Raw genomic sequence first — 72,089 nt, 5'->3', positions numbered from 1 at the left:
CAGCTAAAAGTTTCTCCTCTTGGGTTTGATCTAGGTCTGATGCGATAATTATGAGTAGGGTTTCTGATGGACCTAGATACGCATATTTGAGATGCTCAGGGAGTGTTTTGAGTTCTAATTTAGGTGCTTCCTCAATCGATGGCTTGTGTATTGGTTCATCCATCTTCATAAGTGGTTCGACAAGTGATTATCATTATGGATGAACTCTCTGATCACTAGATGAAGAAATTTCATAAACTATTTCAGTTTCTTAATTTGATCAGAGATTAATCTTCTTCTCTTAGATCAATAGTCTCATAGATCTCATCTTGGATCAGGTTTATATCAATGAATTGGTCTCTTTTATTTTTAAGATTAAAAATATTAAAATCAATAGTCATATTTTCAAATGAAAGCTTCATAAGACCATTGCGACAATTGATTAGGGCATTGATGGTTGCTAAGAATGATCTTCCTAAGATTACTGAGATGTTACCCTTTGGATTAATCACAGATTCAGTCTCAATGATCACAAAATCCACAGGGTAAATGAAATTGCTGACCTTAATTAGCACATCCTCCACAACTCTTTTAGGGACCCTTATTGATCGATCTGCCAATTGCAATATGATCTCTGTAGGCTTTAATTCTCCTATCTCCAATTTTTCATATATCGAATAAGGTAAGATATTCACACTAGCCCCTAAGTCTAATAAGATCCTGTCAATAATAGTTTTTCCAATGACATTAGAGATTGTAGGAGATCCTAGATCTCTGTACTTAACAGGCATGTGGCTCGACAGATATGAGCTCACACTGGCTGCCAAAAAGGTTTTTTTAGGAACGTTGGTGGTCTTCTTCTTTGTGCATAGGTCTTTGAGGAATTTGACATATGTGAAAACTTGTTGGATCATGTCTAATAAAGGGATATTTACTTTCACTTATTAAAACATCTCTAAGATTGATCCATATGGGCTGAGTATCTGTTGGACCTAAGTCTATTTGAAAAAAGAGCTACAGGATTGATGGGTGATATCTTGGCTTGCTTAAACCCTGAGATGGATTCTGCAAGTGGCTTGGATATTTCGTCAATCTCTGTTGACTCCTTAGAGTTATCTGGATCCTTAAACTCAATCTAATCGATCACTTGCTCATGAGGTGGTCTAGACAATGGGTCATCTTGATCTTCAGGTATACTGACATGGTTGTTTACTTATTTTTCAGATCTTAAAATATGAATTGCATTTAATTGGTTGATCTGGGCTCCTTGTTGTGGTCATTAATTATTTTGGGTCCTAGGATTAGCCTCAGGTTGAGTCGGTAGTTTATCTTTTTCTCTTTCACTCACAGCCGTAGCTAATTGATCTAACTGCATCTCTAAACGAGCAATAGTCTGGGTATTGAAAGTTAAAAGCTGGTCTGTGGTTTGTATGAAGTTGTTTAGTGTGGTGTTAGTGTTAGTAGTCGATTTCACTAGGATTTTCAGACTCTTTTCTAGCGAGTTAAATCTTTGATCATTACTGAAATCTGGTGGGTTATTTAATGATTGAGTGGGTCTGGAGTTGGGTTGAGTAAAGGCAGGTCTATTTGAGTTCGACCCTTGTGATCAAAAAAAATTCAGGTGGTCTCTCCATCTTGAATTGTATGTTGGTGCATAGGGATCATTTATGGATCTTTGATAGGCTGGGTTCACCTGTGCTACTTCGTTCTCGGTTGGACCCATCAAGAAAGGACATCCTTCCATCGTGTAGTCTGTGGCATTACATCCATTGCAAGTGGATGTTGCAACTTGGTTCACTTGAATGTCTCACTTAAGTTCTAGGGCCTCTATCCTACGAATCAAAGATGCAAATTTAGCCTCTTCAGCTAGGAAAGGTTGAACTTAATATACATCCCCTCTTGAAGGTGTGTGTCTATCAGGTTCTCTAGTAATCTCCTATTATAGGCTCTTTTCTGCGAGGTTCTTTAGAAATTGCCAGGCTTCTATAGATTTTTTGTTCATGAATTGATCCCGACACATTGATCCTAACATAGTTCTAGAATTTGGATCTAGTCCTTCATAAATAATTTGGCATAGCCTCCAAGTTTATATTTTATGATATGGGCATTGACTCAAAAGATTCTTAAAACGATCAAAGTACTTCCAAAAAGACTCTTTGGGTAGTTGAAAAAATTGATTAATTTCATTCCTAAATTTGACAGTCTTATAGTGTGGAAATTTTTTTTTGAGGAACACTTTAACAAAACCCTCCCATGATGTTATGGATTGATTAGGAAGACTGTATAATCACTTTTTGACACTATCCTTGAGGGTAAAGTTGATCAATATAAGTTTTACAGCATTCTCAGTGAGCCGTTGAAGTCGCATCGTGGTGCATACTTCCTCAAATTTCTTCGAAAAAATGTATACATCCTTGATTCCGATGAATTTGAGAAGCATATTTATGATTTGAGGTTTAATTTCAAAATTGACATCAGTTTGTAGCAGTCAGATATATAAGGGTTGGACTGATCCAATTGGGTAGCAAAGGTCTTTAAGGATCCGAGGTTCATGTTCGGGTTCACCCATGGTGGGCTTAAGGTCTACTGGACTCGATGCAAAGTTTGGATCTATTCTCACTAATCGATCAGATATCTTTGTCCAAAAAAAAATTTGAGAATTTTTAGTTATTTTTATTTTTTTTAAGAGAAGAGGAAATAGATGATAAGAGAATTCTAAAGATCGGGCCTAAGGAGTTCTAAATCTAGAGACGATAGAGAAGAGTATTTTAATTAGGGTTAATGTTTATAGGTTAGTAATCAAGTTATGCAATCAATCCTAGCTAAAGGTAACTCTAGATCTAGACAGCTCCTAACTGTCAAGATTTTTTTTGAGCACTCCAGATAAAAGACTAGCCACTCAACTGACCAGATAAGTATAAGATTGGAGGGGTCCCTCCGTTTCTTTCCTTAAATACCAATTGAGTTGGCCAGGTAAGCGAACAAAACTAATTAAATAACCACCTTTCTTCAAGATGTAGTACCTGAACTACTTTCTTAGATATCAGTCAAACTGACTAACCCTAACCTGGTCCAACTTTTAGGATCCCTTGTCCTATTGAGCTCGAGAGTCCTTAAGGGCCAACGTCTAATTGATTTTAGATTAAAATTTAGGTCAATACAATATGCAGGATGGTGGTTTGTGGGTCAAGGAAGGGTGATAAAATCCACACCTTATCTTGTTTAGGGTTTGTGCCCTTAAGATGTTTTATGGACTTATGCAATGCAAGAAAAAAAATGGCCAAGTTTAGTAGTTAGTCAAGAGTAAATTGATTTGTTTTACTTTTTAGATTTTGTGATTAACTATCTAATTCTCTAAGTAGATTATGAGGTATCAATGTAGAGATTTTTTTTTTTGAAAGAAATTAAGATTGACTAAGGAACTAAGTAAGTTATAAAGCAAATAAAAAAAATTAAGAATAAGCTAAAAAAAATTAAAAAAATTAAACATGCCTAGATCTCCGACAATGACATCAAAATTTAATGGCTGTCGTAGGCAATCAATAATAAAAACCAACTCAAACTATATAGATAAGGTGAGTAGGGATCGTTTCCACGAGAATTTAGGATGATTATCTTTTTTTTTAAAAAAAAAATAAAAGAGAATTGATTGTAGAAGGATTAAAAAGAATTAAAATAGTAAAAATTAAATTAAAAATATAAATTAATTTATAAAAAAAATAAATCAGAGAAATAACTTAGAAATTTTGAATCCACCATGTAAATTAGATTTATTTTTTTTATGTTACAATATTAATTCTTGTGATTAAGGTATTAGTATAGCTTATCTCTAAGGGGTATGAACTGTATCAGTAGATCATAGCTCATCCTATCAGAGTATAAACTATCTAAATTTAATTATAAGATATAAAATTTAATCTAACATACTACGATCTATCTCTTCTAAGCACGGACGATATCTACGAATCACAGCACGTCAGTAGAGAGTATAAGATGTGTAGGCTAGATCAATACCTCAAAAAAATAAAAAGATATGAAACAAAAATATAATTTTATTGCATAAAAATTAAATACAAGAAAAAAAAATAAAAATCTATTTACAGACTTCATCATATTCCTGGATTGAAGGGATTTAGCCTTGCATCAAGATCTCTAGCTCCATATTCTCTCAATTTTTTATCCCTAAAGCTCTTTAATTTTTTTCTTTATTTTTTTCTTATTTTTTCTTTGATTTTTTCTTCTCTCTACACTTATTTCTAGACCTTCTATTTATAGATGAATTTTTTATCTTTTTCTGATCACAAAAGGAGTCCTAAAACTCTTAGAAATCGTATAATACCCCCTTAGAATTAATTTTTGGCCGTTGGATCATCAATGGACCATCCAGATCAACCCAAAAATCAGCATTTTACTCCTTATCAGGGTCGAAATCAATAACAGCCGTTCGATCGCATCTCAGAAGAAAGTCTGGCCATCAGATCGTGCAGTTTTTTTTTATTCTCGATCGGGAATGTTCTCAGCCGTTGGATCAGGTCTCAGATTTGATTTGGATCATAGATTAGCGCAAAACCTTCCACCTCGCCCGTGAGCCACATCGTGGACTGTGAACTGTTCCTGTGGACTGCGCCCTTGAATCCATGGACCAACCGACCGATCCACTATGCACCGAAAGTAATTTTCAATATTTTTAAGGATATTTTTGCTTGGTTTTTTAGGATATTTTTGCTTGATTTTTGCTCTGATTTTTATCTAAAAAATAAGAAAAAATATGTATTAAATTTTTCAAAAATTTTACATTATTTTGGTACATAAATTACTCAATGAACTTAACATCTATTTTTTATAAATATACTCTAATTTTATATTTTTTTAAAATTATCTATTTTTATAAAAAATCTAATTTATTTATGAAATTATATTTTTAAGAAGATGTTAGCACCATAAATTATCAAAAATATTTTAAATAAACATAAAAATATATCACTTATCACCACTTCTGATAAGTATTTTTGATCGCATCATATGTGTTGGATGTAAAAACTTCAGATGCTGGATCCATAATCATATTTAGGATCTATTCGTGCTCTAAAACTATTTGTAACTTCTGATACCAACTATCGAAATTAGGTCCTGTAAGTTAGCCACTGTCAAATAGTAAATAGAGCAACGTACATCTAGACATAACTGAATGAAAAATACTAGACCTCTATGTTTATGAATTGATTAAGTCTAAAGACTTAGACTTTAGTCTAAAAATTCTTTCACTATTTTAATTGAATTAGTAGCCTCTACCTCCAATCCAAGGAATTATCCTAATTTCTTAGCAGATACTAGAATCCACACAGACTGCACACGAGCCCGACTTTGGTTGGCTCATCTATGTACATCTATGGGTAGGTTCTTAACCAATTATTTTTGTAAATAATTTTTAGTAATAATTTTTTTCTCAGGTTTCATTTCAGTAGGCGATAGGCCTCTACTGAAAGTCTCGGTTAGATCCAACCATTAATATAATCATATCTAAAAATCTAACTACCAAATGATCAGGCCCGACTTTAGCCGGCTAACCTGACCACTCACTAGAGAAACTCGATTGAGTCATCATATTATGAATGATAATTTCAATAGCAGATGAGCACTAGGCCTTTAGGCCTCCAATGATCATCATACTAATGGACACATTATCACCCAACTTAATAGGAGGCTATGATCTAGTTATCACCATAACCAGATTCTTTTATGGACCTAATAATTTAGAGGATTTAATTTATGAATTGAGAAAAAAAGAAATCAATCAGTAAATCACAATATTTCCACTAACTTCATCAAGTAATTGAATTGGATTAGAGTCATACTAGTTGAACTGGCACCTAAATCAGTCACACTGATCAACCTTAATGGTATAAGTCAACTTAAATCATTTAGCGGTCTAATCAAGACATAATTCATCAAATTAGTCAGATAAGTAAAATCGATGGGAGGGTCTGCTAAGCTTGCCTTAGACACCATCGAAATAACCAGATAAATCGCTCCCAATTAAAAACCATCAGTCGAAATACCGAACTTACCTTAGACACCAATTGGTTAATTAATTTTGATTTGACCAGCTTAATGATTTGGGTTCAACCACTGAGCCACAATCAAGGTCTATTTGGTCTAATCAAAGACATGAATTTGACCATCTACAACTATTGTATTAGAGAAATCCTGATTAATTTAATTCAATATTTGATTAGACTTAATCAATTTCTCTATATAGTCAATTAATTCTTTGATTCTAATCTTAGATCTAATCCAATTAAAAAGATCTGATTTAAGCCAACCCATGCCCCCATATTTTATGCGAATGATATTAAATCTTTAATTCATAATTATAGGTCTAATTGATTCTATACTTAATTCTTAATTAAGTTTCAGCATCAACATAGATTTAGGTTTAGATTTAAAATAATTTCAACCTTTTTATTTTATAAATAATTTATAATAAATTTTATACAAAGATTTTTTATTCCAAAATTGGATTGACTCAATCAACATTGAGCCGACTACACAAGGAGACTGGATCAACTCAGTTCCAAACTGGATCGGCTCAATAATTGTGCGAGCACATTTCAAATCTGAAAATCTTATATAATTTTAAAATAAAATCAATCATAAATATCTTTTTAGATCATATCTAAATTTTTTATGATTCAAAATTTTATTTTCTCATGATTAAAATAATTTTAATTATATAGATTAGATATTTTATTTTTCATACAACTTTGTATCACATATAATAAACCTAAGGTTTCAAGATCTAAGATTTTATAGAAAAATAAGTTCTTCCTTTCGCATTCTTCTTCATGGGATCTAATCACATGGCACCCTTATATGCTATAACAATCCATTGAATGAAAAGAGAAGACCTTTAAATCTTACTTGCTCCTATGACCGGATGGCCTGACGATCAACCCAATCTAAGTACTTACTAACCGAACTATCTAATCTAATCACATATCATATATACTTGAATTTAGATCTAATCTAAATTTTATTAGATTTGATCACAATCTTAGATCACATCTAAATCAGATCATAAATATCACATGCAATACATAAAATCAGATTTTATCATCGATCAGCATAAACTAGGACAACCTTTTCACTGTAAGAGATAAACCCTACAGCAGGACAACCTTATATCAGTTTGTGTGATCTACTATTAATTAAATTCAGATTAAAGATATTACATATTAAATCTAAATAAAATTAATTTTTAGATTTAATATGTACATATAACATGTCATAACGAACCTAGGCTTTGATACCACCGTTGAAAAATATAAGCAATTTCATGTATGTATTTCAAAATTTTTTCGAATAAATTACAATGAAGAGTAAATTAGATTAATCATATTAATCTAATATGTATATGATCTAATCATCAAATCAACTTACTCTAAGATTTATGACATGATATGTTGCATATAAAATTTGAAATGAATATATGATAAAATCTGCATGCATGGATGTAAGCAGTAGATCAAATCTACATCTATCTGCATTCAGAACTCAATACCTGAGTATGAGTCGATGATCGTCGCTATTGAAAGACATGGTAAAGATGATCCTTGCTGGCTGCTCACAGCCGCACATGCATCCGACCTCTATGAAAAATTCACTCGAAGCTCCGATCTGATCGATCTTCTCGAGAGTGCTAGCTCACGCAAGATCTTCTTCTTGACTGATCTGGATCCTTTCTTCAAATCTCTGAAACCTTTTCAGAAATTGAAGATGGACTTCTGGAAGAGATGAAGAGGTGAAAGAAAGATGAAGAAAAAAATAATTTCTTTCTAATTTATTCTCTCTTCCCAAATCTTAAGGATCAAAAATCTAAAATTCAGATTTTTGCGCACACCCAAAGAGAAATGACTCTCCTTCTCCTTTTATGCCATGAACTCACACCCAAGGACTTCTCACCATGAAAGTCCTTTACTCTAGCCTCTTACCGCACAAAAGAGAAGAACAAACCCCTTTTTATAGTCATGTAATAAGTTGGGTGAAGAGTCCAAGAGATCTTGGACTCTTCCAAGAGATATCGCACCCTCTCCAAATTCCACATCAAAACACACCCAAAAAAATATGGGACGTCCCTTCTCATATTTTTTCACGATAAGTCAGTTCTCTAACTAATTTTTCTCAAAAAATCTCCTCAAAATATTATACACATAAGGAGAAAAAAATAAGTTGGCAGCAAGATTTTGTAGATAATGTCAAACATTATCTGTATGGTATCGTGTTGGGTATAAAATACCTCCCAGCCGAAGTTCGTGATAGGGGCGACCCTCCGGGGATTCTACTGACGTCAGACCTCCGACGACACCTCGTCGAACCTCTCTGGCGGCCGAGCCTCCGCAACATCCCTAAGTTCTGCCGACGGATGAACCCCCACCAACGTCGACCTGACATACCACGACGGGCGGATTCCACCCAAGTTCGGCGGTGGTCGACCGGCCGCAAGAAGACTTCATCCGGACTCCTACGGGAGCCGGACTCCGTCCCCGACCTCAATTGCTAGAAGGCTTCGCCCGGACTCCTACGGGAGCCGGGCTCCGTCCCCGACCTCAACTGCTGGAAGGCTTCGCCCGACCTCCTACGGGAGCCGGGCTCCGTCCCTGACCTCAACTGCTAGAAGGCTTCGTCCGGACTCCGACGGGAGCCGGGCTCCGTCCCCGACCTCAACTGCTGGTAAACTTTGTCCGGACTCCTAAGGGAGCCGGACTTCGCCCCTGTTTTTAATTGCAGGTAGACTTCGCCCGGACTCCTACGGAAGCTGGACTCCGCCTATGACTTCGCCTGCAAACTTCGTTCGGGCTCCTACGGGAGCCGGACTCTGCCCACGACTTCACCTGCAGACTTCGCCCGGACTCCTACGGAAGCCGGACTCCGCCCATGACTTCACCTGCAGACTTCGTCCGGACTCCTACAGGAGCCGGGCTCCGCCAACGACTTCACTTACAGGTAAACTTCGTCCGGACTCCTATGGGAGCCGGACTTCACCCACAACTCCAATTGCAGGTAGACTTCGTCCGGACTCCTACGGGAGTCGGACTTCGCCCCCAACTCCAATTGCAGGAAGACTCAGCCCGGACTCCTACGGGAGCCGGACCTCGTCCCCAACTCTGGTTGCAGGAAGACTCTTCCCGGACTCCTACGGGAGCCGGACCTCGTCCCCAACTCTGGTTGCAGGAAGACTCTGCCCGGACTCCTACGGGAGCCGGATCTCGTCCCCGACTCCGGCTGCAGGTAGACTTCGTCCGAACTCCTACGGGAGCCGGACTTCGCCCACAATTTTACCTACAGACTTCGCCCGGGCTCCTACAGGAGCCGGACTCCGCCCATGACTTCACCTGCAGACTTCATCTGGACTCCTACGGGAGCCGGCCTCCGCCCATGACTTCATTTACAGGTAAACTTCGTCCGGACTCCTACGGGAGTCGGACTTCACCCACAACTCCAATTGCAGGTAGACTTCGTCCGGACTCCTACGGGAGCCGGACTTCGCCCCCAACTTCAATTGCAGGAAGACTCAGCCCGGACTCCTACGGGAGTCGGATCTCGTCTCCGACTCTGACCGCAGGAAGACTCCGTCCGGACTTTGTCCCCAACCTCAACTGATGGAAGGCTTCGCCCGGACTCCTACGAGAGCCGGGCTCCATCCTCGACCTCGATTGTTGGTAAACTTCGTCCGGACTCCTAAGGGAGCCGGACTTCATCCCTGACTTTGATTGCAGGTAGACTTCGCCCGGGCTCCTATGGGAGCCAGATCTCGTCTCCGACTCCAGCTGCGGGAAGACTCCGTCCGGACTCCCACGGGAGCCGGACCTCATCCCCAACTTCGACTGAAAGAAGACTTCATTTGGACTCCTACGAGAGCCGAACTCCGAGCTCCTCTCAGACGGGTAACTAGCCACCTCTCTCCGTCAGACACTCCAGTCGGACTTCGATCGACAGGCCTGGACCCTCTAGCAGGCCACAGCAACGGCCACGACTCTGCTTCACTTCCTGCGACGGATTTCGCACGGCTCTATCACTCCCTAGCGGGCCGCAATAACGGCCACGACTCTGCTCCACTTCCTACGATGGATTCCGCACGGCTCCATCACTCCCTGGCAGACCACAATAATGGCCATGATCCTGCTCCACTTCCTGCGATGGATACCGCACGATTCCTCCATCCTCTAGCAAGTCGCGACAACGGACGCCGCTCCACTCTCCGCGACAGACTCCACGTGGCATGTCCCGGTGATAGCCACGATTCCACTCCACTGCTCTTCGCAACAAACTCCTCCTGACCATGGGCAGTCCACTGCCAGACGATTACAAACATCGCTATTAGTCTGTTGCTCCCTCCGCCTATAAAAGGGGGACCCCAGATACGTTATTCTCTAAGCTCTCATTTTTACCTAGAAACTCTACTAAAATTTTCGTTCGAGCACTCCATTCTTGTTGAGGTAGAGAACTGACTTGAGCGTCGGAGGGTCTTGCCGAAGCAACCCCACCTCTAGTTTAGACTTCTTTTGTAGGTCCCGACGGTGATCGCGACTCCCTCGACTCCAACTTCTCTAATGCAGGTAGATTTTTGCACCAACAGGATTGGCGCTAGAAGGAGGACGGCTGTATCTCTGCAGTACCCTTGTTCTTAAAGGAGCGCCCAACGGGATCGCCTCCGGTCATCTTTTCTGACATCTACTCCTCCTTCCCCCACTAGGTCTTTGCTCGATGCCTCTCCGCAAAGCATCCACGCGACGATCCACGGCCTCCGTGGCCATATCTCAGGCTCCGGTCTCACCTCCAGTTTTCCAACCTCCTCCTCCTCCTCCGGCAACGGTGATTGGCGCGGAGCAATTCGACCTGCTGGTGCAGCAGGTCAGAGGCCTCACTGAAGCTGTGCAGGCCATGCAGTAGCAGCAGCCGCAGGCATCAGTGCGCCTGAAAAGAACGTCACCGAAACACCAGAATCCGGCGGTAGGGCGAGCCACTTGGGCCAGCCGCCCCATCTTTCCCGAAAAGATGAATCCGAGGGTGGAGAGCCCTCAGTCGGATCATGATTCCGCCCCTGAAAGATCTCTACCTCCATTCTGCCAGAGGACCCTCGAGACCCGTAGTCGAAAGGATTTTCTGGACCGGAGGCTCCAGGAGATGAACCGACGGATCGAAGAACTCCACCACGCTCTCCCCACTTATGGTGAGGATATTTGTACTGACCCTTCCTTTTCTCAAATGATCATGCAGGAATCGATCCCGCCAAACTTCAAACTTTCCCAATTTGAAAGCTACGACGGAACTTCGGACCCGATTGACCACCTGGAGGCCTTCCGGACGATGATGCTGCTTCATGGCGCATCCGACGCCATTCTATGCCGAGCCTTCCCATCCATCTTGAAGAGAGCGGTGAGAAACTGATACTCGACGCTGAAGTCGGGTACCATCTTTTTCTTCGATCAGATGAGCCACCAATTTATGGCCCATTTTGTCAGCAGCTGGTGCCCCCGGAAGGGTTCGGAGTCCCTCATCAACATCAAGCAGAGGGAGGGGGAGTCCATTCGAGCCTACATCAATCATTTCAATGTCGTCGCACTGGAGGTCCGAAACTTGGACCAGTCGGTAGCGATGGCTGCTTAGAAGGGCGGCCTTCAGAAGAATGACCTTTTGTTCTTCCTGGAGAAGAAGTACCCCAGGAATTTTGCTGACCTATTGGCTCGGGCCGAAGGATACGCCCGAGCGGAAGAAGCCTTTAAAATGAAGGATGAGGAGACCGCGAGAGAGCGCCAGGCGGGAGACTCGAGTAAGCCCGCAGTCGAAAAAGGGCCGAGAGAAGCTCGGCCACATTCTCGAACTCCTCCCGGGCACAAGCGTGTCCAGACTCCTCCCCGGGTACACAGGTAGGGAAGCCCGGATCGTCGGGCTCGGCAAGGTTCTCCCCCAGGAAGATTCTGTAACTATGCCCCCCTCAACGCATCGAAAACCTAGGAGCTGATGGAGGTCAGAGAGCAGCTCCCTAGGCCAGAGAGGATGTGCATGCACCCCGAAAAGTGCAATCCGAACAAGTTCTGCCTCTACCATCATGACCACGGCCACGACACGGAGGAATGCATCCAGCTTCGAGATGAGATCGAGGAGCTCATCCGATGAGGTCGGCTCGACAGATTCATTCGATGCCGGCCTGAGGGTAGAGAAGATCGGCCAAGGGCCCTGTCGCAGCCTGAGCCGCCAAGGAGGGAAGAGCAGTCCAGAGATCGGCCTCCAATCGGGATCATCAACTCCATCGCCGGAGGACCTCAAGAGGGAGCAGACCTTCCACGACCATGGGACTTGAAAAACCTGTAAATGTATTACTAACGACTTTGCTTTGAATCAAAATTCCTTTCGACTTTGCATGTCTTTCCCTTTCGGCATGGACTTGTTACGACTGGGGATAACCCCTTCAAACAATCAAAACAAGGTCATGTTAGGAACAGGGAGAGAACCTCGTCCTAACATAAGCAAAATGAAAGTCCGATTATTTCAAGATCGGATCGAGGGAGAGGCCCATGTAACGGCCCTTATGTGTCCCCCACGGCCATGTTAGGAACAGGAGGAGAACCTCGTCCTAACATGAGCCAAGTCAAAGGCCCGATTCTTTTAGACCGGATGGGGGGAGAGGCCCTACAACGCCCTAATGTGCCCCCACAGCCATGTTAGGAACAGGAGGAGAACCTCGTCCTAACATGAGCCAAGTCAAAGGCCCGATTCTTTTAGACCGGATGGGGGGAGAGGCCCTACAATGCCCTAATGTGCCCCCACAGTCATGTTAGGAACAGGAGGAGAACCTCATCCTAACATGAGCAAAGTTGAAGGCCCGGTTCCTCTTAGACCGGATGGGGGGAGAGGCCAAACAGTGCCCACATATGCCCCCACAGCCATGTTAGGGACAGGAGGAGAACCTCGCCCTAACATGAGTAAAGTCAAAGGCCCGATCACACTCAGACCAGGTGGGAGGAGAGGTCATACAGTGCCCATATGTGCCCCCAGCAGTCTCGTTAGGAACAGAAGAAGAATCTCGTCCTAACCTGAGCTGAAACCGCCACATCAGAAACAGGGGAAGAACCTCGTCGCGACACTGACTAAGGTCTGACCGTTCGAGACCCGGCAAGAAAAAGAAAACTTTCGCGACGACCCCTCTATGCCATCGTGACCCTCTACCCCAGCGAAAAATAGAGGCCGAACTACATTAAAAGTACAAGGGACCTCATCTCTATGAAGAGGGAGGAAGAGAGAGAAAGATCTATGGTCGCAAATGAAAGGCAAACTGACACGGCGATGACCAGGAACCTCCAAGCGGCGTTGACGCCAAACCGAAAACTCGGCAATGATGACCTAATACACAGATGAACAGGAAATCCTCGAACAACATCGACATCACGCGGGACAAAAATGAAAGAAGTCCGGCACACGACAGTTCAACGCGATATACGGGTAAGATGGCAAAGATCTTTTCATTTCATTAGCAAAATATGCGTTACAGAGCCTGAAAGCCCGAAGAAGAAAAACAACAAAAACAACAACGACAGCAACAACGGCGACGATAAACGGACAAGCGACAAAAGAAGATACTTAGAGGAACAAAGGACAAAAAGAGTCCTAAGGGGGCCCGGCTTCCTCCGACCTCGAACTTTCGGCTTCGACCCTTGCCAGAGAGCGCCTTAAACTTTCGACTTCTGCTTCTAATTCCCTCTCTCTCATTAATATCTCCATGTATCTTTGGTGAAATCGCTGGCTTTCGTTCTCCGCCTCTCGATGCCTTTTTCTCAGGACCTCGAATTCTGCCTCCGCATCCTTGACGGCCTGCTGCTCGCATACCAGTTGGATCTTCAATTGCTGCAGCTCGGCCTTCCCCTCCCCAAGGGCGACAGATAGCTCTTCTGCGGTTCTTCTCTGGGATTGGAGTTCGCTGGAATCCTGAGCGGAAGCAAGCTGAGCCCCTCCAGCTAGCTGCCTTTGAAGGCGGGCAACTTCGTCGGTCGCCATCCTGAGCCTCCCTTTGTATTCGTCCACCTGCTTGCGCCAGCCGGCCCGGTATGCATCATAGCTCGCTTCGGCATCCTGGAGCTGTTGCTGGAGGTCGAAGACCTTCTTCGATCATTTTCGATCGCTGTCGGCCCGAGTCAAAAGCCAGGATGAGCTTCCTTCCAACTGGCTAATCCTCTCCTGTGCAGCCGACAGCTCCACTCAGAGGAAACTGATCTTGGCAGCTTGAGCCCAAATTTGATCACTAGCACACTTCCTGTGTTCCTCGAGCTCCCTCTCGAAGTTCGCCTTTCTCTGGCTGTACTCTATGATCCCCTTCACATGGAGGTTTCGGAAGTGGGTGGCCTCCGCGGTGGCTTCAGAGTGACCCTTCCTCAACCTGCGGAGCTCGCCTTCCATCTTCTTTGACCTTTTCGTCAAATGAAGAACTTTCTTCTTCAGACGTTGGATCGTGAACTTCAGTGGAATCCCCTGGGGCAAGGGAAGCACTTCGTCAGGATACTGCCATCGGGAGACAAAAGCGTCAAGGCGAGTCTCATTGCAGAAAGAAAAATAAAAAGGGAAAGGAAGAGTGGAGAAGAGTGGAAAAGCCATCCACAAGGAGAAACTCAACTTTATTGATTGAATATTTCTTAAAGACAAAAAGGAAAGGAAAAATTGCAGTAAAAGAAAAATACAAGGTCGGAGGTCTCAGACCTCTGCAGTAGGAGTTGGGGAGCTCGGTGTCCCTGGAAGGGGGGCTGCGGCAGCAGTAGCAGCGGGAGAGGGACCGGCCTCATCTTCAGACTCTTCGCCCAAGAAGCTGAGATCGAGCTCGAGAAATTTTCTGGCCACCTTATCCTGGCAGAGCTCGAATCCCTTGATGAATACCTTTTGGCCGAATCTGACGTTCAGATCCCTCATCTTCGCAGAGGCCTTGAACTCCTCCACCGCAAGAACCTTGGCCTCCGAGACCAGGATCGGAATCTGCTCCGCCAAATTTGCGACCTCGGCCTCTGCCTTCCTCACCGTCTCCTCCGAGGTCTGCTTCTCTTCCTCCCGGGCCTGCTTTTCTTTCTCCAGGGTCTCTTGGAGGGTAACTACTTCGGTGGCCTTTTCTTTGAGGCAAGCGACTTCAGCCCGACGACGCTGCTCCTCTGCCTGGATGGAGTCCCTCCTCGCCCGGTTCATCGCCTTGATATTGGCAAGGAGCTAGTGCCCAATCTGCAAGGGCGGCTAGGGGATCAGAACAAGGATCGAAAAGTCAATTAAATGAAGATTTATTTACCTCGAGAAAGGACCCTAGGGAGTCTCAAATCCGCTGCTCAGGATCGGTGCGATCAATCCTCTCGATGACTTCGGGCAGAATACAGCCGTCGATCAACCGCTTGATCAAGTCCCTATCATTGAAGGGATTCTCCGGCTCTTCTTCAGAACTGTGGGATTCTTCGATGGCGACCCGGCGGCCACTTATCCTGTAGGCCACCGACTTCCTTCTCCTCCCCCTCTCGACCCCGGGCACCTCTGCGGGACGGACCCCCGGAACGAGAATCTCAGTGGGGGGACTCCTAGAAGAAGCCCAGGGAGCCAGAGGTTCGGCATCCAAAGGGACTTCGACTGCGAAGGCCGCCTGGGCAGGCGCAACCGAGCTCGTCTCCTCTGTTCTGGCCTTCTTTGCTGATCCGGAGGCCGCGATGCCTTTTCTTTTGTGGGCCTTGAGGCCCTTGGTGAGCATCCGTGCTGCTTTGGCATCCATTCCTAAAAAAAAAAAAAATCAATCAAAAATTGGTGATGGGGTGAAAAAGGAAAAAGTGACACGCAAAAAAAAAAAGAAAAAAAAAAGAGAAAGAAAAAAAGAAGAGAAAAAGAAGAAGGACGGGAGAAAAGAAGAGGAAAGAAAAGATGAAATACTCGCAGGATCCTGGGGATTCAAGCCGATGTTGAACAAAAACTGCTTCTTCAGAAGGTTGGGAAGGGAAGGAGCAGAATAGCCAAGAAGCTTCCGGGCGGCTTGAAGGTCATCCTCCCCCAGACTGGGGGCCCGACGGACAGAGTCCCTCAGAGAGCCTCAAGGGGGCAAGCCCAGCCTCAAAGTTGGGCAGTGGACGAAGAGGTACTTCCCCTTCCAGTTGTGGATTGAAGAGGGAGCACCTTTCAGCAACCCCTTATTGCCAAACTGGGGGGAGAAATACCACCAGTCCTTTGTCGAGGGATGACGCTTGAAGATATAGAAATGCCTAAACAAAGAGAGGGATGGCTGAACCTCGACTACGTGGCAAAGGGAGAGAAACCCTATCAAAAACCTAAAGGAATTCGGCGCCACTGAAGCTAAAGAAATATCCAAGAAACGGAAGAGGGCAACAACGAAAGACGAAAGCGAAAGCCGGAGTCCGGCATGGAAGGCCTCCTGATATAGGCAGAAATGATCGGGTGGGGGAGTGCTAGCCCGGTCGGAGGGACCAGGAAGCTCCAGATCGTACTCCGGAGGAACTCCATACTGAACCCTTATCAGTAGGAGTTCATCCAGAGTCAGAGAGCAGGGAATGGCATCCGGCGCAAAAACCTGACGAAGCCCAGCCCAGATGTGGGTTCGTCTACAGTGCGGGGGTCCTGGGGGGCTGAGGCAGACGAACTCCCGGAATCGCTAGAGACGGAGGTGCCGGAAGACATTTCAAATGAGGACCCTAAAAATCTCGGAGAAATCAGGCAGAACAAGAGGCGAAAGGTTTACGGAGAACCAAACCAAAGGAGGGCGACAGGAGAAAGATGGAGGAAAAGGGGCACCCGAATGGCAAGAAGGGGAACAAAGTTCCGGGACTAACCTAAGTCGCTCCGAAGGATGCAGAAGGTGCGAGGACAGGGATGACTCGAAGGTCGCCTAGGGCCAAGGTAGACGTCAAGGAGGGTCAGGGCTCTCGAAGAAAAGGCGGGCACCGATAGAACTTTCAGGCAGAATAGGGCCCCTAAAGGCAGAAGGGCGGGTTTAAATAGACCCTGGGATCCGGCGCCATAATGATCGCGAATCCCTCCAGGCCGACCCACGTTCGCCACGTGTCCCACTCGCCACGGCAGGTGGCTAAAAGTGGCTGACAGCTGACATAGCCATTACTGCATCGTACCTGGGCCAACGTACCAGCAAAAATTCCGAAAGGTCCCTTCGAATCGCCCTGATTCGAAAAGACTCCAGCACGCACGCATTTAATGCCAAAATATCTGGGGGCGATCGCGCACAGGATTCAAGGGGACAACTTCGGCTGCAAAAATTTCTCTGTACTTCATTCGAAATTCGAACTCGAAAGTAGGGAGACTGGTGTTGGGTATAAAATACCTTCTAGCCGAAGTTCGTGATAGGGGCGACCCTCTGGGGAATCTACTGACGTCAGACCTCCGACGACACCTCGCCGAACCTCTCTGGCGGCCGAGCCTCCGCAACATTTCCAAGTTCTGCCAACGGATGAACCCCCACCAACGTTGACCTGACTCACCACGATGGGCGGATTCCACCCAAGTTCGGCGGTGGTCGACCGACCGCAGGAAGACTTCGTCCGGACTCCTATGGGAGCCGAACTCCGTCCCCGACCTCAACTGCTGGAAGGCTTCGCCCGGACTCCTACGGGAGCCGGGCTCCATCCCCGACCTCAACTACTAGAAGGCTTCGCCCGGACTCCTACGGGAGCCGGGCTCTGTCCCTGACCTCAACTACTGGAAGGCTTCGCCCGGACTCCTACGGGAGCCGGGCTCCGTCCCCGACCTCAACTGCTGATAAACTTCATCCGGACTCCTAAGGGAGCCGGACTTCGCTCCTGACTTTAATTGCAGGTAGACTTCGCCCGGACTCCTACGGAAGCCGGACTCCGCCCACGACTTCACCTGCAGACTTCGTTCGGGCTCCTACGGGAGCCGGACTCTGCCCACGACTTCACCTGCAGACTTCGCCCGGACTCCTACGGAAGCCGGACTCCGCCCATGACTTCACCTACAGACTTCGTCCGGACTCCTACGGGAGCCGGGCTCCACCCACGACTTCACTTACAGGTAAACTTCGTCCGAACTCCTATGGGAGCCGGACTTCACCCACAACTTCAATTGCAGGTAGACTTCATTCGGACTCCTACGGGAGCCGAACTTCGCCCCCAACTCTAATTGCAGGAAGACTCAGCCCGGACTCCTACGGGAGCCGGACCTCATCTCCAACTCTGGTTGCAGGAAGACTCTGCCCGGACTCCTACGGGAGCCGGACGTCGTCCCCAACTCTGGTTGCAGGAAGACTCTGCCCGGACTCCTACGGGAGCCGGACCTCGTCTCCAACTCCGACTGCAGGCAGACTTCGTCTGGACTCCTACGGGAGCCGGACTCCGCCCACGACTTCACCTGCAAACTTCGCCCGAGCTCCTACGAGAGCCAGACTCCGCCCATGACTTCACCTGCAGACTTCGTCCGGACTCCTACAGGAGCCGGGCTCCGCCCACGACTTCACTTATAGGTAAACTTCGTCCGGACTCTTACGGGAGTCGGACTTCACCCACAACTCCAATTACAGGTAGACTTCGTCCAGACTCCTACGGGAGCCGGACTTCGCCCCCAACTCCAATTGCAGGAAGACTCAGCCCGGACTCCTACAGGAGCCAGATCTCGTCTCCGACTCCGACCGCAGGAAGACTCCGTCCGAACTTCGTCCCCGACCTCAACTGCTGGAAGGCTTCGCCCGGACTCCTACGGGAGCCGGGCTCCGTCCTCGACCTCGACTGCTGGTAAACTTCGTCCGGACTCCTAAGGGAGCCGGACTTCACCCCTGACTTTGATTGCAGGTAGACTTCGCCCGGGCTCCTACGAGAGCTAGATCTCGTCTCCGACTTCAGCTGCGGGAAGACTCCGTCCGGACTCCCACGGAAGTCGGACCTCGTCCCCGACTTCGACTGAAAGAAGACTTCGTCCGGACTCCTACGAGAGCCGAACTCTGAGCTCCTCTCAGATGGGTAACTAGCCACCTCTCTCCGCCAGACACTCCAGTCGGACTTCGAACGACAGGCCTGGACCCTCTAGCAGGCCACAGCAACGGCCACGACTCTGCTCCACTTCCTGTGATGGATTCCACGCGGCTCCATCACTCCCTGGCAGACCACAATAATGGTCACGATCCTACTCCACTTCCTGCGACGGATACCGCACGATTCCTCTATCCTCTGGCAAGTCGCGACAACGGACGTCGCTCCACTCCCTGCGACAGACTCCACGTGGCATGTCCCGGTGATAGCCATGATTCCACTCCACTACTCTTCGCAACAAACTCCTCCTGACCATGGGCAGCCGACTGCCAGACGGTTACAAACATCGCTATCAGTCTGTTGCTCCCTCCGCCTATAAAAAGGGGACCCCAGATACGTTATTCTCTAAGCTCTTATTTTTACCTAGAAACTCTGCTAAAACTTTCGTTCGAGCACTCCATTCTTGTTGAGGTAGAGAACTGACTTGAGCGTCGGAGGATCTTGCCGGAGCAACCCCACCTCCGATTTAGACTTCTTTTGCAGGTCCCGACGGCGACCGCGACTCCCTCGACTCCAGCTTCTCCGACGCAGGCGAATTTTTGCACCAACAGTATCCAATTCAAATCAGATTTAAACATACCAAATAAAATCAAATTTTAACCAAATTTGGATGTGAGATAGAGAAGAGAAAGGATTCTTTGGCATGAAAAAATTTCATGCAAAACAATTTTGTGCATAAGGAAGAATTGCATGCAAAGTTTGATGCACAAGGGAAGAAGAGTCCATTCTCTTATGGACTCTTTGTTTCCTTATTTGAATCCAAACTAAATCACATCTGGTTTAACCCAAATAAAATAGATAAAATCTAATCTAAATAGGTTGATAAATTTTTAATCAAATCTTAATCGAATTAAAAATTGATTGAACCAAAGTCATGATCAAATCAGGGATAATTCTTCCTTAGCAATTAGGTCATCTTATAGTCTAATCGGGTCAAACCTAATTGAATCCAATTTAATTAGATTTTATTTAATCTTCTTTGCACAATCAAATTGAGCTAATCAGCAATCTAATCGCTAATTAATCTTTCATTAATTCACTAACACTTGATGAATAAATTTATTACAACTTTTGCACAAGATTAATTATCAATCGAATTAATGATTAAGCCCTTGAATGATTTTTAATTGTTGATCAACTACATGATCAGTCAGAAATTTTTTTTGAGTGTGACTCCATAGGTTCGAACCTAAACCAATAGCACAGAAATAAATTTCTGAACTAATCGATGTAACCATCTAGCAATGGTGACCCAACATCCGGATAGGTCGAATGATAGCAAAGTAACATTCAAGAACCTATTGACGTATGGTTACCGTATAATTCATTCCTTCGATTCTAATACTCGAGGACGATCTAGGATTTAACTGTCAATCCTAGATAAGTCATCCATATTATATTTTAATCTTTTAAATCCATCACATGGATTATCCGGGTCCAGATTTTGCTAAATTAAAATATATTGATACATTAACTTCTACTAATTCAGAGGGATCAATCCCATCTTGACTCATGCACCGACTTGATAAGTACTTGACTGCATCCAAAAATCTTCCATCACTGAATTAGAAACTCAGTTAGTCTGACACCAAAGTATAGTGAGTTGCTTGCAAGTCACCATGGTGATCTCAAGTCGGAAGGACACTTATACCCATATTCTTTGCAAGTTACTCTTGACAGCAGAGTGCTCTACAGTTGGTCACATTCCATAATAATATACTCCTACATCTCATCTGCATGCCATATCAGTGTCTACCACTATTTGGTTATAAGGATAACCAACGCATATGGCACACAATGATCTACACTTGATATCATTATCGTCCTAATAATAGCGTATCGTTTGATCGCAAACCAGTTTAAGAACTACACGATAAATCTTTTTTTATCGATCAAAGTAATCCTAAGGACTTCATCACAACATAGAAGTTCGTTTAAAGATGTAACCTTGTGATAAAAAAGGTCAAATAATTTTTATTATTGATCAATTTATTTACATTTATAATTAATGCAATCATCAAATAATTGGCTTTAGGATGCAATTCTGAACACCCGAGCGGCACGAGTTACTGATTGATGAGGAGACTGATGATCCAAGTTGGAATCATACCCCGATTGGAGGCTAAGGGAGCGTCGCCTTTTTAGATCTAAGCTTCTAGGGCGACGTTGGTGAGCAGCATGTCTTTTCGGGATTCGGGACTGCTCAGGTGGATGTGGTGGAACTATTTCGGCATGAGGTAGCACTGCCGCAGGCTGAAAGTCCGCTGGAGATGGATCCGATACAGATCGTACCACAGAAGGTGGCGGAGGAACCATCTACACCGCAGATGACTGTGCCTATCCCGTAGAAGGTAGTGCGAAAGCGGCCTGGATTGCTTGGACCACTGCCATCAGATTTTGAACCTGCTGAAAAAGTAGATTGACTGATCCATTGTGATTGCTGCAGGCGGGGGAGTCGAGACTCCCATCGGAGGTGGCAGGGCCGATTGGTTGGCATGATTCTTCTCTTGCTGCAAGGCTGCTGCGTCGGTATTGTGGGATCGTGCTTGGCAAGAAGTTGCTGTTCTCTTTGGTGGCATGGTGATATTGTCCTAGACTTGCACTCCTCTGTTTAGGATGAACCCTTCCTCTAGCATCAATCTGTTGGTGTTAAAGTTCGTTGACGCCAGATTCACTGGAGTTGCAGGTGTGAATAGGATCTTTGGATGGTGTACCAACAAAAGTCCAGACCGAAAACTATTTTAATAGGGACCCTTCGACACTCAAGTCAGCTAGTAAAACCAACAGATAGAGGAGGGTGGGGCTTGAAAAAATTTGTCTACCTAGGGTCCCTCTTTTTATCTCCTTTTATAAACAGAGGTTGAAGCCATGATTGGCAGGTGGGCTGGCATGATTATGCGAGACTTGAGACAGATTTTGCGTAATATGACAACTGTTCGAAAAATTTTCACATCGTGGGGATCATGGTTGCCTTATTATAGAGGATATTTTAGGTATTACATATTATCATTTTTATATATTTTATTATTTTTTCAAAAATAATATTTTATTTTTTTCTTCTTTCCTGTGGCTTTACTACGCCCAGGCCCCCCACTGTTGTCGGTGCCACCCACGGTTCCTCTGTGCCACCACCTGACCCCTGTGCCTTTTCCATGCCACCACCCATGTCTCTGCTGCTCCTCTGCGCACCACAACCATCCCTTGCAGCCCACGCCCCCTTCGATCCACCAGCCCCCCAACCCCCCTGGTGGCCCATGCCACCTCTGCTCTTGGTCCCCAAATCCCTCCAACGCCCGCATCTCTACACGCCCCCACATCTAGCACCCATGGTTACTCTGCACCTCCCAACCTTCGGTGCCTACAGCTGCTCTACTCTCGCCCCCACCGCAGCTTCTTTGTACTACCACAATACCCCTCAACTGCCACAATGGCCCATAGCTTCTCTGCGCACCACCATCCCCCCCCCGCACCACCCCCACCCAGTGCCCGGCACGCACCCACAATCCCTACCACATGGCTGCTCTATGCCTACCCCCACTGCGGCTTCTCCGCACCAGCACAACAACCCAGCATCCCCCCCACCTTTCCCCCTGGCGCCCAACGTGTGCCCACAATCCCCACCCTACCCCGGATGCAACTTCTCCATGCCACCTCTACCTTTGATGGCCCACGGAGAGGATTTATTTTTTTTAAAAAAATTAATTTAATCATGATATTATATAATTTTAATCTTTAAAATATTTACTACACCAATTGTGTACCTGAATACTTCAACTTATTGAAATCCGAATAATCCATATTTAATATCATAATTTAATAAATAATAATGTGATAGCCCAACCAAGTCCAGCCCAGCCAGCAGATCAAAGCCCAAAAAAAAAAATAAAAAAAAATAAAACAGGGGATGCAAAATCGGGAAGAAGACTCCCGATAGGAGTCTTCTTCTCCGGCGAAACCCAAGAAAATCAGGACTCCTAGGACCCCTCGGAGTCCTAGGGTCCTCTATAAGAATACCCCCTCCCTCTTGAGACCGATCATTGGCCTCCTCCCCCTCTTTTCCTCTCCGATTTCCTCGAATTAGAGCCGCGGACACCGTCCGATTTCTCGCCGTATTGCTCGCCGGCGAGGTCTCCGGAGGCTGAGGTAAGTTTCCCTCTTCTTTCCCTCTTTCTTCTCCTTCCTCCCCGTGCATTGTGCGCGGCTACCGGCGACGAAAGTCACCGATTTTCGATCGGGAAAGAAACCCTGTTTTTGAGCTTTTTTCTTTGAATTTTCCGGCGCCGGCGATCGAAATTGATCGCCGGCCATGTCTCCTCCGTGACTGGGGGAGTGGCCCCCGTCGGCCGCCGGCCTCCGTCGTGGCGGCCGTGGCCCGAACGGCCGGTCAAGGTCGGAGAACCCCCACCGTCCCCTGTTCGGCCTGGAAGGAACCAAGGAAAAAGAAGAAGAAGAAGAAGAAGAAGAAAAAGAAAAGAAAAAGAAAAGAAAAGAAGAAAAAAAGAAGAAAAAGAAAAGAAAAGAGAAAAGAAAAGAAGAAAAAAAAAAGAAAAGAAAAAGAAAAAGAAAAGCAAAAAAAAAAAGGAAAAGAATAAATATAATAATAATAATAATAACAAAATATATATATATATATATATATGTAAATATATATATATATATACTTATATATATATATATAAATAAGTAAATAAATAAAATAAAAAATAAAAAAAAATGATGAGAGAGAGAGTTTCTCTCTCTTCTCTCTCTTCTTTCAGACTGAACCCTGACTTTCTCTCTCTGAAATTGGACTTTCTCTCTCTACTTTCTCTCTCTAGAATTTTCTCTCTCTAGCTTGTTTCTCTCTCTCTTGATGGATTTCTCTCTCTAAAATTATCCTTCTAGGATTAGCATAGGGGAAGGCTGGAAGGCTTCATCTGATGATTCTGATCGAGTTTAGAGACGAGTCTGATTTTAAGCGAGATTTTAATTTTGAAATTTGTTAGATTTAATTTTGAATTAAATTAATATAAAAATATAATTTTGGATAATAGGCACGGAAGAATCTCCTAGAAGTTAGTCGATCTATTCGTTCAGTGCTCCGTGAAAGGTAAGTAATGAATCATCTTCTCGAGATATTCCATATTTATTCTGAAAATAAATAATTATTCTCTGAAATTATGCATGATTTATGAAATTATATTTTGAAAGAAAAGTGCTTTTGAAATGTTATGGTATATCGATTTATGCACATGTTTAGTGAAAGATTATGATATATATTGTGGTACTAAGTGTTTTGATATAGATCGGATTTATGCTCTCAGCCTAACTATGTTTCAGTGGGCCCCGCCAATGGGGATTATACGTTGGTACTTTGTGGACCCTGTCAGTGGGGGTTGTGCGCTGGTATTTGTGGATCCTGCCAGTGGGGGTTGTGCGCTGGTATTTCTGGACCCTGCCAGTGGGGGTTGTGCGCTGGTATTCTGTGGACCCGCCAATGGGGGTTAAATATTGGTCATAGTCGAGGCTGTTGAGTTACGAGTATTTTGAATCGAATCGGATTTATGATTATGTTATATGTGAATATTTGAAATTATTGGATTTGCATTAAATCAGCATGAAATATATTTTTATGTTTAATTGCAGTATTATTCCTGAAAATTATATAATATCTGAAATGTCTGGTTAAGATATTTGTTACTTACTGGGCTGTCTAGCTCATTACCTTTCTTTCTATTTTTCAGATTCAGACAATTAATTTCGAGCATGGAAAGAAATATTGGGACAGAGCTTTTAGAGGCGAGATTTAGCATTGTCAACTTCATTGAACTTAGATTTATTGTTTTAGTAAAATTTTATTAGATGTAAGACATTTGATTTAATTACTTGAATTACAGTTGAATAATAATTATTTGAATTTATTCCGCTGCGATGCATTGATATTGTAATGAGATGCCTTGCATGCTTATGGAGAGAGTTCTTCATAAGTATGCGACGGTTGCCGCGACCCTCGATTCGTAAATCTCAGGTCGGGGGCGTGACAATTAATATGGTATCAGAGCATAAGTGGATAAATTATGACACATAGAATTTGACATAGTATGAGTGTAAGTGGGTAAACATTAGGAATATTGGGACGTTAGAATATGAGCATCATAATAACCCATCCTAACAAATAGATAAATGAATCTAATAAGGTTTTACTACTACAAGGTTACCATGCCTTCCCGTAGAATGACAAGAACTACTCAAGGAATTGCAAGAGAGACATCACAACCACGGGATGGTGAGCAAGAACGTGTTCACAAGTTTGAGATGGGACTGAGAACTGAGATTCAAAAACAAGTGGTTCCATATGAATTGACAACTTATGCAGATGTGGTAAACAAATCGCTGATAATTGAAAGGGAAGTCAATGAAGAACGCATGGAAAGGGAAAGAAAGCAAAGAAAGAGAGCACAATCAAATGTACACAAGGGCAGAATAATAAAAACATCAAAAGATCAGCTAAGGGAGCAGTAGACAATAAGACTCAACAGATTGATGGTGAGCCGTGCTCCAGATGTGGCAAAAATCATGCAGACAAGGATTGCTATTGGAATACCGGTGCTTGTTTCAAATGTAGACAGAAGGATCATAAAATTGCTAGCTGCCCGCTAAATGCTGAAAATCAAGTTGGCCAAAGAACTCATGAAGGACAACATAAGGGTGGCGGACAGATTTCTAAAACCCAGGGAAGAGTTTATGCGCTTACTCAACAGAATCCACAGGCTTCCAATACAATGGTGACAGGTATGAAAAATTTCGAGGACGAAATTTCTTTTTAGGGGTGAAGAATGTGATAGCCCAACCAAGCCCAGCCCAGCCAGCAGATCAAAGCCCAAAAAAAAAAAAAATTAAAACAGGGGATGCAAAATCGGGAAGAAGACTCCCGATAGGAGTTTTCTTCTCCGGCGAAATCCAAGAAAATCAGGACTCCTAGGACCCCTCGGAGTCCTAGGGTCCTCTATAAGAATACCCCCTCCCTCTTGAGACCGATCATTGGCCTCCTCCCCCTCTTTTCCTCTCCGATTTCCTCGAATTAGAGCCGCGGACACCGTCCGATTTCTCGCCGTATTGCTCGCCGGCGAGGTCTCCGGAGGCTGAGGTAAGTTTCCCTCTTCTTCCCCTCTTTCTTCTCCTTCCTCCCCGTGCATTGTGCGCGGCTGCCGGCAACGAAAGTCACCGATTTTCGATCGGAAAAGAAACCCTGTTTTTGAGCTTTTTTCTTTGGATTTTCCGGCGCCGGCGATCGGAATTGATCGCCGGCCATGTCTCCTCCGTGACCGGGGGAGTGGCCCCCGTCGGCAGCTGGCCTCGGCCATGGCCCGAACGGCCGGTCAAGGCTGGAGAGCCCCCACCGTCCCCTGTTCGGCCTGGAAGGAACCAAGGAAAAAGAAGAAGAAGAAGAAGAAGAAGAAAAAGAAAAGAAAAGAAAAAGAAAAGAAAAGAAGAAAAAAAGAAGAAAAAGAAAAGAAAAGAGAAAAGAAAAGAAGAAAAAAAAAAGAAAAGAAAAAGAAAAGCAAAAAAAAAAAAGAAGAAAAGAATAAATATAATAATAATAATAATAACAATATATATATATATATATGTAAATATATATATATACTTATATATATATATATAAATAAGTAAATAAATAAAATAAAAAATAAAAAAAATGATGAGAGAGAGAGTTTCTCTCTCTTCTCTCTCTTCTTTCAGACTGAACCCTGACTTTCTCTCTCTGGAATTGAACTTTCTCTCTCTACTTTCTCTCTCTAGAATTTTCTCTCTCTAGCTTGTTTCTCTCTCTCTTGATGGATTTTTCTCTCTAAAATTATCCTTCTAGGATTAGCATAGGGGAAGGCTTCATCTGATGATTCTGATCGAGTTTAGAGACGAGTCTGATTTTAAGCGAGATTTTAATTTTGGGATTTGTTAGATTTAATTTTGAATTAAATTAATGTAAAAATATAATTTTGGATAATAGGCACGGAAGAATCACCTAGAAGTTAGTCGATCTATTCGTTCAGTGCTCCGTGAAAGGTAAGTAATATATCATCTTCTCGAGATATTCCATATTTATTCTGAAAATAAATAATTATTCTCTGAAATTATGCATGATTTATGAAATTATGTTTTGAAAGAAAAGTGCTTTTGAAATGTTATGGTATATCGATTTATGCACATATTTAGTGAAAGATTATGATATATATTGTGGTACTAAGTGTTTTGATATAGATCGGATTTATGCTCTCAGCCTAACTATGTTTCAGTGGGCCCCGCCAATGGGGATTATACGTTGGTACTTTGTGGACCCTGCCAGTGGGGGTTGTGCGCTGGTATTTGTGGACCCTGCCAGTGGGGGTTGTGCGCTGGTATTCTGTGGACCCCGCCAATGGGGGTTAAATGTTGGTCATAGTCGAGGCTGTTGAGTTACGAGTGTTTTGAATCGAATCGGATTTATGATTATGTTATATGTGAATATTTGAAATTATTGGATTTGCATTAAATCAGCATGAAATATATTTTTATGTTTAATTACAGCATTATTTCTGAAAATTATATAATATCTGAAATGTCTGGTTAAGATATTTGTTACTTACTGGGCTGTTTAGCTCATTACCTTTCTTTCTATTTTTCAGATTCAGACAATTAATTTCGAGCATGAAAAGAAATATTGGGACAGAGCTTTTAGAGGCGAGATTTAGCATTGTCAACTTCATTGAACTTAGATTTATTGTTTTAGTAAAATTTTATTAGATGTAAGACATTTGATTTAATTACTTGAATTACAGTTGAATAATAATTATTTGAATTTATTCCGCTGCGATGCATTGATATTGTAATGAGATGCCTTGCATGCTTATGGAGAGAGTTCTTCATAAGTATGCGGCGGTTGCCGCGACTCTCGATTCGCAAATCTCAGATCGGAGGCGTGACAAATAAATAGATTATATATATATATATATATATATATATATATATATATATATTCTATGCTCCCAACAATATCACGACGTCAGTGATGGTATTAAGATGGTGAAGAAGGGGGGAAAAAAAAAGGGAAACAAACAAAGAGTTTGGAACCCGGTGAATGTTTTCTCACACCGGCTATTTGGTAGAGGAGGGATAACCAACACCAACGTGGGCGGCTTCCCTCATCCGTTGGCAATGAGCTCAACGGCAAAGTAATACGGCCCACGCGCTTCGCAGCAAGTCCCACCACCGCAAACAGATTGTGAAAACTGACAGCCAACCACACAAACTATACATTCAATACAATATGCCAATCCCCAAGGTGTATTTAAAACAGAGAACAAACATAAAATAAGTGAAATTAAAAAAATACCATTTAGTGTGTGTTGCTTAAAGAGTTTTGATGCCAAAATAGTTTTCATACATGAACTCGTTTGGTTTACGGGAAGTCGAGAGGAGAAGTGGCCAACAGGAAGTTAAAAAATTTCTTTATTTGGTTAGAGTCAAACATATCCAAATTATTTCTTTAGACATCATATTTTTAAAAATCAATTTTTCACGAGCCAAACAAGCCCTTCATATTTAAACAATAGGCAATGCAATCTTAATTCTTAAGTTTTCTTTTATATTTTTATGTTTAGGATGAAAATTTTCATATTAGCCCCTATCTCACTGGATAATACTTCATAAACATTCTTGTGGCTGGTGCAAGACAATAGGGATCAGGAATACCACCATTAAGAATTCACCATAATGAACTTGGGGAAATAGAACCTGCAAAGTCCAAAACTTGTTGCAATAGTTTTACCACTCAAATCTCCTCTGAGCTAAATCAAAATTCCTTCATCCCCCCTCCGGCAAGGGTAGAACAATTGAAAAATAAATCTGTTACAAAAGAATATGGGTATCATAAGCGCAGCATTGGAACTGAAGTGATTTCTCAAAAGAATCACAGAATCACAGTGACTTGGTTCTTTTTAAATGAATGGGGTCTAATCCTGGGTGGCAGCACCCTGGTTGAGCTCTGCAAATCTCATTCCAACCCTCATAGAGTGCTTCAAAAACTTCTCTGCACATCGGCGGACGCACGCCTCTTCCTGCTTATCAAGAGACTTGCGCCGAAAGGTCTCTACACAATCAGAGAAGCATCTCTCTACCAGTGAATTATACATTCTTAAACTGCAAGACAACATCAACAATTAGTTGGAACCCAACTGGCAACAGGCTAACAGCCCTTTTTTGTCATCTAACCAAAAGTTATTTGTAGTTACATTGAACCAGCAGTTGTCTGTACTTATTGTGTGCACTTCATAGAGGCCTCAAAACCATCACCCAATTTGTTGAAGAAACTGGTGGAGTTATTTAGCTTGGTGACAATGCAGTTAAGCAGTATGTTCAGATGCTAGTTATGCAGCATGAAGGAAACAAACCATGCCACAAACTGGTTTGCTATCCATGCTTCAGGGCCACCTTGTGTTTGTTCTCGAGCCATGCTGATCGAGCATATTACTATACAAATGATCTACTATGAGTTTCTATTTGGGAACACAAAACCAGGTGATTGAGAAGAGAGAAGAAGAAGAAGAAAAAAGCATTGATTAAGCCAACTCATGTCCCCTAGTCAAAATGAACTTAAAATCACAACTGTGCTAAACAAAAAATATAATGCTAACGATGACACTTCCAGTCGGAGAGCAGAAGAGTAAGTATGCTATACAGATATCGTTGACTAAATCAATCCCTATGCTTAGCTAGTCAATATGACATTAGAGTTGTAACATAGTTCAACAAAAATATAATGTCACGTTCTGTAGGGAAATTAACCTCGAATTATTTCTACCCTGTGTGTTGGGCATGTGTCATAATGCACTATCCAGGTTTATTTACATCTTCCAAAAAACAATCCTACCTCTAAACCTAGTAATCCCTGAATTTCAGCATAGGCAATCCACATTAAGTGCCTATACAACATAACAATGTATATCCTAATAGAAACGGTCAGGACAAGAAGAGAAGGGAAAGGGGGTGGGTGGGGGGGAACGCCGGCGGTTGATGCTTCATTCCTTTATTCAGCAATATTGGAATGGTGACCAGAAAACTACTGAAATGGCCATATGGTGCATGGACCTTAATAAGTGAACTAAGTAAAAATAATCCTCTTTTTATAGATGACCTATCAATTGCTTGTTCACAGTCTTCTTGCAACATTAATTTCTAGTGCAGTGACCAATATAAGAAGTGATATATGTACATATATCCGATATAGTCCATGGTATCTTTTGCCTGAATAATCTTAGAAATATGGCTTCCAAGTTCAAAAAATTGCCTTTTAGGCCTCTTGAGTTCAAATTGCAATTTCACATGATTAGAACTTAACAGTCATTTCATAGAAAGACATCACAAACCTTATCTATGGAAATTTCTCTCAAGGGTACCAATAGACCCAAAAAAAATCTATCAATTAGCACTTGATTATCGTTAACCAAACATTTAAAGAAACTCCCTTTTTGTATTCCATCGAGAATACTTTCATGTTCCTTTTCCTTTGGTGTGAGTTTCCCTGCAAATGACTCAGGTTCCAGAAAATCCAATTAACTGCTCTTTCTAACTTTAGTATTCCTGCAATTTTAACACCCTGGCAACTGGCTTTTAGGGAGAAATTGGTTTTCATATGAGTCTTTCTTGCAACAAAAAACACATAAAAATATCCTTTGTGATTGACTTCCATGCATAAATTGTTATTTTGATGGTTGAAACTCATGAGAATACTAATTCTAGCGATTGTTACAGAAAACACGAACATGACATAACAAGAAGGTCGAAGAAGAAATTTGTAGTTCCCGTAGGACAACACAAGCACAAAGAATGAACGTAAAGGGCTTATACTCACAGCACAAACAATATGCACAAGCTGAGAAGTGCAACAAAGTCAAAACAATCTCCTTTGTGACATGGTCTATGAGCTAAATTTTAAAGTAATGATTGCAATTCACAAAACCTCTTGCTTTTTTCAGAATGGATATTGCAACTTATCTCCTCTAGTACACAATATTTCATTCGCCTTTTAAAGATTTTATTGGATCGGTGATCAGTTAATTACCATAGTTTCTCTCCATGACTAGAACCAGTCACCACTATAAAATTTCAACAATTATATTGTGCTAAGTGCCGACACCAAATAATCAGCTGATGAGTGGAATTCTTTTCCCTGGACGTCTCTTGCCTAACTTTGAGGCAACAATCGAAACTTCAATCTTTTTAATCCACGATAATTTATTAAAGGGATCCCTTTTATGCCGGAAACCACCTTAACTAAACGGAAAAATTCAATCTTTAAATCCCTCTTTAACTCATTAAAACCAAGGCAAACGCTGCCTTTTTTTGTGCGGGGAAAACCAAAAAAAGGAGAATGACACAAACGACGATACCAGGATGAAAAGAGTCTCATGAGAAGACGGCTCTGTAAGCTTCAGTAATCATGCTAGAATGTCACACACCCAAACATTTCAAAGAATAAAAAGATACAGAAATAGATGTAAAATAATAATAACAATAAGTCGAGTGGAAGGAAGAATCGATGGAGGAAGAGAAGACCTGTCGCGGATCTGGAGCTGGTCGATCATCGCGGACATCCTCATCTTGTCGTCCTCAGGGAGCGAGTCCAGATCTCCCAACATGCTCTTGTCCATCTCGTCCTCCTCCTCGTTCGCTCTCCCTCTTCCTTTCTGGATAGGTTTCTAGGGTTTTGAGGGCGACCGGGAATGGAAGCTCTTAAAGACGAAAACCCTAGCCAATACGTTTGCTTCCATCGGCGGCGTTACGTCCGGGCTGAAACTTGAGGCCTATCTAGTCACCGCTTGGGCTTGGACATTTCAGTAGGCCCATGGTCATGCATGTACTAAGGCCGACCGCCGACTTCATCGCGCCGGCTATTAAAAAGAGAAGCGGTATTTTTTAATATATTTTTAATTGGACGAGGAGAGGAGGGGTTATCCGAAAATTTTGAATTTTTTAATAAAAATGAACATTTCATATAAATATATTTAACAAAATCAAAAAATAAAATATTTCTAAAATCTTGTAGAACAGCCGACATATCGGTCCACGGAACATCCACCGAATGCTGAGCCAAATGTTGGATTCAGCCAAAGATACCTAATGAAAGAAAAATAAAACAGGATAAAATAATTTACTGACTTTTTCTTGTTAGTCCAATTAGAAAAGATCAGGGAGGGCACATATTGAATTGTGCTTACCTCGTCTATTTATGAAATTATGGAAAATGAAATATTGAATGAGTAAGGTATTAAAAGATCTCTGTTTCACCTTTTTCTCATCGTTCTTGCCTCATTTTCTTAAACTTATTCATAGGTAACTATATGGTGTCACGGAGTGATAGGAAAAATGCATGGCATAAAGGAGTGGATAGTGTCTCAACCAAAAATTTACTTTCTTTCATGATATAGTTGTCTGACCTTCCTAATTTTCATGTGGTTTTTTCATGTACACAGGTGCTCCAATAACTAAAGTTAATTATATGAGTCCAATGTTTGCGTTTACATTTTATGATGATCACAATATATTTACCCTAGTTACAAATATATAGACTAGTCTTTATTCCCCGGGATGATGATTGTGTATCACTTAACCATGTATTTTTTTCGATCAGAACCATCAATCTTTCAAAGGGCACAGGCCATGCAACTTTTGGTCCAATTAGGATCAATTTAATAGTATTTGTGCGTTATGAGTGCAACCAAGCAAGTTATTTGATGAAATTTGATATATTTTGCAAATCATGGTCCAACCAAGCATTAGTCCTGTATCATATGGGAATGCTTTTATTTTCATAAAAAGTACTTCATTCCATTACCTTTTGAATATGACAAAGTCAAATGTAATCTATAATCCATCGCTGGACACCAGCTTTTTTATTAAAAGAAATAAAAATCCAATCCCATTTGTTTTCTGTTTCTTTTCATGTCAACCATTAGAAATGAAGAAGAAAAGATGTACCTGAGGGTGACTTCAGAGGCTAAAAAAGTTTAGATGGGATTATCGAATATATAAATACTAAATTTGGTCAAACTAAGCTCTATCACCAGTAATATATAATCTCCGCTCGCAAGAATAGTGCAACAATTGTATCACCTCTTGTCATTCCAACATGCAAAGTTGTGTTTTACAATATTAAGTACTTGTTTGAACTCATTTTTTGGAGAGCATGTTACGTGACACGCTACAATGCTAAGGTAAAAAATCTGAGCAACTGCACCAAGACTAATAACACAAACATGCTCGAAACATGAGGGTGTTGACTTTTTCTGGTTAAAATCTACATTAGAGTGAGGTCAAAAAAGGAAAAAAGGGGTATATATTAGGGTCTGAAAAATGCAAGAGAACACGCGCGCGCGCACAACATCATGCATGTTAGAGCAAAGATGCGGTTTCAATGCTATCTTTTGATTTTTCTGCTAAATCTTTCAAAAGTGGCTCTCTCCTTTCCAAGACCAAGCAAGCAATTTTCTGCCTACATTGGATCCTCTCTCACATGCTTTTAGTTTTTACACAGGGCTCCTTGAAGCATGGCTTCATACATCATCTATGGTAAGACTTTGTTTGGTGGTAGTGCATATAGTATTCTGTTTAATACTTTTGGTGGTGTTGGCCCCTTGGAATCTTCCATCCAATCTTTGTGGAGGCAGCTTGAGAGCGTACAATCTAAACAATGGAAATAACATACTCGGGGCCTGTGCATGATGCAGAGAAATTAGCAGGTTAACATTGGACATACAGTGTGGAAGCATGTTATCCATTGCTGGTTTCTTAAATTACCATATTTGGTGTCTGCTAATTGAGATTCTTATTAATAAGCATGCCTCACTCCTAAACAATTATAAACAGCATATATTTTCCGCGTCATCTAAGTTATTGGTCTATTTCTTTTCTCAAACTATGTACCTTTATTTTCTTTAGCTTTTAGAGAGGTCTCGTGCTTAAATAATATCAAGGTGAATTGAGATTTTGAGCTAGTTGCAAATCAATTCTCTTGGCATATCTCTTGGAGGCTTGAGAAGTGATCTCTACTGACATAATGCAAATATCATGAGATATGACTTACGTGACAACTTTATCATCTATCAAGCACCCCACCCCTACACATGCACTCTCTTTAATAGAATAAAAATAAATCATAAAACAAAAATATGTATTCTAACTAGTTTAGTTCGTATGTAAGAGAGAAAGACAAAAGGATTGAATCATCTAATAGCTGCAAGGCAGCGCTTATTTGAAAGAACCAAGGTTACCAACGAAGAAAGAACTAAAATTCCCTGCACTGCCTTGTATAGCGTGTACAGCCTTCTACCTTTTAATGCTCAAGTATAATTTTAAAAGTAAGTTACTAGAATGTTACTATTCGGTCACGTTTAGTACGTTAGAATAAAATTAGGCAGAAATGGAATAAGATAAGTAATAGAATGAAATTCAAGAAGAAATGAAATTAGCATTTTCATTCTTTTATTTGATTGTACTGATAGAGTTATGCAAAAATTTGTATTCTCATATTTGGAAGATGAATGAGAGGTGATAGCAGTAAAAAGTGTGGTGCGGAGAAGTCACGGATGGTGGAGGTGGTGGGGTGCAGGAAGTCGCGAGCACCACCAAAGGTGAAGGAGATGTAGGAAGAGATGGGGTTGGGGAGGTGGTGGGCGCACCGTGGGCGAGGGAGGGGGCATGGTGGCAGAGCCGCATGGGCGGGAGGAGAGGGGCGGGGGGCGTGCTGCGATGGAGAAGATAGGATGGGGGGTGGCACGAGCACTTGGGGGGGCACGGCCGTTGAGGAGAGGGTGGGGGGTGGCACTAGCACCAATGAGGAGAGGGAAGACCACTGGAGGAGAGGGTGGCACAAGCATCGATGAGGGAAGGGAATATCGTTAGGGGGATGGGGGGGTGGTGAGAGGATATTTTAGAAAAAACAATTTCATTCCATAGAATGGAATGCCATTCCTTAGGTCCTTCAATGAAATAGATTTTCATTCTATGGAATGGAATGAGTACTCCTCGAGAATGGGTATTCCAACCCATGAAGCTCTACCAAACAATGGAATTGGAATCGGAACATGGAATGGTGATTACATTCCATTTCATCCCAACGTACCAAATGTGATTCATTCAGTCTTTAGAAGTGCTTCCACACCATCTGTTCGGGCCTCAATTGATCCAAATATCTCTAGGGTGCGAAGAACTAGAGCTGATCGTGGGTCGGATCGCGAATATAAACTTTATGAGAAATTCTTTGTGCACCACGGATGGTATAGAAAATCCGACATGGAGTGCACCACCTTATCCAATTGGTCCACGTAGTCACTACTTTTCAATACACATTTAATATCTGTAGGTCGATTTTTTCATTTAAAAATTTTATATGATAAAAATATCTTTATTTTTTGGATAAAATTATGGCATCCTGTGATGTAATATAGCCCAAGATGTAATATGGCCTAAGATATCGTAATATGAGAGAGACATTTTTGTTCAATCACTTTTCAATGCGTATTTAATATCTACAGATTGATTTTTTCGTTTGAAAATTTTGAATAACGAAAATGCTTCTATTCTTTAAAAAAAAATTATGATATTCTATGCATATTACAGGATGCCATAATATGAAAATAGAATATCATAATTTTTTCAAAAAATAAAAATATTTTTATTATATAAAATTTTTAAATAAAAAATTAATTATAAATATTAAATATATATTAAAAAATAATAATTATATGGATCAATCAACGATGCTATATATTGATTTTCTATACCACTCGCGGTGCACAATCTCGCAAATTTTATTTATAACGGGGCTTCGGGCCACGCATGTTTAGAATATGCCATTTTCAATTCCCTAGCCCGGTCCATTATAAGTTCCAGTTCGAACTCACGACCGCAAAGCTATGAATCGCTAGACCCTTGACGCACCGTCGTCGCAAGGTGGGGCTGGGCAACGGCGACGACGGCGGAAGATGGGCTGGTGGTCTCTCTTCCCCGATCCCCACCTTTCCGTTTCCCTCCCCCTCTCCCTCCTCCTTTCCTCTCTGGTTCGTCTCCTCCCCTCCCAAACCCTGGCACTAATCCCCCTTTCCTATCTTCTCTCACCCTCGATTCTTTCATTTTTTTTTCCTCCTCCTCTCTTTGCAGGCGTTGATCTTGGCGCTTGGCATTGCCGCCTTCTTCCTCGAATACGTCAGAAAGATCGGATGCAGGCACTCGTAAGCCCCACACCCCCCTTTCACCTCCCAATCCAAACCCTCCTCGTGTTTCTGGCCATCTATCTTATAAATTTCTCATCTCGTTGCAGGCTCGAAAGAACCGCCGCCTCGGATTCTTTCTTCGAGGATCCCAACTCGTTGAAGAAGGTGAGCATGCCAACAAAATCAAAACTTGATCTCCCCTCCCCCTTTCTTTCTTTGTTTCATGAACCGCTGATGAGAACTTTCTGGTATTGTCGATTCTCATAAATTCTTTCGGTAATACAGGGAACGCGTTGAATAATTGGTTTCGATTGCATGAGCGTAGATTTAAAGAATCTGGATTTCACAATGCAGTTTGAGAAATTAAAATGAACGGGAAAGGGACTCCTGGCAATAAAGGAGAAAGCTTAGATTTAGAGTTCGTGCACCGATTAGTAATATCATTGACAACGAGGTCATGATGTGTGGATGACACAGGAATTTATGAGTTCTTAAAGTCACCGTTTGCTATATTGGGTTTTTCTAATAATAATAATAATAAAAACGTACTTCCAAGTTAGTCAGTAGGTATCCTGGCTTTGAGGTTCTTGGCTATTTGTAAATTTGAGGAAACTGATATTGATAAATTTTGATGATCAAATTTAAAACTTGTTTCATCTAGTTAGTTCCAGAATTGTTTCCTAGAAGAGCTCTATAACATATGAATGCACAAGACACCACGTGCATGCCAATATGTGCATGCTTATCTGTGGATTGAGATTGTCGTTATTGTTGTTTGATTTAGGAATTCCCTTTCATTGTTTCTGTTGTAAACAATGTCATATTTTCACAAAATATGATTTAACTACTCCTAGTTGCTCTTGTTGTCAAGAAACTTTGTCATGCTTTGACAGAGCATGTTACCTGCTTTAGTCAGGTGGAGAAACATGATGATTAAATCAACCTCAAAGTGGATACTAAGGAATGATCATTGGTTGATAAGTGCACAACTTACCTGTCGTTAGATTTGCTATTTATGCACAATGGCTGCCTTTTTTTTTAACCTCTTATAATATGCTAATGTTTGTCCCAATTATGTTCCATAATCTTTCAGGTGCTTCCTCCCAAGCAATATTTCAAAGTGCATTTTCTTTTAACAAAGCATGCTCAGGATTACAATATATCACAAATGGGAGATTCAGAAGTTCTAGAATTGTTAAAACTTCTCCTTGTTATCTTCAGCAATTTTATGCATACTGCACAATTTGAAATTATTTGTAACACTCATGTTCCCAACTTAAAATTGCAGTCCTCTCTCACCTTTTATGGCTCTTTACTTTTTTCTTTTTTCACTTTCTGTTATATGGACTAATCATTTGGAAGATGAATTCAACATACAAGAAGTTCCCAACAGATTAACTAGAAGATAAAACAAAGTGTTATATACATCTATTCTGTCTCAAACATGAGTTGTTAGTGCAAATCAAATCCAATTTTAGATATCTGTTGAGTTAGAAGAACAAGCCAAATCTGGTGATTGGATTGGGAACCATAAGAAGGATTTGAAGACAGGAACTACATGACAACTATCCTTCTTTTCTTTCTTGATGTAATGTTGTGAAATAATTTAGTGTTTTTACTTGATTATGTCCGCATTAAAACCCTCAAAACTTTTTGCTTTGTTATCCTCTTAATCTTTAATGGAGACATTGAAGCGTAACTTTTATCTCATTCAACTGTACTTGAGATTGTCGATGTACTGCAGACTTTAATTATAAGCCATGATGCACTTACTTTGATGCTTGAATTATTCATTTCAACAAAACATTTCCAACTTATTTTGGTAATGCTGACAGTTTTTTTTATGCCAGGTCCCTTGCCCTTCTATCTGCGATCCTCCTGAAAAGTATATATCTTTGATTATTCCTGCATTCAATGAAGAGCATAGGCTTCCTGGAGCTCTTATTGAGACCATGAAGTAAGTGATTAAATGAATTCTTTGAGTGCATACCAAGTTATATATAGATCATGGATATTACGCAGTGGTGTTTGGAGGTCCTTGTGGATAGTGGATGCTAAAACTTTAAGGTTTACTTAATTTTTGTGATTCAAGAAAACTTTGGAACCATCATACTTAACTCTTTGATATGACAAGTATCTTTCTATAGGTGCCCTTTTGGCCAGACTATTTGCAAAGATGTTTCTCAGGGGTTAATTTCTTGAGTTAATGAGAGAACTGGTTGCATTGAAATGTCCCAATATTGTGATGATGCTTGTTGTTAGTACTTCTAAACTAAAATATGTTCATCCTACTGGATGCTGTTTTTTTGCACAATAGAAGTGAAAGCTTGTAGCATGTATTAGAATGAGATAGTGCATTGTGAAACCTTACTTCCCTTAAAGGTATCTTCTTTATTTCTCAGTGTTGCATTTTGTTTCTGTGGGGCTTCTGATTTTTAGTGCCTTGCCTATCTGTTACGGCAGTGCTTTTTATTTGTAAACTGCTTTTTTGTAGTTATCTCCAACAACGTTCGGCAGTTGAGAAGTCCTTTTCTTACGAGGTATGTAAAAACTTTATGAGGTGAAGTAAACATTATTTCTAGTCATTTTTGCTCGCACGTGGCAGTAATTTCTTAATGTGGATTCAGATGATTGAATATTGAACATAATTTTGATGCAAACATTCAACTGATGGAATCTACTGCACATGTCAATAATCTCTCACTGCCTACACTATTTTGCTTCTTAATTTGCTATTATTAGAATTATATGTTGTGGCCTACATGTATATCTTATCCACCATTTTCAAAAATACCCTACATCAATTGTGCTGTTTATTTTTGTTCCATCTAGAGTTGGGTATTTTTTTCTCATCAGAGACATGTTTTATTGTTCTTCAAAAATTAAAATTTTCATGTACAAATAATTTCCTACCTCCAGATTGAAATAACTTTAGACATCTGTTACTACCCCTTTCTTATGAGCTATCGGATCTCGCACTTACAATGACACATGTACAATTTTCTAAAAATGACACCATGTACAGTATTCTAAAAATGATATGACTCATGACCATCTGTATCATCTAAATCCAAAAGCAGCTCCAAGCCCAAAAGGGAAACCATTTCCTAAAAGAGGCTTGATGGCATTCTAGGAATGTAGACTGGCATGAAAATTATACCCCTGCACCTCAGGATGTTCAACAAGAAAGAGAAGGTATCTATAATTGGTAAAAGAAGAACTCTGGTGACATATGACTGCTGCTTCCAGCTGAACATGTTCACTATAGATGCCAAATCCTCCCACGGGACAAGAGGTCATGAAAAATATAGCATTTCTCCTTAGTCATAGCTTCTAATGAAAAGCTTGTTTAGTATTTTCAATTTAACTAGCTTATAACCCCGTGCCATGCATGGGATGCAAATCCCCGGCCGCACCATCTTCCTTGTCGGCCAGTCTGACATCGACAAAACCACCATTGCCATGGGCCTTGCTAAGTCTCTTGACCAGGATACTCCTTTCCACCGGCAAGACCGCCATTGCCATGAACCTTGTTAAGTTCTTTGGCCAGGAGATCCTCTTCGCCATCATCTCCGACTCCAAGCTTTTCTCCCTTGAGATATCCAAGACCGAGGCCTTCATCCAAACTTCTACCTGTTTAGATCTTTGCCCAATTTTAATCGCAAAACTCGTAAAGGAAGATCATGAGGAAGGACACCGCCACCATGGGATCCACCAATCCCTTGGCCATTGAATGCATCACACAGCAAGAATTCCCGCTCACATCCAAAAAACCTACTCGGATAGGATAAGTAGGGCAAAACCAAATTAAAGAAAAATTCAAGAGCCGAGGAGGAAGAGGTTTGATGGTCTACCGGCTCTCCCCTTCTGGCTTTCTTTTTCTTTTTATCAAAAGCGGGGAGAGAAGAGGGAGGTGGATTGATGGGATGAGATGAGATTGAGATGGCGACATGAAGGGAGGGGATGGATGGATTGGATCTCTGGGGCGGAGAATAAGAGAGAGAGAGAGAGAATGATGTTGTAAGTGGCCATAAGGACTAGAGGGAGAGAGAGTGCGTGGAATAGGATGGGATGGGTACAAATATTCGTCACCACGTAGTCACCAGGTGCATTGCATCCATCCTGAAACCATCGATTCTTCGCCTTGCCCTCTCGCATGCCATGACTCTATTAAAAATACGTGTCAAATGGAAGCTCTGCCAACATAGAAGCCTCCATTTTAATATATATATACTAGATTATAACTCCATGCGATGCATGGGATACAAATTTTTAAAATAATATTTAATTTTATTTATCTATTTTATTATATTTATTCTATATATATTTTAAAAATCATTAAAATAATTAAAAAACTATATTTTGTGCATAGTGTGCATATAAGCTATTGGACAAAACTTGTGAGGATCCAATCCTAATTCTACGAAGCTTCTTCTTAAATCTATCATTTCTTACTATTTTTATTTTTAATCATTTTTAAATTCTTCTATCTCTCTTTTTCCTTCTTCTTCAATCCTCTCCTTTAAAAGGAGATATACTTTAAATGTTTGTCGTTTATCTCTTTTTTAATTTAGGATGAAAGTGAATTGGACGAATATCCGATCTATTATTGTATTTGGATCTATTTGAATATGGATAAAAATTTGAGTAGAGTATTCGTTGGTATATTTATTCAGTATCTATATCCATATTTGTCATAATTATCCATTCGAATATATGAGTTTGTTTATAATCTTATTTTAATTTTATATATTATTCATATATTTTTAAATATATAATCATATTATTATTCTATTAATTTAATTTATCATTTATTTAGTAATATTTTTATTATGTAATTATAACATTTAATTATTTGATTCATACTTTTTTTCTTTGATCCTTCCCTCTTCGACCCCTCCGGCCCTCGCACTCGCTTGCCCTCCCCCTCCTTGGCCGCGACCCCCTATTCGCCATCTCCGCCACCCTCTCGGGCTCCCTCCTCATCACCCACGGCAACAAGATCACCACCTTCGACCCCTTCCTTCGCCGCCACACTACCGCCCTCACTTGTTTTTTCGCCATCGATTCCCTCACCCTCTTCCCTTCCCTCATCGCCATCGGTGCCACCGACTTCTCCGGCCTCCACCACTTCAGTCTCTCTCACGTTGGCTCCGTTGCCCATGCCCTCCATTGGAGTCAAACCCTTGGTTGGTTTGATTCCTCAAAAAGATTGATTGCTTCGATCAATTTTCTCAATAATTCAACGACTTGATCAATTTCTAAGGAGCTAGCTTTTTTTTTTTTGTAATTCGGCCCATTGCTAAAGATGCTTTTGGATGCCAAAAGATTTTAATCATGAATTTTTTTTTAAAGGTTGGTCAAGTCTCTCTGTTAAAGAAAAGAGGTCAAAGAGAGAAGTTAGAGAGAATTGAGGCATACTCGGATAGTGGCTTTTGTCATCTAACCCAGAGTATCAAATGATAGTTTTAACCTCACATCAAAATCCTTCTATATTTCCTTACAAGGGTATTATAATAAATCGCAATTCCTACAAAAAGTAGAAGCAAAATAAACCCTAAAATTGCTAATCCCTCCTGATCTTCCCCCATCGATTTTTTACTCTCCTTTCTTCGATCATTCCAATCCTCATCCTCTTCTAGCGAGCGACATCGTCATTGACAATGCCGGAGTATGACAATCTTTCACGGATAGCTTCCATATTGTTGCCATCTGTTCGCATGAGCGCCACCCCTACGCTCACAGTTTTGGCACTAAAATGGCCAAAATTCTACCGATAGAGCCTTAAAACTGGCTCTGATACCAACTGTCACAGGATCGATACCAACTGTCACAGGATTGATTTTCGTCCAAAAATTTTGCAAGAATACAAGTCTTGTGCGGCACTACTCCTGTCTAGTTCAGCCTCTCAACACTCCCCACCCATAAGATGCACACACCAAGTGGAATGGGGACAAGATATCAAGGCACATGGAGGAAATATCAAGGATTTCTTTTATTCCAATTCTCACATAATTCTGGATAATAGAGACCTGCCCACAGTCTCTCAGAATATCTCACGTTCACCCATTCCTGCCTGCTACAAGCCAGCAAGCATAGTATACATAGGCGGTGGACAACTTCTCCCAATCGCTAGGAACCAACTTGGAACCGTTTCCCATCTGTTTGGATGCAAACTGCTCCAAGGAGTTGGGAGTCAACCGTTGACAACTCTCTCAAACTGCTGCTGGACAGCAACTGACCAAGGCAATCGAAAGCAACTGTCGGCCAACTTAGAATTCCGTCCAACTTAGAATCCCGTCCAACTGCATGTTAAAGCCCCAGACTGCACGCGCCTAAGTGCCAGGTTGCATGTGCTCGGGTGCCAGGCTGCGCACCCTTGCGAACTCATGTGCGCACGCGTCCAGCCGTGCATGCCCATGCACGTGTGCTGGTGCTGCGCCCCTGCTGTGCGCATGCTGTTGCACGTGCGCGCCCCACTGCTGCGCGCGTGCTACCGCGCAGGTGTAATGCTTGCCTTGTGCACTTTGCCGTGGCGCCTTTGCGTGCACTGCCATGTGCACCCTTGCGCGCGCCCTGTCATGGTGCCACGCGCTACTGCATATTGGCACCCGTCTGTTGGTGCCAATACTTGGCCTGGCCATCCGAGCACCAAGCCATGTCTTTTCCTTGCAGAGCTCCCGTCAAGCCTTTGCACACTTGGGATTGGCACGGCAAAGGCATCAGCCCGTGCCATCCCAAAAGCCAGACTGTGACAAACCTCTTCCATCCGAAGATCCCGACGTTCTTGGAGGGAGGCATGACAGGTAAGTTTGGATTGCCTCTTCAAACTGCCACAATGAAGTCTTTTTCTCCCAACTAGCCTCATTCTCTGGTTTCCCTTTTCATTGGATCAAATACTCGGTCCTTCTATTTTTCTTGCTGTGTCTCAATATCTGATGGTCAAGAACTTTCTCCACCTCCTTGTCAAAGTGTTGCCTTATTGTTGTGGGGCTTGTTGCACTTGAATCCTTGAAGGATCTGCATCTTCATAAAAAGGCTTTAGGTAACTCACATGAAAGGTTGGGTGTATCTTTAGCGTTTCTGGCAGGTACAACTGATAGGCGACATTTTTCACTTTCTTCGTCACTTCAAAAGGTCCATCATATTTTGAAATCAGACCTCGGTGTACTTTTTTACTATTGATCTTTTTCCAAATCTGAAGAATCAGTTTCAGCAGAACTTTATCCCCCACACCGAATTTCAATGGCCGGCGTCCTTTGTCTACATATTTTTTCATTCTCCTCGCTGCCTTATGGAGACTGTCTTGCACTTCTTCTAGTATTTCCTGCTGATTTCGGACAAACCGATAGGCTGCTGAACAGATTCCCTTGGATTTCTGCAAGACAACTTTTTGAGGGGTAAGTTGTTACTGGCTGAGCCCCTGCTCTTGACCTGAGTGGTAATCTCTCTCATGCAATCAACCCTCTCCACCGCCTCCAATTACATCTCCATCAACTTTTGGTTCACTTAACCCTGTTGCCCATGAGACAAAGATTGGCTTAATTATTTTTAAATTTTTTTTTTTTGAAAAATTAGAAGAATGTTTGTTTGTTACTAATTTAAGCAAGGATCAGCTCTGTTTTAAAATGTTTGTTTCTACTTGGCCGAAACACCGTGGAAATTAATTAGCTAATCAAAACATTGCGAAGACTACATGGGATACATGGTGGACGTGTCATGAAACTCAAGACCTCACTGCCAATCCTGGCCTGGTCGAGAACTCTCACAGCGACCTCCCTCTGCTCCTTGAACCCACTGGGTATGGGGAGTTGACGGAGGCGGCGATTGTTATCTTCATCTCGTTCTTGTTGTTTTTCCGCCCTCAAGAGTCTCAATCGGGTGGGAAGCTTGGAGCGGTCGAATAGGGAAGCTTAGACGATGGCTGGGGTTCCCAGGAGTCTCAATCGGTTGGGAGGCTTGGAGCGGCCGAAGAGGGGAGCTTAGATGATGGCTGGGGTGTTGTGATCATGCTTCAAAATAGGGAAGCTTAAGCCACGTGGCTCCCTTCCCTCTTTCCTAACACCCCACGCAGCAAATGGAGGCTTCTCAATGGAGAAGCCTCCATTTTTATATATATTTATTAGATTAGATTACATCCTTTGACATGCAATCGGAACAGCTTAGACAATCTGTTTCCCAGCTATGCAACCCAAGAGGAGGGGGGTGAATTGGATTTTTTAAAAATTTAAAAATTAACTTACAACTATGAGGATTATTTAACAATGAGTAGGATAAATGTGGAGAGTGAAATTTATACGAGGTGTAGAAGTTGGATGCAAGAATGCAAGAAGATAAGAAAATTTGAAAGGAGAGCAAGTAAGCACAACACAAACAAAAAGATTTATACTGGTTCGGTGCCAACCTTGTACCTACGTCCACTTTCCAAGCTCCTACTTGGGAATTCAAATCTACTAAACCGTATTCAATTCGAATATAACGTCGGAACCTCCGACTCTAGCTATTCCAAGCTAGAACACTTGTTTCTCGGGTACAAGCTAATCCAATACAACGTTGGAACCTCCGACTCTAGCTATTCCAAGCTAGAACACTTGTTTTTCGGGTACAAGCCAATCCAATACAATCCGATTCAAGGTTTGGATCAATCTTTTCACGTTTGGAATCCTTCCAAAATAAAATATCAACTCAAAATAGAGTATAGCAGTTAATCATACAGAAATACACATGTAGCTCCTTTAATGAGCAAATAAAGCTTTAAATACACTTTACACAATAAGAATGAAGCTCTTCTGATTTTCCTCAAAGTGGTTGAAGACTTGAATGAGCTCTTGAGAGGTTGGTGAACTTGAAATAAAAGCTTCTTTAACTTCAAGAGGGCTCTTGCTTGGGGTTGAAAATGAATGCTTGAAGAACCTTTTCAAAATCTTATTGATTCCCTCCTTTAAGTGCCTTTTATAACTTCAAATAATGATGGAGAGTAATCTGGACTGAAATAGAACCGTTAGAGCACATTAAATGGGTATTAAATGCAGCCAAAACGAGCTGAAAACTAGTCGTTGCGGAGTTTTTCCGTCGCAGGGGTCGACTCATGCACAGGGGTCGACTCATGGGGTTAGCTCATATGGCGCAAAACAGAAACTGACAGTTCTATATCTTTGGCTTGCACAGCAACAGAAGTCGACTCATAGGGTCGACTCATGTACAGGAATCGACTCATGGGATTGACTCAATTGGATATGCCAGCTAAAAATAACGTGCCGTTCAGTCTCTTTTGACATGAGTCGACTCATGGAGTCGACTCAAATATATAAACATGATTTTCTTTCAAAATACACATCCAAAAATATTGAAATTGCCTTCAATAGATTACAAATCTTGTGTTCTTGCTTTTGAGGCTTCCGAATCAGAACTTGATACAATTACGATTTTACCTCTGAAATACAATAAATCTTTTTTCAAGCCAAAATCATTAGTAACCTCCTCAAATGCTTTGTAATCATCAAAATCAATTCAAGGAGCAACAATCACCCCCTTTTTGATGATGACAAAACACTTGAGCAAAAGCATATATAAAGCATTGAACATGAATTTCAAATTTATGAAGATGCATCACTTCAATATCATAGTCAAGTATTTGAACGAAATGCATCATAAGCAGTTTGAAGATCAATTTGAAATTTGCTTATAAGTTTATTTGCTTTGAAAATTAGATAAAAAAGGAGCTGACGATTTTGGTTCTTTGACACATTTGCTTAATAATTTTGCTTATTACTAATTTTTTTATTGCTTATTGCTCATTTCTTTATTGCTTATTGCTCAAATTCGATTTTGATTCTCTACTCTCACTTTTTGACAGCATCAATTAAGATTCTCTACTCCTTTTAAGGGATCTTGAAAGGACAAATTTTCTTTACTCCTTTTTGATAGCATCAATTAAGATCTTAAGAGATTTTAAGGATAGGAAAAAGAAAAGAAAGATAACAAAAATGATATATTTTTTTTACTCTTCATTTTTGATATCATATTTTACTTCTTTAGCCTCCTTCTTTGATTGCTTATTTCTCTACTCCCTCTCAACATAGCAAACATAAAGGATATATCAACTTGCTCATCTAGAAGATATTGCAATTCATAGTATTTTTCAGCACTAATATGAGTTATTTTTCATATCTCATAATTAAAACAATTCAATTTGATCACATTCATAGACATCATTGAAAGTCAAAGCGCGCGCGCACATATATATATATATATATATTCAAAAGTGACTGAATACAAAAGGTGTCCCAATACACATGAGTCAACTCAAAATACAAAAGTCATGGATTGAAACTATCCAAGAGTTAATTAGCCAACAAATACAAGGCCCATAAGATAGATCCTAGATATAGGAGACAAACTAATCTAGATCTAATAGATGTTATGGCTAGAGGGATCAGAATCTGAAGAATCAGAGATAGGGTGAGGAGATGTAGGATCAAGTCCACGAGCACGACCTCGACCACGTCTGCCTCGACCACGGGTAGAGGTACCAGCACGAGTAGAGGGGTGAGAGGATCCTAGAGCCTGGGAAGATACGGATTGTGCAATAAGAGAAAGTCTGATGGTGTCCAAAAGATCCAAGGCTCTCGATACAGACTGCATCAGGGCACTGAACTGAGTAGAAGCATTCTCACTGGAGCTCCTGATCTCTCTCTTCAAGAAGTCAAAACTACTCTTTAAGACTCTTCGAAGTCTAGCCGCCTCTGCAGTTAGGTCTGAGACCTCTGTGATATCCTCATGCGGTTGGAGATGGGCTAAAGCTAATACTTGCCCCTACAAATCTCATACTTTGCCTGTCAATCTCAAAATACATCCCTCAAGCTGCTCAATGCGTACCGACTGATCAGTAATCATCTGGAAAACAGAAGAAATGTGAGAGATCAGAGTCTGATCTGAGTCACCCTGGGATGTCGATCTCTGAGCAAAGGCTGAAGTGGGAAATTGCTGAGATAGAATGGAGGCAACACGCTGGGACATCATCTCAATCTGATCATCTGCTAGTTTGAACTCTGAAGGATGTACCCTGCTCTTTGACTGTGGAACTGAAGTATGCCTCCTCACACTCTGAAGGACCAGCCTCGTGATCGGATATGAACTGAATATCTGGGGATGCTCTGTGATCACGAAGAGGTGAAAACGGTCCCTCTTCCTCTGCTCTATCCTCTGCTCTCTCTTCAACATCCTTTGTCCAACCGCCATCAGTCTTAGAAAAATCCATATGATGCAGTGTGTGGCGGTTGATGATGTCGGAATGAGATAGTCTAGCAACTACCTCTCCCTTAAAACTGATTCCGAACCTTCTAAAAACTAAGGTGAGTGCCATACCAAAAGGCAAGTGAGCCTTGGATCTGTTCAGGATTTTTCTCATGGCCTCAAACATCAATGCTGGAAGGTTCAGGGGGGTTTGGGTGATCACATGGTACATAATGCAAATGTCCCTACCAGATAGAAGGTCGTGTCTACCACTCCTAGGGACAAACAATTTGGTTACCAAGTGATGTAACAGTCTCATCTCAACAGAAAGAATTTTTGCTTCCAATTTATTTAGACTTCCAGTATAAGTTCTTCCTAAGATAACATTAATTCTTTCTTCTTTAATAGGGAGCTCCATATTGGTATAGCCTTCACAAGGCAAATGCAGTATCTGTCCCAAATGTACTGGATCAAGAATAACATCAATACCTTTATTGTAGATTTTACTGTTCCATTGCTATAGCTCAAATTTAAGTAAAATTTTCTGACTAGATCGATATAAGTATTTTCCTTTAAAGAGCAGTAAAATTTTCATCTTTGATACTTAATCTTCGATCCAATAGTGAACCCTTCTTTTTCAAAAAATTTGAAATCAATATTTTTTTCGGATTTCACTTTTCGATCAGAGAGAGGTACCTTGCTTGGGCTGATTGGAGACTGAGTGGAAGCTGAAGCAGGACCTGGAGCAGGGATTGGAGCAGGAGAGGGCTCAGTTGCTAATCTCTTTCTGCGCACACTGTCTTTCAACCCGCGAACAGATTTTCTTCTTTGCGATTGCTTTGTTTTGGGAGCCATTAGATCAAGAGAGACTTGAAAAGAGCTTAGGAGACTAAATGTGAGGCAGAGAGGAAAAGATTTTGGAAAGAAAAAGGCAAGGATTTGAGGAGTTAAATCATCGGTTTGGAGAAGTGGGGATGATTCTAGGGCAAGCTCGAACCGCCCCAAATGAGGAAGGGAGAGGAGAGGAAGTTGGTTCCTTAACGGGTGATTTGAGGAGTGAAAATCGATGGGAGGAGATATTTGAGAGAAATCTTTGGTTTGAGGGAGAAGAGATGGAGAGCTTTTGGTTTGGTGGGAGGAAGAAGACGAAGGGCTGAGTCCGCTCAAGAAAAAATTCCCAATAAGAAGAGAGCGCCCAAAGGGTTTTGACAAAATTGCAAGTTTATCCTAGGGTCGACCTTGGGGGTCGACTCATGGTACAGAAAAATTCAAAAAAATGATGGGACAATTTCGAAAAAATTTGAAACTCTGAGAGAAGGATGTTTCCCCAAGTAATGATCATGTGAATGATAGTTTTGAGCTTTTGAACTCTTAAGAAAAATGAGAATTGAACTCAATAGATTTGGTTCAATAAATTTTTGACATTAAGAATTTGGAATCAGGGAGATACTTAAGCTGATGGATCAATGATTCCTAGTTTTCTCCTAATTTCACAAAACCTATCTTCACTTAAGGCCTTGGTAAAGATGTCAGCCAATTATTTTTCAGTACAAACATAATCAAGAATTATATCTTCATTTTGGATATGTTCTCTTATGAAATGATGCCTAATTTCAATATGTTTTGATCTAGAATGCTGAATTGGATTTTTAGTTAGATTTATAGTACTGGTGTTATCACATCTTATGGGAGTTTCATTGAGTTTGATGCCAAAGTCTTCAAGTTGTTACTTAATTCACAAGATTTGAGCACAACAACTTCTGGCTGCAATATATTCGGCCTCGGTCGTAAATAGTGTTATCGAGTTTTGCTTCTCGCTAAACCAAGAGATTAAGTTAACTCCAAAAAATTGGCAAGTTTTACTAGTACTTTTTCTATCTAATCTACATCTAGTAAAATCGGCATCTAAATATCCTATCAAGTCAATTGATGAGTTCTTAGAATACCATAGTCCTAGAGTTTGTGTATCATTTAAATATCTAAGGATTCTTTTAACTGCATTCAAGTGTGATTCTTTTGGATTTGATTGAAAGCGAGCACAAAGACAAACACTAAACATAATATCTGATCTACTAGCAGTTAAATACAATAGAGAATCAATCATGCCTCTATAAAATTTTAAGTCTATATTTTTACCTCCTTCATCTTTGTCAAGCTTACATGATGGGCTTATGGGTATACCAATTGCTTTGGAGTTCTCTATTCCAAATCTTTTGAGTAGTTCTCTTGTGTACTTGCTTTGGGTGATGGAGATTCCTTCCTTTGTTTGTTTGATTTGGAGTCCGAGGAAGAATGTAAGTTCTCCCATCATGCTCATCTCGAACTCCTCCTGCACGAGCTTAGCAAAATCTTGACAAAGAGTTTCATTAGTAGACCCAAAAATAATGTCATCAACATATATTTGTATAACTAATATATCATTTTGATTTCTTTTAATGAAAAGGGTTGTGTCTATATTTTCTCTTGAAAAATCATTATTAAGCAAAAATTTGCTTAGCCTTTCATACCAAGCCCTAGGTGCTTGTTTTAAATTATATAATATTTTGTTTAATTTAAAAACATGATTAGGAAAAGCATGATGTTCAAAATCTGGAGGTTGTTCTACATAAACTTCTTCAGCAATATATCCATGTAGAAAAGTACTTTTGACATCCATTTGGAATAACTTAAAATTCATAAAGCAAGCATATGTAAGTAGAAGTCTAATTGCTTCTAATCTAACAACAGGTGCAAAGTTCTCATCAAAATCAATTCCTTCTTGATTATAACTTTTTGCAACTAATCTCGCTTTATTTCTTATCATATTTTTATGTTCATCCAATTTATTCCTATATACCCATTTTGTGCCAATTATTGAATAATTTTTAGATCTTGAAACTAAAGTCAATACATTATTTCTTTCAAATTGATTAAGTTCTTCTTGCATTGTATTTATCCAATTATAATCTTTTTCAGCTTCATCTATGATTTTAGGTTCAAGATGAGAGACAAAAGTAAAATGATTGAATGCATTTTTAAGTGAAGAGCGAATTCTTACACCATGTGTAAGATCACCAATGATTAGTTCCTTGGGGAGGTTGTGATCATACCTTCATTCTTTGGGTAGATCATTTGTACCTAGAGGTTGTTCTTATTGTTCTTTACCTTCCTCATCTTATTTGTCTTCATGTTCTTCATCATCTTGAATGGTTGAGTCTTTTAGAGTGATCTCCTTCATCCCTTCTATAAGAGGATCTGTATTATTAATACCTTCATTTTTTCTTGAAGGAAGATCGTTAGTTTTATCAAAAACATGTATTGACTCTTTTACTATTAAAGTTCTTTTGTTGAAAACTCTAAAAGCTTTGTTAGAAGAGGAGTAACCAAGAAAAATTGCTTCATCGGATTTAGCATCAAATTTTCCTAGTCTTTCTTTACCATTGTTCAAAACAAAACATCGACAACCAAAAATATGAAAATATGCAATGTTTGGTTTTCTTTCTTTCCAAAGCTCATAAAGGGTTTTCTTTAAAATTTGTCTAATTAAAGCATGGTTTAATATGTAACATGCCGTGTTAATTGCTTCCGTCCAAAAATATCTTGGAAGGTTGCTTTCACATAGCATGGTACGGGCTATTTCTTCAAGGGTTCTATTTTTCTTTTTTCTATCCCATTTTGTTGGAGTGTCCTAGGTGCTGAAAAGTTGTGGTTAATACCTTTTTCATCACAAAACTTTTCAAAATCTTGATTTTCAAATTCGGTTCCATAATCACTTCGAATATTTTGAATTGAAAAATCTTTTTCATTTGTGATTTTTCGATAAAATTTTGAGAAAACATAAAAAGTTTCATCCTTATGTGCCAAAAAGAAGACCCATGTAAAACAAGAGAAATCATCAATAATCACAAAACCATATCGTTTTCCACCTAGACTAGTAGTTCTAGTGGGTCCAAATAAATTCATGTGCAATAGTTCTAATGGCCTAGAAGTTGAAACAATATTTTTTGGATTTGAATGAGACTCGTATTTATTTACCCATTTGGCATGCATCACAAATTCTATCCTTTTCAAAATTCAATTTGGGTAAGCCGATAACCAATTTTTTTTTAATAAGTTTTGAGAGTGAATGCATGCTAATATGTGCAAGCCTACGATGCCAAAGCCAACTAGTCTCATTAATTTTGGCATTCAAGGTTACTAGGCATTGCATGTTTATTTTGAAAAGATCATTCAAATCTACCATATAAATATTACCATGTCTATGCCCAACAAATTTAATGCCTTCATTAATAGGACTAGTTACAATGCAAACTGAAGATTCAAAAATGACTTTGTATCCTTTATCACAAAATTGACTGATGTTTAATAAATTATGCTTTAAAATATCTACTAATAAAATATTTTCAATATACCTGGAGGGAGTGATACCAATGTTATCTATACCGATGATCTTTCCTTTGCCATTGTCTCCAAAGGTGACCATCTCTTCATTTTTAGCATCAAGTATGATGAATTGGGATTCATCACCAGTCATGTGTCTTAAGCACCCACTATCAAGATACCATCTCCGGTTTGCTCCTTGGGATGCAAGACACCTATACATAAGAATCAAGTTTTGACTATAGGTATCCAAGCTTTCTTGGGTCCTTTTAGATTAGTCATAATGGTTCCTTTTGGAACTCATATTTTTTTTACATTGGAATTTTCAGATTTGTTGGAAAAACATGAATAAGATTTGTGTCCTGCTTTACCACATTTAAAGCAAGTTATATTTGAAAACTTGTACGATGAATTTACAAAGATATTTTTCAGAAATTTTTATTTTTTTAAAAGGTTATATCCAAGACTGGCTTTATCATAAATGGATTTTTGATTGTCAAGTATCATGTGAAGCTTATTTGAACTTAAAGTGAACTTCTTAACCATTGGTTTTAACTTGACAATCTCAATTTTTAAGTTCAGATTTTTTTGAGACAGGATTGCTTTTTCATTTGAAATATTCTCATTTTCTTTTAGTAGAAATTGATTTTTTGATTTTAATTCTTTGTTCTTTACCCCTAGCTTTTTTAGTTCATCAATTAGATCATAAAACACTTCATGAAGTTCTTCAAAGGTAAAGTCAATAGGAGTTTCAGTATTTATCTCATTTTCATGTGCTATAAGGCACAAGTTGGCTTGTTCATTTGAGTTTTCTTCTTCGGAGCTTGACTCATCACTTCTGCTCCATGTAGCCATCATGGTCTTCTTCTTGTACTTCTTGGGATCCTTCTTCAGTTGTGGGCATTCAGACTTAAAGTGTCCCGATTTCTTGCATTCATAACAAATAAGAGGTTGCTTCTTATTCTTCTCTTTGCTGTGTTCCCCTTTTGTAGGTAGATTCTTTTTCATTCCTTGTCTTCTTTTCTTCAAAAACTTCTTAAACCTTCTAGTGATGAGGGCCATTTCTTCATCCTGCTCTTCATTTTCTGTATCATCGGATTCTTCATCAGGTTGAGCAGTGGATTTGAGGACGATTATCTTCTTCTTTTTGACATCTTCTTGGTGTTGTTTCATGCTTAGCTTATGTGTTATCAGCGATCCTAGAAGCTCCTCCAAGGGTAAGATATTCAAATCTTTGGCTTCTTGGATTGTGGTCACTTTGGCCTCCCAAGTTTTTGGTAAAGACCTAAGAATCTTTCTCACGAGATCACTGTTAGAATAAGACTTATCAAGATTTTTTAGATCATTAATAATATCAGTAAAACGAGTAAATATTTTAGTTATTGATTCATCATGCTCCATTTTAAAAAGTTCATATTTATGTACAAGCATGTTAATTTTTGATTCCTTCACTTAATTAGTTCCTTCATGAGTTACTTCCAATCTATCACATATTTCTTTAGCTAAAATGCATGTTAAAATACGATTGAATTCATTAGCATCTAGAGCACAATACAAAACATTCATGGCTTTAGCATTTAGTTGAGCCATTTTCTTATCAACCTCATCCCATTCTTTTTCGGATTTGGTTGATTCCACACCATCAATTATTCTAGTGGGTGTGTGTGGTCCATTTACTATGATACTCCACATATCATAGTCAAGTGCTTGAATAAAGATTTTCATCCGAGCTTTTCAATAGGTATAATTTGACCCATTGAAAAGTGGAGGTCGGTTTGTGGACTGTCCCTCGGCTAGTGAAGTGCCAACTTGAGTTGCCATAGATCTTTAGCTCTTTGATGGTTAAATCAAAGTAGGGCTAGAGCACCGAGCTCTGATATCACTTGTTGCCTAGCTATGCAATCCAAGAAGGAGGGTGAATTGGGTTTTTTAAAAATTTAAAAATTAACTTACAACTATGAGGATTATTTAACAATGAGCGGGATAAATGTGGAGAGTGAAATTTATGCAAGGTGTAGAAGTTGGATGCAAGAATGCAAGAAGATAAGAAAATTTAAAAGGAGAGCAAGTAAGCACAACACAAACAAAAAGATTTATAGTGGTTCGGTGCCAACTTTGCACCTACGTTCACTCCCTAAGCTCCTACTAGGGAATTCAAATCCACTAAACCGTATTTAACCCGAATACAACGTCGGAAGCTCCGACTCTAACTATTCCAAGCTAGAACACTTGTTTCTCGGATACAAGCCAACTCAATACAACGTCGGAACCTCCGACTCTAGCTATTCCAAGCTAGAACACTTGTTTTCCGGGTACAAGCCAACTCAATACAATCCGATTCAAGGTTCGGATCAATCTTTCTACGTTTTGGAATCCTTCCAAAATAAAATATCAATTCAAAATAGAGTATAGCAGTTAATCACACAGAAATACAGATGTAGCTCCTTTAATGAGCAAATAAAGCTTTAAATACACTTTACACAATAAGAACGAAGCTCTTCTGATTTTTCTCAAAGTGGTTGAAGACGTGAATGAGCTCTTGAGGGGTTGGTGAACTTGAAATAAAAGCTTCTTTAACTTCAAGAGGGCTCTTGCTTGGGGTTAAAAATGAATGCTTGAAGAACCTTTCAAAACTTTGTTGATTCCCTTCTTTAAGTGCCTTTTATAACTTTAAATAATGGTGGAAAGTAATCTGGGCTGAAATAGAGCCGTTGGAGCACATTAAATGGGCATTAAATGCAGCCAAAACGAGCTGAAAACTAGTCGTTGCGGAGTTTTTCCGTCGCAGGGGTCGACTCATAGGGTCGACTCATGCACAGGGGTCGACTCATGCACAGAGGTCGACTCATGGGGTCAGCTCATATGGTGCAGAACAGAAACTGACAGTTCTGTATCTTTGGCTTGTACAACAACAGAGGTCGACTCATAGGGTCGACTCATGCACATGGATCGACTCATGGGGTCGATTCAATTGGGTGTGTCAGTTAAAAATAACGTGCCGTTCAGTCCCTTTTGATATGAGTCGACTTATGGGGTCGACTCAAATATATAAACATGATTTTCTTTCAAAATATACATTCAAAAATATTGAAATTACCTCCAATAAATTACAAATCTTGTGTTTTTGTTCTTGAGGCTTCCGAATCAGAACTTGATAAAATTATGATTTTACCCCTGAAATACAATAAATTTTTTTTCAAGCCAAAATCATTAGCAACCCCCTCAAATGCTTTGTAATCATCAAAATCAATTCAAGGAGCAACACAATCTCCTTTAAACCAAAGTATAACCACCATTGTTGAATAACTAGGCAAAGAATAAGGCAGCTTCTAGACAATTCTTTTAAGCTATGTAATCTAAAGCTAGTGCCGTTTTTGGCCTGCAGCACATTTTGCTTTATCCTTTCAATGGTGAATGTTCTACCATAGAAACCCTAAATACCTGGACCTTGAGCAGACACACATGAATTTAAATAGATTTTGGCAGCTAAATTCCTTCATAAAGGACTCAAAAGGAGGGAGTAGCAAGGCTCTCAAAGAAGTTTGAGAACCACTTTCAGTTTGGTCAAAGTACTAGGTTATATTTAGCATATCATCTGCATATAGCTGATGGTTGGTCTACCCTCCTTCAACCAGTGGCAGGTCACTGAGTAAATCAACCTGCTTTTCTTTGCAATTAGTAGCCTTAGGGCCTCCTTTAACAATAAGGAAGAGCGGTGGGGAAGGAATCCCCTTGTGTTCAAAGGCCTCTAATGGTGAATGACTTGCAGCTTAAGTCAGTCAAAAATTGAAATTATACCAGGAAGTGTGACAAGACAATGGTAGGTCTAGCTGTACAATAATAATGATACAGAACATTGAGGGAAGTAAGAAAATCACTTCTTACTATTTTCTTTCAGATAGTTTTATTTTCTTAGCATTTTCCTTTTTCCCTTGTGTGGTTCCACATGTATTAGTTTATGTATCCTGGTTGGTTTATCCAGACGCAGCGATTACTGGCTGTTCAAATCTTTTAAGTGAAGAGATATGGTTACTTGGGATGTTGAACTGGAGCATGACTCGTAGATAAGCTTAAGGTGGGAAAATAGAAGGCATTAAGGCTTTTGTCACTGTGCTTGTGAAATTACTTGATATTGCAGTATAACCTTTATAGATGATGTTTTCTGCTCTAATTAGTTGCTTGTAATGTTGCCCACTGTTGCATCTTTGTTACTTACTACTTGCTCCTCATGATCATAGATTGGCTGTCTATAAAAGAAAAATGAGATTTTTTTTTCCCTGATTTTGACACTGTTGGATGAGTTTCTGTGCAGGTTTTGATAGTTGATGATGGAAGTACTGATCGGACATCAAAAGTAGCATTTGATTTTGTAAGGAAATACAAGATTGATAATGTAAGGGTTATTCTACTCGGAAGAAATCATGGAAAAGGAGAAGCTATAAGAAAAGTGAGTCCTCCGTAAGCTGATGTTTTTCTCCAAGGCTATCTGGCAATTATGTCTCCGTTTTAACACTTATTTGTGATACAGACAATGATATGGTGATGCTAAATCAGAATCTTTATCTACTATTGCTGATGCTGCTAGAGTTGTCACATCATATGCAGTATTGATTGATTAATGCATCCAATTTTGTGAAAACATTGTTAAACAGGGAATGCTCCATTCACGTGGTGAGCTGCTTCTAATGCTTGATGCTGATGGGGCAACGAAGGTGACTGACCTTGAAAAGCTGGAAACTCAGGTCTGTTTGAACACTCAACTTGCAGACATGCAAACCCAGTATTTCTTTCTAATTAAATCTCATGTATCCTCTTGATTTCTTTAAGCATTTGCTGAAATAAGATAGCAAACTGATTATTGATCTACCTGTTTATTTGCCAGATACATGCATTGAGAGAACTTAACTCATCTGCTGCAACGCCTAATGGGCTGAGTTTGAAGCTGTCTGATATCGAGGTTGCTGCATTTGGTTCTCGTGCTCATCTTGAGAAGCAAGCTCTTGCTACAGTATGTTTCCTTTTCCTCTAACGATCATATGTATATTTTCCTTCTTAGCTCATTAGCTTTCTCTAGTCTTACTCTTTGACTATGCTGTTTGTACATCATTCCAGAGGAAGTGGTACCGGAATTTTCTTATGAAGGGTTTCCATCTTGTAGTCTTATTAACTGCAGGTCCAGGAATTCGTGACACACAGGTATGCTTGTATGCTTCGTAATCCCCCAGTAATCTAGCTATGACCATGATAGAAGATATTCTGCTTGTAGATTCTGGAACCACATTACAAACCTGAGGATTGTTAGGTTGTATACATTCTTATCATGTACTTGTTAAATCTGTCACAGTGCGGCTTTAAGATGTTTACAAGAGCTGCTGCCCGAAAACTATTCACAAATATTCGATTGAAGAGGTATCTGTTAAACACTGTTCATATTGACGACATCCTCTCTTCTTCTGGAACAGATTTTTTTTTTTTTTTTCCTAGCTGTGGTTGTAATATCGACCTGCAGAACTTATGTTGCATGGCACTTGAATGACAGCTATATTTCTTTTTACTATTGCAAAGTGGAAACTTCGGTAACATTGTGATTCTGAAATATAGCCTTAGAGTGAGAAATATATTAGCAAATTGTGATCATAAGTATTAGTTACAGTGTAGGCCTATGATTGGGAAAGGGAAACGAGATTCTACATAATGGTGCAAATCTGATCCATGGTTTTAGACTTGGATGGCTGGCCAGTCACCAATGATCGTAGATCCACAGTGTACATTGTAGCCTTTAATGATCATGCTGGATCCCAGCACAATCTGAGGAACCTGGGCGGCTCAAGCCAGCCTGACATTACATCTTACAGTCATTGGAAAAAAAAAAAAAATACTTAATTTCAGGAGAAATTTAATCTCAGTTCTCTTGTTACTTTGCTGCATACTGAAGCTAACTCTTTGAACAATCCATCCTTACTTGGGGATGCAAGTGGAGAATTAGTAAGGATTCCACTGAATTTTAGTCTTCTTAAAAAAAGTGAATTTAGACATAGTTCACGACAAAAAAAATGGAGGCTTAGTGGTTAAATGATCTTGTTAACAGAGTGCAATGAAACCTAGTCAAATAATCTTATAAATTATCAAAACTTTTTCAGATCTTCTCAATTTTTCATTTTATTTTTATTTTTGTGGTAAGAAAGGGTGGGAGACCTACATGATACCCATGTCTAGATTTTTAGGGACGCACCATCCAAGAATTGAACCCAGAACCTCTGGTTGCCAAGCAAATGACCACTGGTGCAGGTCCCAATTTGTAATCATTTTTTATTATATGTTCTTTGATTTAAAATAATTAATTATTATTATCAGATTAAATATGTTATTGAGTTGCAAAATTGTTTCTAAAAGAATGCCTTTCAGTGTTGTTGGATCCTTCTCTTTTATTTACATACACTATCGTGATGCTTTCCAGTAAACCTGTTTTTTCAGGGAGATATTTTTATTAATGAATTAAATGGTGTGGGTTGTATTCCCAGCTTTTCATGTTTTATGCTTATCAATCATGAGATACTGTTTCAATATGATTGTCTCGCCTTTACCTTTTCATTTAACTTTGATCAAGCATTCATAAATTTTAGAAAGTTCAGCTGACGAAGTTCCACCGAGCAATAAATACCGGTCCTGATAGCCATAATAAAAATTGATGTATTTAAATTTTGTGCAGGTGGTGCTTTGATGTTGAGCTTGTCTACTTATGCAAGCATCTTGGTATCCCAATGGTTGAGGTCTCTGTTACCTGGTCTGAGATTCCAGGATCTAAAGTGCGCCTGACCAGCATCATACACATGCTTTTTGAGCTTATTCTTATTCGTCTGGGCTACGGACTCGGAATATGGAAAATTCACACCTGACTATCTGTACACTCTCCCATGGAGCTGACAAAATCCTTAATGTTGGCACTCTTGGAACTGCAGGAAGGTATAAAGCAATCAGGAATTTGAAATTTTGGAGCCCATAGCATATCTGTTGTTGGGGCACCCATATCTTTGGTGGCTCTTCTAAAGCATTTTTCATCTGGGGGCCCGAACTTTCTGATTTATTTTTAGTATAGGAGGAAAACACGAGATTGATATAACTGTAATCTACAAGTGACAAGACTAGAGACCTTTTATGTTTCTGATTGTTAATTCCCTCCAAGGCTGCATGTCATTTCGACAATGTAGATCCTGTAACAAAGAACCATAGACCCCGCACCACCCATGATCCAACTTGTTTTCAAACAATACAGCCATCTACATGCTTAACTATGTTGACTCTGTTGGCGCAAGGCAAACATATCTTTTTAATATTTATATTTTGTAAGCTATTTAATTATGTTTGCTTATCTTGGGTGAACTAATTACATTTATTGATAGATGTATCAAATTATATCAAGGTGACTTTGACAATAGTATTTAGACAAAAAATCAAGGACAAAGTAAATTTCTGCTAGATATTTATCATATGGTGTATTTAAATATGCAGGATAAGAATGAGCATTCCTTTTGTTCTTTGGCCTAGGATTAGTGTAGAAAGATGGTGCGAGAAGTTTGTGTATTTACATCTAAAATGCTGTCATGAATGCTTGGGAACTCACTGTAGTGCTATTGGAAGCACCCTGCTGGACAGATGGCTACATTATGTTGGACAATTCATATGCAATATGATAATTAGGGTAGTGTTTGGATACCCTTTTCTTATTTCTAGAATAGGAATACGAATTTTCAGAGAATAGCTGTTCACTTTTGTTATTTCAGATTTCTGTTTGGTTAGAAATCTGTTATTCCATTGAGAATATGGTGTAATTAATGCAGTGTTATTCTATATATCTAAAATCAGGTGTAATTAATGCTCATTAAGGATCTAAAATAAGTTATTTCATGATCCACTATAGAATAGTTAAATCGGAGGGTTGATTGGAATTGTTAAATAAGAGTGGTCTATCGCGTCTTTTTTATCTGTTAGGATTGAGACATCTAAATACAACCTTGAAGAATAAGAATTTAGTTTTCATTGGGAACCTTAGAGCAAGGAAAATCGAGGCCAAGTGAGGTGCTACCATCGTCCATGTTTCAACATGTTTCATGGTCAAGTAAAAAAAAAGCGACTTAGCTCTTAGGTGGAAGCAGAAAATTATGTCAAGGTAACGATCAAAATAATTATCAAATAAACAACAGATATACATCAAAAAAAAAAAACAAACAACAGATATTAATCACCAAAACAGGTATCCAATTGCTGTTTTGCATCAAACTCGATGATAAGGCAGCTGTTAAGCAGACATGATGGCCGGCTATATTATGTGAAGCTATAGTTACATACCGACATGTTCGATTTGTATGATGAAAAATCCTTCTAATCAAGAAAAGCTGAATTGATATCAGCCGTTGTGCTAGTTGTCGGTCAGTATAGTATGATATAATACCATATCGATAATAAAAAAAATAAAAAAAAAATTCATCCATCGATATCAAAAAAAAAAAAATGAAAACAGGATTGAACTGATCGGTTCGACCCTGAAGTGTATGAAAACGGGCAGTTCAGTCCGATTCAGATCTGATTCAAAAAATAAAATCGAACTAGATCGTTTTCATGCTGGTTCAGCTCGATACGAACAGGACTGAAGGTTCAGCTTGGTACGGATGGAACCAGATGGTTCGATCTGGTTTGGCAAATTATGCTCCTAATGATTAAATGCAATTGACCTTCAAACAATTACGCTTTTTAGCCTGAAAGAAACCCTACACTTTGAATGAGTTGAACATCCCTCATCTTGCACTTGTAAATCTCTCATACACTGCTGAATTGGACAAGTACTAAGAACCACATAGAAACCAAGATCCCGTTTGATGCAGAATCACAACAAACTGGACCACTAATTTTATTTGTTTTCCATAAGGCACCATTGAAACTACCAAGGAATAACTAATAATTACTAGATTATGGCACACGCACATGACCACGGATATGTTCGTGATTTTTGAGTAGTGAGTTTACAATACAAAAGAACCCAAGTGACAGCAAATAGAGTTGTGAAAGGGCTACAAAATGTGAAGCGCATGCCTGAAAACTGGGAAATATGAAGACAATACAAGCTTGCATACATGAACTCGAGAGTTTGTATTGGATATTAGCATGGATATGAACAAAATTCTACAGGAAGAAAATTGTAACAATATTACGCAAGGTAAAGCAGGGGAGGCCATTCTTTTTATTTTCCTTCTCTCCTTTTTAACAACCATGCAAGATCACGTCAATGGAATAAGTACATTCCAATTTGTGCAGAAGCTTTATCTAAACTGAATTCTCCAACAAGAACTAACAGAACACAGGTAATTCAGCCAGCTGACATATGTGAACTGCAAAACTTGGATCATTGGCACTGCATTGCTTTGTTTTCAACATAAATAATTTATTAATAATATCTCTAAGTTGGGTTAGAGATACTGTAACATAATGTTCACAAAATTTAGCTTACCGCTATGATTCGCTTTGTGACAAGGCCTTTCTTCTTAAAGCCTTATGAGAGCCTTCTCAACTGTGAATCTCGAAAAAATTAAGCTAGACAGTGATAATTTTATCTATATGGAGTCTCTGTGATTCACTTCCATCTATGAGCCTCCCAAGACCAGCTTTTAATTCTGGCACACCCTCTTTTAACACAGCACATACTGGAAATATTGGAACACCTTGAACCCATTTCTTTAATTCTCATACACATTTTCCGCCCCTTCTTCATCAATTTTGTTGGCCACCACTAAAGACGGGCGATTCGACAAACCTTCCTGATGATATTCAAGTTCCAAAACCAAATCTCTCAGTTGTTCCCATGGTGGAATACCCTTTTTCCCATTCAATGCTGCTGCTAGGCCGACAACGAAGGCCACAACCTTCGTACGCTCTATGTGCCTCAAGAAAGCATGCCCCAGCCCACGATTTTCATGTGCTCCTTTTATAAGCCCAGGAATGTCAGCCACCTTCACTGAGAAGAAGTCCTCATAATTCAGATTTCCTATATTTAGCCTTAGAGAAGTAAAAGCACAATGACCCACAGCTGGCTTAGCCCTTGAAAGAGCTCCTAGTAATGTGCTTTGACCAGCATTGGGCATCCCAACAAGGCCAACATCTGCAATACTCTTCAGTTCTAATATAAGCACAGTTTCTGAGCCGGGCCTACCAGCAGTTAATGAGGATTGATCTTCACCTTCCAAGAGACTGGAGGCAGCATTGCTGTAGTCCATACGTCTGTGGGACTTGTTATCCTTTCTGAGAGAAGCATTACCGAGACCACCCTCACCTCCACGAGCAACTACTATACACTGCCCTGGCTCTGTTAATTCTGCAACTGAATTTACTGCATCACTTCCTCCTCCTCGATCTCTTCTTCTTCTTCCATTTCATATTCTTCCTCAGCAATTTCCTTATCTTTAATGTCTGTATAGGCTGCTACAGAATGAGAATGAGTTACATCTTCTCTGCATTCTACTTGAGTGGATTCAGAAGATCCCAGATTGCCAGGTGCTTTAGCAACATCACTTTCGGAATATGATAGTGAATCATCAAAACTTTCCTTTTCCAATTCACCTGATGCAATGACCCTTCTATCATCATGCTGAACAGATTTAGATGGATTGCCTTCAAGAACTCCTGGTATTTCCCAAGGATCTAAAGATGCTATGGAAACACTTCCCATAAAAGGAGGAGTTTCACCGCTAACTAGGTGAACTACTGTGCCTACCGGGACCTGCACAACCTGTCAGAAATTTAAAAAGAAAAGAAGGCTTATTTAATTCGCATCTCACAGAGTCTGGATTATACATCTTGCAAACCATTAGATGAACCCTGAAAATTCTTGCAAATTATAACCTTGTCAGATCCACGGCTCCCTATCTGATTCTTTGAAACTCCATGTGCTCCTCTTTTGGCATTCTGAAAATAGGAAACTTGTGACAAGTTATTAATCCAACAAATGGCCACTTAGCTACCACAAGAAAAAAATTGGTCATATTTTGACCCACATGTAATCACTCAAATTGCCATAAAATGATCTAATTAATGGCAGTGCTGTTTACTTTCAAGAAAAGAAAGGCTATATACTGAAGAATCCCCAACATACCAAATGATGTTGCAAATTACTGAAGTCCCAAACTGCTGCAGAGCATTCAAGAATAACATCACCACCTCTTCCACCATTTCCACCTACATTTATGAAAAGAAGAATCATGAATTTCACAAACCAGCCAACCCTCCGAGATGATAGAAATCATCAAGAAACACATTCAGAAATGAGATTATAATAAAATTAGCATCAAACATTAAACATGAAGGTATACTTGCACACATTTTCTGCAATTGAACTATTTCATTCAGGAAATGATACAAACACTTCTGGATAATCGATGCGCTTCATCATAGTTTGCCAGTTAGGTGTAAAAGGAGAACAAGTTAATTCGATAAAGAGAACAATGCAACAATTTAATAAGTAAATAAACCGCAAAGCGTCTAGTTCCCACCATCTGGTTTTCCGTGCCAGTCAGTTCTGGTGCGCCAAAAGCTGCAGCAACCATTTCCACCTTCGCCTCCCTTTGCCCGCAAGCCTAAACCTATCCACCATCCGCCTCTCCTACAAAAGAAAAGTAATCAACAAATTAAATCTACTTCAATCAAGACTCAAGGCCACGTAACTTCCATGTAACAAATATATAACCCTTTCTATTCAACAACATCCTCAACCAACAATCAAGCAGCAAAACAACAGAAAAACTCCACCAAAAAATAAGGAAAAAAGGAAAGAACTTTGGTCACATAAACAAGAATACCACGCCACCCGCATATCAGAACCAATAAAGGAGAGATTTTTTATGAATAGAAGAATATAATAGTGGAGAAACACCTCTGTTTTATCCCCTAGCAATATAACAGGAAAGCTCCATCCAAAATTAGACTAAGGAAAGATCTTTGATCAGATAAACAAGATCACTACACTACCCGCATTATTTAAAACCAAAAAAAGAGAGATCTTTGGCAAACAGAGGAAGAGATTGGGGGATGTGGGCACCTGTAAGGGGGCAACTTTGCCTTTTTTGTTGGGGATATCCGAGTAAAGGAATGAAGACGGAAGCGATGGCGGCCGACACTAAGGAGGCCGCAGCAGTGTTTGGCCATGGCGAAGGACCAAGCGGAGCCACCACATTTCTTTTCATTGTCTGCAAGCCTCGAAGGAGCGACTTCTAGACTCGAGCATAGAGGAGCTCAGTTCAAATGCTCCGCAGGATCGTCTTAACACCTATGTTTGATTGAACGAGTGTTGCACGTGAGGATAAAGATAGATGGCTGTGGTTTATCCGATTAGTAGACGCCATGCTTTTCCTGGCGCCCCCCCCCCCCCCTTTTTCTGTTCCTTTCGTGCAAAAAGAGAGGTATATTCTGGAATAAATAGGGTGTACCTAAAATTAATGTTAAAATGAGGTAATTAAGTTATATATGAGGTACCTCGGGATCAGTATTATGTTGGTAACCAGGTGATATGACAATTTGCTAAGATTTGTCCACCGCACAATTTTGCTGCCCTCCCTCCTTGTTCTTCTTTCTCCAACCTAATTTTATTATATTTTATAAAACAACAAAGTGCATTAAAATTATAAAATAATAAACTACATCAAAATAATATTTTTGACATAAAAATTTTATTTAAATTTTACATTTTACAGAACTAACTTATGTAATGCTGATAAATAGAGAGCACAATATCCAAAATAATGTATTGCTCAAATATAAATAAATTTTTAATAAAATTATTTTTAATTCAATTTTCATCAAAATATTGGAATCAAAATTATATAAAGCGGAGAAAATTAATAAAATTTTTCAGAATGCCGTAGAGTGTAGACATATTTCCATCATAATATTAAAATATTAGATATAATTAATGAGATATTTTGTTCATCTAATCAATCATATTATATGTTTATACTATAAATACATAATTTGGGATGGCAACAGGTAAGATACCCACAAAATTTGCCCTATCCGTATTCAAATCTTTACTATCCGAATCCGTGCCAAAACTCATTATGAAATTAACCAAAAAAATCCCAAACCCCTCCTGTTTAAAATTCGTATATCCGTCGGATATCCGAACCTGCTCCATTACCCTCACTCATATTCATATTATCATGAGAATGGAACTTCATAAATTGAAAATTTTGGAATCAAAAAAAAATTCTTTCAATCAAAAATCTTCAAATCCTATAAAATATCATGCTTCTACTAGGATTAATCTCTCAAAATCTCAAGGAATCAATTCACACCACTACAACTCGCACAAAATCCCATATGCTTGAGAAAAAACCCCAATTGGAACCTAAGAAATCTCTCCAATCTCTCTCAGGTGATCTCCTTCCCCACAGATCTCCGAAAAAGAGAATGAAATGAAAAGAAAACAAAGTGAAAAGAAAAAGAAAAAAGAGCAATGTATTTGGGAAATGGTCTTACTTTTTTTTTTCCTTCTTTCTTTGTTTTCGTTGATTTGTCCTCTAACTTTTCCGTCCCCAAGACACTCAATCAAGCAGGAGGCTTGCAGCGGGAGAAGAACAGAGAACTTATTTTTATTGAAAATATATACCGAGTACGTATGAACGTTCCGCCGTTTGGCCGTTTTGGGAGCAGTTCGCACCACGCAGTTGTTTCACGATCATTTCGCAGGAGCTCTGCATGCGGACGTCTGTTTCGAAGGTGGTTTTCGCACGTGCAGCTGTTGCGGCTGTTTGGGCCTATTTAAGGCCCCCCTTTCCTCAGTTCTTAGCAGAGAGAAAAAAAATACCGAGTCTTTTTTCTTTCTAAAAGAAACAATTCTCTCTTCGCTCTCACAACTCTTTCTTCGCCCTCTCTCTCTCTTGTTTATTTCTACTATTATTTAGGCTGAGGACAAGTTTGATCGGCATCCGTTCGAGATCGTGCTACCGACGGACGTTGGAGTACTTGACTTCCAGATTGTACCTTAGAAGAGGATGTGCGGCTCAAGTCTTCGCATGAGAAGGGACCGAAATCTTCTTTAGGATAGTGGTTTAACTGCCTCCTAAGCCAGGTCTTGTATTTTATTTATTGTTTATCAAATCACATATACTATAGCACACACATCATGAAAATATATATATATTTTAATATATATATATTTTTGATAGGCATCTAAATTACAAATAATTTTTTTTTATTGTGAGCCTATTTCACTATTTTTTCTATCTTAGGCTTACTCTTCAATACAAGTTTTTTAATTAGTTCATTTCCCTATAATTTCATTTTTCCTATGGTTACATTATTTTAATATATATATTTTTTCAATAACAGTTTGATATATATTTTCAATAACAATCTAAAGGAGATTTCATAGTTATTTTTGTAGTGCATGCATATTTAATTGTTTGTATATATTTAGGACTTATGTTCCTTGCATATATTATTTTTAATTGACCAGCATTATTTTCTATAATTTTGTATTGTACAAATTAATTAAAGATCTCCTCAAAACTTGTATTGCTGCATGCTCAACCTTAATAAAACTTATTAAGTCTACTAGTTAAAAAAAAAATTAACTAATAAATTTTCTTTATATGCCAATTTTTCTCTTTGAACCATACTTGAACCAAATAGCTACTTTTAGAGATGAAACCTTTAGTCTTAAACCTGACAAATTTGATGAAACCAACTTTAGGAGGTGGCAAAGTCAAATAAAATTTTGGCTAACCACTTTGGAGCTCTAATCGATTATTGACCAATTCTTTGTCTCCTCTAGTTCAACCTCTCCTGCCATCCTTGAAGAAGACTATCTTTGTAAAGGTAAAATTCTAAGTACCCTTTCAAATTCACTCTATGATGTTTATCTATATGCAAAGAGTGTAAAAAAATTATGGGATAACCTAGAGTCTGAGTATGGCCTGGATGTTGTTGGTGTTGAGCGATTCAACATCGCATCATTTCTTAGATATGTTATGATAAATAATAAATCTATAAATGACCAACTCCACTAATTTTAAGAATATCTTAGGAAGCTTCAAACCAATGGAACAACTCTCTCTAAAGAATCTAAGGTTTCAAGCCTTCTTGATAAATTACCTTCTTTTTGGGATGGCTTTGCTAAAGATCAGCTTCATAAGCAAGGAGATCTAACCCTAACTCAACTTCTCAATTCAATTAGGATAGAAGACCAACATAGGTCCAAAATCCAACAAACCAGAGTCCCAGATGCTCAAGCTAACCTGACCCTTACCAAATTCAAATTAAAACCTAATTTTCAACCAAACCAACAACATTAGACAAACCATCCTAACCGACCCTACTCAAATAAGTTCAAGCCTAAGAGTAAAAACTTCAAGGCCAATAATACTAGATCCATTAAGCCTGCCCAAGATCCAAGTAATAAATTTTGCTTTGTGTCATCTTGCGAGAGACTGTTATCACTGGAAGAGAGAGCCCTTTCACAAGTCTTCTAGTTCCTCGAGACCTCAAGCTCATATAGTTGAAGGTTCAGAAGATACTACCTTTAGGTCAGTAAGCTTTAACCCTGAAGTTAATATTACTTCCTTTAACCTTGATTGGTGGTTAGATTCAGGAGCTAATATTCATATTTATTTTGACTGCTCCTGGTTCACTACTATTCAGGACTCAAGCGGAAGAGGTATAATCCTTGAAAATAATACAGCCGTCAGGATTAAGCGACAAGGATGAATTAATTTGAAGATGACTTCTGAAAAAGATCTTATCCTGATGGATGTATTGTATGTTTCAGACCTTAAGAAAAATCTAGTCGTGGTTCTCAACTGGTCCAGAAAGGATATAAAATTATTCTTGATTGTAATAAAGTTATGATAACTAAGAATAATACTTTCATAGGAAGAGGATATGTAAGTGAAGACTTATTCAAATTAAATGTAATAAATTATTTTATTAATAAAGCTAAAAATCAAGTTTATTTTATGAATAAATCTTATCAAAATTTATTGTATGATAGATTAGGTCATGTATACTTAAGAAAAATCAAACGTATGATGGATTTAAAGCTAATTTCTAAATCAATCTTGGATACATTTAAGTGTGAAATATATATTGAATCTAAACAATCAAGAAAACTATTTAAATCAGTTGAAAAAAATTCTTCAATCTTAGAATTTATACATAGTGATGTATATGACTCTTCCAAAACTGCAACCCGTGATGGCAATAGGTACATAGTTACTTTTATAGATGATTTTTTGAGATACTGCTACTGTTACCTAATGAAATCTAAGGATGAAATCTTTAATAAATTCAAAATTTATAAGAGTGAGATAGAAAATCAATAAGAAAAAAAAATTAAGATTCTTAAAACTGATAGAGGAGGGGAGTATAATTCAAATGATATTTTTTTGTTCTGTCAAGAACATAGAATAATCCATAAAGTAATTGCTCTTTACTCTCCACAGTCCAACGGTATAGCTGTGCGTAAAAATCATACCCTTTTGGATATAGTGAATGCTATGTTGATTAGCTCAGACCTATCTGAGAACTTATGGAGGGAAGCTCTTCTATCTTCTGGCTTCATTCTAAATAAAATCTCTGTTAAGGATAGTGGTAAGACACCTTATGAATTTTGGAAAGGTATAGCTCCTAATTTGAATTTTCTCAAAGTGTGGGGGTGTCTAGGTAAGGTGAATATTTCTGAACCCAAAAAGAGAAAGCTAGGATCTAAAACTATAGATGTTATCTTTATTGGTTATGCCCAAAATAGTAATGCCTATAGGTTCTTAGTGATTAAATCAGATATTAGTGATATAAATTTTAATTCAATTCTAGAAGCTAGAGATGCTTCTTTCTTTGAGGATATATTTTTTTTAAGATTAAAATTTTTAAATCTCTAGAATGTGAACCATCTTCTTCTAGATCTATAGAACTAGAACTTAAAACTAAAACTAAATTAAGAAGAAGTAAGAGGATCAAAATTGAAAAAAATTTTGGAGAAGAATTCTTTACATACCTTGTAGAGGGTGATCCTTGCACATATGATGAAGCTACATCATCATCAGATTCATCGTATTGGAAGGAAGCTATAAATAGTGAAATTCAATCAATCTTAGAGAATAAAACTTGAATTTTATCAGATTTACCTCCTAAAAATAAAGCAATAAAAACTAAATAGATTTTCAAAAGAAAGTTAAGATCAGATAGAACAGTAGAAAGATATAAAACTAGGTTAGTAGCTAAAGAATACAGTCAAAAAAAAAACATAGATTATTTTGATACCTATGCTCCAGTAGCTAGGATAACCACCTTAAAAATTTTGATAGCATTAGCATCAATTCATAAATTAATGATTCATGAAATAGATGTAAAAATTATATTTTTAAATAAAAAATTAGAAGAAGAAATCTATATAAACCAATCTCAAGGTTTTATAGTCAAAGGACAAGAACATAAGGTATGTAAATTAATTAAATCACTTTATGGATTAAAACAAGCTCCTAGACAATGGCATATTAAATTTGATGAAATTATCCTAGGTAATAACTTTAGAATTAACGAACATGATAAATATGTATATTATAAAAGAAATAACTTAGATTTTATTATTTTATGCCTGTATGTAGATGATATTTCATTATTTGGAACATCACTAAAAATAATACAAGAAACTAAAGATTATTTGTCAAATAATTTTGATATGAAAGACATAGGAAAAGCTGATATAATCTTAAAAATAAAACTTAAAAGAATAAATAACGAAATAGCCATAAACCTAACACATTCAATAGAAAAAATACTTTAAAAGTTTGAATATTTTGATCTAAATCTTGTCTCTATCCCATATGATCATAGTTCACATTTAACTAAGAATTTAGGAGAACCTGTAAGATAGTTAAAGTATTCTCAGAGGATAGGATCACTATTATATGTAGCAAATAGAATCCATCCTGATATAGGTTATGCAATAGGTAGGCTAAGTCGGTATTCTAGCAATCCTAGTGAATAATATTAGAAAGCCCTTGAAAGAGTCTTTAGATATCTGAAGAAAACTCTAGATTACTCTCTCTTGTTCTCCGATTATCCAAAAATACTAGAAGGATATAGTGATGCTAACTGGGTGACAGATAATTTAGATGTTAAGTCCACCACAGGTTATCTCTTCATGTTTGGAGGAGACACAGTATCTTAGGGTTTATGTAAACAAACAATAATAACAAGAAGCACGTTAGAATCTGAATTAACTGCTTTTGACATCACTTGCACTGAAGCATAGTGGCTAAAAGATTTAATTAATGATATTGAAATTTTTTCATTCAAAAAATTTGTAGTACCAATAAATTATGATTGTAGAGCTCTAATAGATCTGTTAAATCAGCAAACATCAAATAAAAAGAAGAACAGTTATATTCTGATCAAATATAAAAATATGAGAAATAAAATGAAAGATGTGATATCACTTCAATTTATAAGATTAAAAAATAATCTGTCTGATCTTTTAACTAAAAGTCTTTAAAAGACTTTGATGTTTGAGATATCAAGGAGGATGGGGCTTAAGCCCGTATATTACTCACCAGAGTGGACCCCTACCTTTACGATTGAAGATTCCAGGATCAAGGTTCAAAGAGAAATGACCTCAAAAGTAATGTCTGAGAGCACCATTTCTTGAAGTTTGTCTCCAACCCATCCCTATGGTGTAGTACTTTATATGTAATGGTTAGACTCAGCATAGCTCTCAATAGATCCAAGACTGAAAATTCCATGAGGTATGATTCCGTTACATATACCCTTGGAGGATCTACCTTAGTGGGAGTAGTCGTGAGGCCGTGACTATGGGATTAGGGTGAATCCCTAGTAACTCTCATGAAAAACAAAGCAAGCGTATGGCCTAAATAGCGCTATCCCTTATTATAATCAGCTCATCTTCATACTGTGTATTTTTTATACTAAATACAAGTTCAAACCTAGAAGGTACTTGTATTAAGCATAGTAAAAGTCCAATGAAAGTTTTAACATGTTTGCTGAATTTAAATATTTTCATGAGTTTTGAAACTTGTGGAGGATTGTTATTTTTTTTAAAGGAGTTTTAAAACTCCTCGCACGTGGAACATCGAACATGCGTGAACGTTCCGCATTGAGTATGCGTGAATGTTCTGTCGTTTGGCCGTTCCACGAGCAGTTCGCACCGCAAGGTTGTTTCGCGGCCGTTTCGCAGGAGCTCCATGCACGGGCGTCTGTTTCGAAGGTGATTCTCGCCCGTGCAGCTGCCATGGCTATTTGGGCCTATTTAAGGCTCTCCCTTTCCTCAGTTCTCAATAGAGAGAAAAAAAATCGAGAGTCTTTCTTCTTTCCAAAAGAAATAATTCTCTCTTCGCTCTCACAACTCTCACTTCGCTCTCTCTCTTGTTTATTTTTATTATTATTTGAGCTAAGGACGAGTTGGATCGACGTCCGTTCGAAATCATGCCACCGATAGATACTTGGCTTTTGGATTGTACCTTGGAGGAGGGTGTGCGGTTCAAGTCTTCGCACGAGAAGAGATCGAAATCTTCTTTAAGGCAATGGTTTAACCGTCTCCCAAGTCAGATCCTGTATTTTATTTTATTATTTATCACATCACATATACTTATACACACGTTACGAAAAAATATATATATTTTAATATATATATTTTTGATTGGCATCTAAATTATAAATAAATTTTTTTTATTGTGAGCCTATTTCGCTATTTTTTCCATCTTAGGCTTACTCTTCAATACAAATTTTTTAATTAGTTTATTTTTTTGTAATTTTATTTTTTCTATGATTATATTATTTTAATATATATATATATTAAAATATATATTTTTTATGACGTATGTGATACAGTATATGTGATGTGATAAATAATAAAATAAAATACAGGACCTGACTTGGGAGGCAGTTAAACCACTGCCCTAAAGGAGATTTCAGCCTCTTCTCGTGCGAAGACTTGAGCTGCACATCCTCCTTCAAGTTACAACCCAGAAGCCAAGTACTCCAACGTTCGTCGGTGGTACGATCTCGAACAGACGTCAATCAGACTCATCCTCAACCTAAATAATAACAAAAGAGAGAGAGAGAGAGAGAGAGAGCGAAGAAAGAGTTGTAAGAGCAAAGAGAGAATTGTTTCTTTTGAAAAAAAGAAAAATTCTCGATATTTTTTTCTCTCTACTGA

The 72,089-nt window shown here is 39.6% G+C and overlaps 2 protein-coding genes and 1 pseudogene across 2 annotated transcripts; 1 reads left to right on the top strand and 2 right to left on the bottom strand.

The window, feature by feature from the left end:
- Window positions 1–28,778: 28,778 nt before the first annotated feature.
- LOC105052222 (mitochondrial import inner membrane translocase subunit Tim9) lies at window positions 28,779–31,866 on the bottom strand. The gene is made up of 2 exons (XM_010932960.4): window positions 31,629–31,866; window positions 28,779–29,213 (listed from the first exon to the last, which is right to left on the bottom strand). The coding sequence occupies exons 1-2, from the start codon at window positions 31,721–31,723 to the stop codon at window positions 29,027–29,029; spliced, it is 282 nt and encodes a 93-aa protein (XP_010931262.1). The 5' UTR covers window positions 31,724–31,866; the 3' UTR covers window positions 28,779–29,026.
- Window positions 31,867–35,956: 4,090 nt separating this feature from the next.
- Window positions 35,957–59,236, top strand: LOC105052221 (uncharacterized). Its single transcript, XM_010932958.4, has 11 exons — window positions 35,957–36,130; window positions 36,231–36,301; window positions 36,391–36,448; window positions 38,134–38,240; window positions 38,778–38,823; window positions 56,190–56,324; window positions 56,530–56,619; window positions 56,760–56,885; window positions 56,990–57,073; window positions 57,222–57,286; window positions 58,587–59,236. Exons 1-11 carry the CDS (start codon window positions 36,056–36,058, stop codon window positions 58,771–58,773), a joined length of 1,044 nt encoding a protein of 347 aa, XP_010931260.1. The 5' UTR covers window positions 35,957–36,055; the 3' UTR covers window positions 58,774–59,236.
- Window positions 59,237–61,002: 1,766 nt separating this feature from the next.
- Window positions 61,003–64,109, bottom strand: LOC105052220 (probable GTP-binding protein OBGM, mitochondrial; annotated as a pseudogene).
- Window positions 64,110–72,089: the final 7,980 nt, after the last annotated feature.

This window comes from Elaeis guineensis, chromosome 10 (assembly GCF_000442705.2).
Source record: "Elaeis guineensis isolate ETL-2024a chromosome 10, EG11, whole genome shotgun sequence".
Lineage (NCBI taxonomy): Eukaryota > Viridiplantae > Streptophyta > Magnoliopsida > Arecales > Arecaceae > Elaeis > Elaeis guineensis.
The sequence above is the reverse complement of the archived record's forward strand: the minus strand, read 5'-3'. Positions and strand labels throughout refer to the sequence as shown.

Excerpts from the sequence above, each read along its gene's own strand:
- LOC105052221 (XM_010932958.4), top strand. The coding sequence starts at position 36,056 with ATGGGCTGGTGGTCTCTCTTCCCCGATCCCCACCTTTCCGTTTCCCTC. Across the intron at positions 38,824-56,189 it reads AGAAGTCCTTTTCTTACGAG|GTTTTGATAGTTGATGATGG; the intron begins GTATGTAAAAAC and ends GTTTCTGTGCAG. Across the intron at positions 57,287-58,586 it reads ACAAATATTCGATTGAAGAG|GTGGTGCTTTGATGTTGAGC; the intron begins GTATCTGTTAAA and ends AATTTTGTGCAG.
- LOC105052222 (XM_010932960.4), bottom strand. The coding sequence starts at position 31,723 with ATGGACAAGAGCATGTTGGGAGATCTGGACTCGCTCCCTGAGGACGAC. Across the intron at positions 29,214-31,628 it reads CAGCTCCAGATCCGCGACAG|TTTAAGAATGTATAATTCAC; the intron begins GTCTTCTCTTCC and ends GTTGTCTTGCAG.